The sequence below is a fragment of the Acinonyx jubatus genome, chromosome B1 (genome assembly GCF_027475565.1).
Source record: "Acinonyx jubatus isolate Ajub_Pintada_27869175 chromosome B1, VMU_Ajub_asm_v1.0, whole genome shotgun sequence".
Classification (NCBI taxonomy): domain Eukaryota; kingdom Metazoa; phylum Chordata; class Mammalia; order Carnivora; family Felidae; genus Acinonyx; species Acinonyx jubatus.
This window is the reverse complement of record NC_069382.1, coordinates 117,982,973-118,055,061: the sequence shown is the minus strand read 5'-3', so window position 1 is coordinate 118,055,061 and position 72,089 is coordinate 117,982,973. Positions and strand designations below refer to the sequence as shown.

At 36.9% G+C, this 72,089-nt stretch overlaps 1 pseudogene; it reads left to right on the top strand.

Moving 5' to 3' along the window:
* Positions 1 to 33,513: 33,513 nt before the first annotated feature.
* Positions 33,514 to 42,194, top strand: LOC128314278 (histone H3.3C-like; annotated as a pseudogene).
* Positions 42,195 to 72,089: the final 29,895 nt, after the last annotated feature.

Sequence of the window (72,089 nt, the reverse complement as noted above, 5' to 3'; positions counted from 1 at the left end):
AACTTGGTGGAAACATAGAGTTATTAAATATGAGTAGGATGAAAATAAATGCTGAATAATAGAAGAAAGTGAACAGTGAAAGCCTTGTGCCTCATGGTCCTCAGATACATTCCTTATCATCTCCTTGTTCTGTCATATATCACATGGGTCTAACTCTCATCAACCACTCTTTTCAGCTGTCTTCTTCCACAGGTTTAGCCAATGCTAGGCCCCAGTAGAAGATTTAAAGAATGAAGGTAAGTAGCTCCCGCCACAGCATAACTAGCCAAGGTTGCATCTCCAGGATGGGTCCAGCTCTGTCTGGACAGGCCTATCATAATTACCATGGGTGACCTAGGCCAGGATCACTGCCTCCCCCTCATATCCATTCAGCCTAGGGACAGTAGTGTCTCCTTGCTTTTGCTAATCTCAGGGTTACTTCACTGTCTTTTACTTGGTTTCTCAGCCAGCTCTTTACCTGTGCAGCCAACTTCTTGCATTAAATTCTTTGTGTCTTAAGGCAAAGTGGTTTCTACTTTTTTTTTTCTTTTTTACTTTGACTGACCAACTAGTTAAATATATAAAAATAAAATTGTTATAAATCTGTTCAAAAACTGAACAAAACCAACAAAAAACTTTTCTCAAAAAAAAAAACAGATATTATATAAAGAAAAGATGAACTAACAATTACCTGGAATTAAAACTCTAGATAAGTCTAACACGGATCAAGAGGGCGTTGGTGAATAAACTGTTTGGACACACGTAGTCAGACAGGAATTTCACACATTTGAAGGAGGAAGTCAATACACAAGTTATACCATTTTGCTCTTGGTTCCAAGTTTAATTACAATGCAAGTTTAATGCAGTTTTTCAAAGTCTTAAAAGTTAATAGGTAAAGAATGGAAATAAGATATACACCTTACAGAAACAGAACAAGGAGGCTAAGAAAATATATTTGTATACAAGGAAAATGGCAACAAAAATAATATCAAGGCAGCATTTAAAGTATGTATTAAAACATAACAGATGGAAGTAAAGCAAGAAGTAAAGTACTTATTTTTAAAAACATAAAGGAATTAAACCAGCATGTGACATAAAAAAGAAAATCTCAGTTTGGGTCAAAAGCAAATATATTTAAGCACACATAAATATTTATTAAATGAATAAAAATAAAAGCAAACCAGATGATACAGCAGTGTCCTGAAACCGAGATTTTATATAAAAAGCAGTCAGTAGATCTCAGCAATCACAAGGTAAACACATCTGTCTAGCATAGTTCCATTTTCAGCAATACCTGGCAATTCCTGGTCTAGAGACTTCCACTTTACCCTATTCAGAGGATAACCCTTCAGTGTTTACTGGAGGCCTGGCGGGAGATTAGAAGGTGGGAGGAAGGGAGAAGCCAGTGCATTTACTGGGTCTGGGAGCAGTTGCTTGATGCTTGAAGTGAAAGAAAAGGTTGTCAAGGCCAACTGTTGATTCCTACCCCAACTTTTAAACAACCCTCCACGTTAACTCCACCTTTAGCCTCACCCCCCCACCCCCTCCTGAGCTACCTCCAGCTGCTATTCTTAAGCCTTTTGGGGGGTTTGCAGCATAAGTAATGATGCTTTCCTATTTTCCCCACTGCTCAGTCAGGATTCAGTTTACTTAGGACTACTGTATCGGTTACCACTGTCCATGGCTTTCCAGCTTCCAAAGTGCAGTTGCTAGTCTCCTCTCCCAACCCTGTTGCCTTAGTGGGTTGCATCTTTTCCTCTCCTTTTTATCCCTTCACTCTTGTTTCCTTAATACTGTGAGGGGTGAGGTGGGGGGGGGCGGGTAGGATGGGAACTCAATGGTAATGCATGAGTGTAAGTGGTCATCTTTAGACACAAGAACACTGCCTGTCTATTGGGCTTCCATATTCTGTTTCTGTAAGGTGCATATCTTATTTCCATTCTTTACTTATTAACCTTTAAGACTTTGAAAAACTGCATTAAACCTGTACTGCAATTAAAATCAGAGCTTTCCACACCTAGAACACATTCAAGTCTCCCAGAGAAAACAACCCAAGTCCTATACATTGATTGTGTCCAAAGAATTGCCCCCTGTGACCCTGTGACTTATGACCTGACTAATGTGTTATCTGTGGCCTCCTAACATCTAACACGCAATGGAGAGTTTGAACTAGTTAGCTGAGAATAATTCTTATGTGGAAGAGGGAAAGCAGGAAGCACACAGCAGTCACTGCATCATAGCCATAAAAAAAATCTTGCTGGAAAGGACCTGCATTGACTCCCTGCTCTGATCATGGAGAAATTTCCCCCTTTCGACATTGATTATGCCCCCTGAGCAGAACTCTGTAACCCATTATTCTGCATGGCCTTTGGATGTGCCCTCTGAGGGCAAACATTACTCCATTATCTTTTGTAGCTGCATCAGAACTAGTACTGGAAGTTGAACAGCTGTCACCACCTGCTTCCTGCTGATTTGGTTTGGCTTTAGGGGATTATTTCAGAAGATAAAACTGTCACATGCTTTTGAGGGTCAGGCATATGATTTTTTTGTAATATAATTGCCCTTTCTGACTTCGTTCAGGTCCTGGTTTATGTGTTCAAAGATGTCCTTTAAGAGAATTGTTAAAACTTCCAACATTCCTGTTTTGTTATATTGCCTTTTGCCTGACCCTTCATTTTCTACTTGAATTTTATTTGGACTACCTTGACGCCATGTGCAAACTTAGGCTTCATTGGGCATACAACACTCTTCAACTGATTTTTCGTGCTGGGTTGCCTCCTACTGCCTCTCATTGTCTGATTAAACAAAAAAAAAAAAAAAAAAGAAAAGAAAAGAAAAAAGAAAAGAAAAGAAAAAAAAGAAAAAGAAAGAAAGAAAAGAAACGAATAAAACCCCTCTTAATTCAAGGCTCTGAAAGCTGAAACTTTTTCTCCAAACTTCTTATAATATAGCTTCTATAATCAACTACTTATTATAATTAGCTTGAGTAGAAATTAGCTGAAAATAGTAAAGAGCTTCCAGTACACTCACCAATAAATTCTGCTAAAATTAATAGAACTCTGTGGACATATAGTCCACCTTTCAACCTGCAGAAAATGACAGTAAATTTATCATGGCACGATAAATATCAACTTGCCGTCGTGCAGTATTGTTGCCTTCACTACCAACTAATAAATAGCTAACCTAATGCTTTTAGGCTTACATTTTGACATCACTATACATTCAGGTACTTTTATCGTGGTATTTAAGGTAGAGGCTAAGTAGCTATAACTAAGACAGCCTACAATCCAGTGGCTGATACATGTGATTTGAGGGTGGCAGGGCTGAAGGCAGCTAAGCCACTTACTTCTGGGCTATTGCAACTCTAAGTCTATAGTTTTCATCCACTCCCAGCCAGTACAATACACGAACATGGAAAGGCTGATCACTATGTGGCGCATATCTCTTCCCTTTTCATTCCATTTGTCAGTTAAATGTCGTCATCAACTTGCAGGGAAGACTTTGGAAATGTCATGTCTACTTGGACATCCATCTACCCAGTAAAAATAAGGAGGTATGTCTTTAAATTATTATTAAAGAAAGGGTGTGTGGATATTTTTGACAATTAGTCTCTGCCAATTGGAGGCTAAGCCATTAGCATATTACCAATGACCTTCTTTTACCCCTCTCATTCATCCTTCTTTTGGGGAGGAACATCAGTAATTGATGATTTAGAGATGAAGAACTGGCCATGCACAGTTCTGCCTCTTCCTTTCCCCTTTTCTGTAAACATAGTATGTGCTCAATTGCTCATGGAGGTGTGATCAGCTTAGTGGTAAAGAATCAGACCTTTCAGGGTAGGCCTGCAATGATGTCTAATGATACTGATGACTGATTTGGTATGAGTGTCTATTAATGGGCTTCATTAGCCTACATGTCCACAGAAAATGGCCATTTTCCCTAATATCAGCTTTGATAATTTAATCTTCATTTGTCTGATCTTTTTCTATTTCTGAATTGGTTCAGAACATGGATAGAGAAGAAAGGTGCTATGACTAGGCAATATTGCATCTTAACAAGTTGGTTCAAGGAGAACAGAACTAAAATTTTCTTCCCAGACAACAACAGAAACATATTGGTCCATAGAATTAATTATTATTATTATGTTCTTTAGTGGACTATACTTATCTTTCAATGTATAATTGCTCTCTTGTTTTTGGTTTTTATTTTTTTATTTTCATTTTATTTATTTATTTAAATTCAAGTTAGTTAACATAAAATGCAGTATTGGTTTCAAGAGTAGAATTTTGTGATTCATCACCTACATATATAACACCCAGTGCTCATCCCAACAAGTGCCCTTTTTAATGCCCATCACCCATTTAGCACATCCCCTCACCCACCTCCCCTCCGGCCACCCTGTTTATTCTCTGTATTTAAGAGTCTTTTTTGCTTGCTTTTAAAAATTAAATTATATTTTGTTTTATGGTCATAACTGCCACTCTTTCTTTCTTTATCTTAGCATTTTCATGCTACATTCAATTATTCTTTGTCATGTTATTTTAAATAAACCTTTTATAAATTATATGAAATGGATTTCCATCAACCTGACATGCGCTTATTGACTTACTGAAAATTGTTGTCATATTTGTATGTTTACTTGTACCTGATTTTTTACTCCTGTATTATTTTCTGTTGAATTCATAAACTATTTTTTCTTCCAACCTTGAGGTTTTGTAGTTTTGTACTTTATTTCTATTTTAAAGTTAACTTCAAACTTTTCAACATTTTTATGGTATAACACACATAGAGAAAAATGAACAAATCATATTTTACTGCACAATAAATTTTTATGAAGTGCATTACTACTTATAGCTGAATAATCAGCATATAGATGAAGAAACAGAATATTATCCCAGAAGACTTCTTCATACCCGTTTACAGTTGCTCTCCTCCCCCACTCCCAATATATGACTGTCCTGATTTCTATTTCCTCCATGTTGTTTTTTGACTTAATACCTCCTTTCTTTATGCTGCACAGTCCCTCACTTATAAAACATTCTGCTGATCTTTGTGGGTATATGTTTATATTCGTTGTGGTTTTAAGTAGTATTTCCTTATTACATGGATGACATTTACATGGGTTATATTAAAATGGGGTTTAGAATCTGTTTCACATGTTCATTGACCATGGTATTTTGTTTGTAAGAAAAGACTATTTATGTCTTTGCCCAATTTTCTGTCATATTTTGCCATTTCCTGATTGACTCATTTGATGCATTTGATGTTCTTTATGTATTTTAGGTACCAATTTCTTGTCAGTGACATGTATTAGACATATTTTTTCAGTTATTTTCTTTTCATCTGTTTATGCTGCCATTTGGAGAGCAAAAATTCTTGAATTTAATATGGTTGAATTGATTAATCTTTTCCTATATGACTTCCACTTTGCTATAGGTTAAACTGTGTCTTCCCAACACCCCAAGTTCATATGTTGAAGCCCTATTCCTTACTGTGATGGTAGTTTAAGATGAGGCCTTTGGTAGGTAACTAGGCTTAGATGACTTACAGGGATGGGTCCTCATGATGGGATTAGTGACCTTATGAGAAGAAACACCAGAGAGCCTTCTCTCTCTCTCTCTCTTCCTCTCTGTCTCTCTCTCTGCCATTTGAAGCCCCAGAAAGAAGGTGGATGTTTGCAAACCAGGAAAACAGTTTTCAGCAGAACCAACTGGCAATGTTGGTCCCCCGTCTTGTACTTCCAGCTCTAGAACTGGGAAAAAATTAATTTTTGTTGTTTAAGCTACCCAGTCTATGATATTTTGTTATGGAGGCCCAAGAAAACTAATAAAACTTCTTGAGTCTTGCTAAAGAGTCTTTCATATTCTAAGTTTGTACAGATAATCAGCTATATTTTCTTCTAAATATTATGCATTTTTTTTTCATTTAAATGAAGCTGAAGAATTCTAGGAGTTTCAGGCTGTCTGAGATTATAGCAGCAACCTACATTGGAATCACCTGAAACATCCTACTAAAATCCACACACAGTAAAAATAGATCAAGTTAACACTCTCTCAACTACCATACGGTAACTGGGAGACTGAGACAACTATAAACTCCTATTTGCATGTACTTAGGGAAAAACACACAAGACAAAGTTGTTGCCAGAACCCCTAATATTGCATAGAACCCAGAAAAAATTTCACAGAATACTGTGAAGTACAGAGGCATACCGGCAGTGGTAGAAGCCAGAAAACATCACTATAGGGGTTTACTTCTAGAAGGTAGGAGTCCCACCCTAAGGGAACTGCAAGAGCAAATGTGTGATAGGGTGGTTCAGAGGACTTACAATGGAAGAGTTGAATGGAACAGGCTTCTAAGTGCATTGGACTGGAATTGGCAATCCTAGGAATGAATCAATTCTTGGGTAGAAAGAGTAACAACCTGGAAATTGGAGGTGTCCTTTGAAAACAGCAAGCAGTGATTAAAAAGGTAAGTAGCCTTTCTAGAATATGATAGGAATGAAAAGAGAAAGGCCAGAGAAAGGCTGGCCACAAAAAATGACATGCAATATAACAACTTCCCTTAGTTGTAGCAACAGAAGAGGAAATCTTCAAGCTGAAAAATCAGAAAAGCCACTTCAATCACCTGCTATACTTCAATCCATAGAATCCCCTTTCCAACTAAAATACCAGGAATATCTAACATCTTTAAAAAAATAAAAACCAAAAAGCCCGAACTAACATGCAAATCCTGCAGAGATACTGTAAGAAAATAGTAGATAATGAAGTTAAAAATTATTTTGCAAATAAAAGTACATGAGAGAAATGCAGACACAAAACACAAGAAAATTGTAACAAAAACAAAACTGAAATAAAAATAAAGCATTAAAACATACAGAAAACCATTGGGAAGGAAAAATGCAAACAAATTAGAAGAATGGCTGAAACATCAAGAAGATGTAAAAGAATATCTTAGAGAACTAAAAATATTTTTAAAAGGACAAAATCATCTCCAAAACTAAGATAAATTATTGACACACAAAGATGAATGAATATAACTATACAATAAACAGACATGCATGACAGAAATGAGGAAGGTCAAGAAAACTATACAGATATAAGGAAAGAGACCAAAAAATCTGAGAAAAAATTGATAGATATGGAAGAAAAGCAAAGTAAACCTAATAAATATGTAAATGAAAACCCTAAAGAAGAAAAAAAATAGAGCAGAACTAATATTTCAAAATGTAATTCAAGAAAATTCTCCTGAGATTATGGAAGATTGAATCTATACATTGAATTGTCAACTTGGAGAATATCCTAGCATTAAATAGACAATAACAATAAACTTCTCTGGGTTTCTGACAAAAGGACCAAATTCTTTCAAAGGAAATCAAAGCAAGTTGGCATCTGACCTTTTAGCAACAATATTTTATCATAAAATAGTATATCAACATCTACAATATGTGAAAGGAAATAATAAACTAATGATATAATATCTAGTCAAGCTATCCTTCCAGGTTCAAGACTAGAGAAAAACTATTTTGAACATGCAGAATCTAAGGAAATATTATGTTGATGAGCTTTTCCTGAGAAACCTGCCAGAGTGATAACTGGGGGAAAAATTGGTATTGAACACTAAATATAAATGTCTAAAACAATTATTGTCATAAGTATGGGTGAAGAATAGTGTTAGTTTTACATGCTCAGATAAGGTAGAAATAATAACTTATGAAGAAAAAGATAGAGGAAAATTTGTATGAGGGCTACAGTGATGGTTAATTTTAGGTGTCAACTTGGCTGGGCCACAGTATATAGATATTTGATCAAACATTATTCTTGATGTTTCTGTGAAGGTGTTTTTTTGGATGAGATTACCATTTAATAGAGTATAAAAAAGGCAGATTACCCTACATAATGAGTGTGGACCTCATCCAATCAGATGAAAGTCTTAATAGTACAAAAAATGACCTCCCCTGAGCAAGAAGTTATTCTGCCAGCAGACTGCCTTTGGACTCAAATTGCAACTCTTCTGAGTCTCTAGTCTTTTGGCTTCCCCCATCATATTTTGGACACACCAAGTCTCCACAATTGCATGAGCCAATTCCTTAAAATCTCTCTCTCTCTTTTCCCTTCTTCTTCTTCTTCTTCTTCTTCTTCTTCTTCTTCTTCTTCTTCTTCTTCTTTTCTCTCTCTCTCTCTCTCTCTTTCTCTCTCTCTCTCTCTCTCATTCTTTCCCCACATCCTGTTGGTTCCATTTATTTGGGGAACAATAACTAATACAGGGACATAGGTGATATTTTACTATATTTTAGTTTTTAAGTATGTTCAAACATTTTAATAATAAGCTATGTTTAAAATTCAAAGTTTTTAGGCATCTGCTATCCTTGTTATTGAATAACCTGTCCCTTTACCATTGATTTACAATGCCAGGTTGGTCCATAAACCAAGTTATATGTATGTATGACTCTCTCTTTTCCTAGGCTCTTTATTCTACCCTTTGCTTTATTCATTTGCTCTGTTCCAATACTACACTGTCTTATGCAACAATATTTGAAAATAAGCCCTGATATCTTGAAAGAGAAGTCTTCTTCAGACTATCCTTCCTTTTTTTTGTGAGCTTTTTGGTTATTCTTGGATATGTGCTCTTCAACATTAATTTTGATATTTCATTTTCAGCTTTATGTAAACCCTGTTGAAATTTTAACTGTATTTTAAGGTCAGTTTGGAAAGAACTGACATTTTTAAGACCTCCATTTTCCATTCTAGTGTACGTTAAGCATTGCTTTTTTATGGTGCCTTATTTAATGTGCTTTATTAAAGTTTATAATTTTCTTTATGACAAGCATGAACCATATTTTTGATAGATTTATTTTTGATTACTTTTTATTTTTTATTATTTTTTAAATGTCATCTTTTAAAAATGATATTTTCTGAATGATTTTTTTAAGTTATATACAAATATAATTGTATTGTGTATATTGATTTACTATTTGGGCAATTTATTGCATATTCAAATGTTTTCTTAAGTTTCTTTTAGGATTCTACATCCTTGGTTGCATTATTGAAAATAATAGCACTTTTCTTTGTAATTTTTTTTACTTAAAATTTTTTTTAATGTTTTTATTTATTTTTGAGAGAAGGACAGAGTGAGAGAGGGGCAGAGAGAGAGAGGGAGACAGAATCTGAAGCAGCCTCCAGGCTCTGAGCTGTCAGCACTGAGCCTGACGCGGGGCGCAAACTTGGTAGCCATGAGATCATGACTTGTGCTGAAGTTGCCGCTCAATGAACTGAGCTACCCAGGTGCCCCTTCTTTGTAATTTTATTTTTTTTTAACCTTATTCTCTTTCTGTTTTTCTGGCCAGGACTTCCAGGACCATTATGAAAAGAGTGGTGATATACTTAATGTATTCCTAATATTAAACAAAATGCTTTGTCATTACAAATATTATTAATTATGATCTTTATAGTTTTATAAATAAACATTTTAAGAAGCTTTTCTTCCTAATTCCTAATTTACTCAAAGTTTCTACCATGAATATGTTTTTGAATTTCATCAAAACTCTTTTCCTGCATCTGTTGACCTTGCCAAGTTTATCTCCTCTAATTTGTTAATGTGTAAATTAAATTAATCAAATTTTTTAGTATCAAGCCAGTGTTAAGTTCTTGGATAAATCTAAATTGTTCATGACATATTTTCTTTTATATAGAGTCTTTGATTTGGTTTAGAATATTTTGGTTAGGATTCTTGTATCTATATTCACCAGAGTCAACTGCCTGTAATTTTCCTTTGTTATATTTGTCTTTTCAATTTTGGAGTATTGGTAAAAAAAGAGTTGAAGCATTTTCCTCTTTTTCTAGTTTCTGGAAGGTTTCTTAAGATTAGGATTATCTGTTCCTGAAATATTTGGCATAATTTTTTTTTTAACTTGTCTGGGCCTGGTGTTTTCTTTGTAAAAATATTTCAATTACTCATCACATTTTTTAGCATGGTTACAAACCAATTCTGATTTTCTATGTATTCTTTTAATCAGTGTAAACATTTACTTTCATTGGTAAAAGGAAGAAAATGTGGTGCCTGAGTACAAAAATAGGCAAAATTTTAGTCTTAAGATTCAGGATATTGATTTCTCATGAAGACAGGGATACTGGAAAGGAAGGAACATGGAGGGAATTCTTTACTGTAGATAATGTTCTTTTTTTTGTTGTTGGGGTGTTGGTTACAAAGCTGATGCAACCTGTGGAAATTCATTGAATTGTATACTTATGAGTTGTGCACTTTTACATTTATATGTTACACTTAATTATACATTTAAAAAGCATTTAATTTGACAGTGTAAAGAAAAATAAATAATTACAAAGTGAGATTGTTTTCAAGATATGTAAGAATTATTACGCGATAGGATCTGTATTATTATAACATCACTTTAATAGATGAAATTAAAATATAATGTTATTTTAATATATGCCAAAGGCATTAGCTAAAATTAAAGAGTGATTTCTGTTAAAGTCAGAGAAGTCAAATATTTCTTTAACATGTAAAGATAAAATCCATAGAACAGATTTATTTGACTACATAAAAATTAAAAATTATTTTTATGTAGATAAATTAAAGGACAAATGATAAATTATGAAAAATCCCTGCTGCTTTAATGTTAGATAATGAATCAATATCATTATGATAACAGACCTTTCACAAATCAAAAAAAAAGTATGCCTAAGCAACTCACAGGAGAAAAAAATTAATATTTTTTCATCGGTTTATTATCATTTGTATTTTTTACATTTATATTTCATACTGTTTGATTAAAGAATTCAAGTTTAAAATGGAACCTATAAATTTCATATATTAAAAAAATAATAAAATAAAATAAAATAAAATGGAACCTATAAAATGTGTGGGAATTAAATGTCTGGGAAATACCATTCTTATGCATTTTCTGTGGGGATGTAAATCAGCATAAACTTTTTAGAGAACAATTTGGCAATATATCAAATGTCTAAAAACTGACTTATTTCTGACATAGCAATTCTATCAATGAAACTTAAATAAATAATCATTAATGTTTAGAGACATCCATCAATTGTTTCGTTATATTATCTTTATAATAGCAAAAATTTGGGCTCCAGTTATATGTCAACAATATGGGATAGATAAACTTATTCAGTTAGAATCACACATTGGGATACCAGACAATAAGATTATGTTATTGATGAGTGCTAAATGAGATGAAGTAAATTTCTTTTCTGTTGTTAAGTGAAAGAACAGGTTAGCAATTATTTTTGTAGATGTGTACATATGCAAACACACATAGACACATATATATGGATATTTATCTATGCAATGTATATATGGATATATATCCATATGCATATATTCTCAACAAATTTTTAACAGTAGTGGCATCCTCTGTGTGAAAGAATTATAAGCTATGACTTCTTACCTGTAACTTCTACATTCTGTAAAATGAATATGTAAAATGAATATGTTTATAATGAAAAGAAATACGAGAGGTGTTATATACATGCTGTAAGAAATTATTTTTAAATTTATAGAAAGTAACATGGAGTGAAACCTACTTCTTACATTTTTGTGTTGGACCCATCAGTCACAAGGCCACCATGTTCAGTATCCTTCTCTACCCGAAAGTGCACCTCACTTCCATATCTCAGTGGAGCAACACTGTTTCTTTTGCACACAAATAGGCACTGATTGGACTGGAAATGTACCTGATCCAAATGTGTTCAACACATGCCTGTGGGAATCCATAACTCGTCAGGGTATAAAGGGTTTTTCTTAACGTAGGAGCTGGTACTTAGATATCCCAATTACTCCTGTTCTCTGTGGAATTTATATGGAATGTGTTAGATTAATGGCCTTTTTTTTCATGTTGAGAAGACAGATCATACACTCAACAAGAGGCAGAGAGGCCAAGAGAAAAAGATAACATGAGAAGGGAGGATGGGAAGAAGAAGAGCCGGAGGAAGAGAGGGAGAAGCTTGGGTTCATCTCCATCTCCAGCAATGGCTTGCCCTAATAGTTTGCCAATTCGAATTTATACATATCCTCAAGGTGGTCTATGTAAAGCTTTCATCCTTACTGCCCAAAACTGCCAAGTGGTCATCTTCGGTTATGGGAAGGAAAGTTGATAGATACAATCACTCCTTGGATACTACATTTAGTTTACACTTGTTTAGGCATGTGGTACTAAGAGCTACTGGAGTGCATGATAGCAGAGGGGATTGTCTTTGAGACTTCTTCCTCTACGTTCTCTAATCTGTACGTGCGTGTGTGTTTGGGTCACCTATTTCACTTAAGTAGAAGTTATATTTGGGAAAAAAATTTTTTTAAACTTGTAAACAAAGGAGATGCTGAATGTGCTTTCACGATAGTGCCAGCTGGATTTCTAGAGTTTGGGCTCTTTTACAGTTCTTTTTTTTTTTTAAGTTATTTATTTATTTATTTATTTAGACACAGAGACAGTGTGAGTGGGGGAGGGGCAGAGAGAGAGGGAGAGAGAAAATCTCAAGCAGGCTTGGCACTGTCAGCGCAGAGCCCAAAGCGGGGCTCGAACCCATGAAACCACGAGATCATGACCTGAGCTGAAACTGAGAGTCGGATGCTTAACCAACTGAGCCACCCAGGCGCCCCTCTTTTACAGTTCTGTAGGGCTGAGGTTAGCCTATAGATTTTTCTCTGGTAGAGATGCAGATAATTTCTTTCCCGTAGAAGAGACAACCCCAAAGGATATGGCTCACTGATTTCTAAGAAATAAATCAGTTTTGTTTCTAACCCAGCTAGTCTAACCTAACAGTTCTGTATTTAATTGCACATCTGAGTAGCTTCTCAAATGCTCCTTGACCTGGTCATAACATTTTACAAGTTCTCTCACTAATTAATGAATTGAATAAAATCCTTGACATGTGTTCATTTCATAGTTGTATGAAAATCCTGATTTTTACTTTTTTTTTTTTGAAATTATACTTTAACAGTGCTTTTCTCCATAAGTCCTCTTTTTCTTTCGGGGAAAATACTCAGTATGGTACAAGCTGACTATTGTATTTCCAGAATTCTTCCTTAATCCCAGATTTAACAATTTCTTCCTTACTATGACTCTTATATATTTAAATGGAAATATTTCATATAGGTTTTTGCTTTTGTTGTGTTTTATATGTAATTGTTGCTTGCCATCTCCAACAGATTTTGCTTGGCATAGAGCAACCCATTCATTCTTTTGAGTTTCTTTTCATGATGCTTTAAAAACAATAGGCGGTAAATAAATGTTGTTTTATATAAGCATTTAGTAGCCAATGTTCACTCCCTGAGAATGTCTTAAAAATTTGTTTAACTTGAAGATCACTCTTTGTCACCTACTTTTAGTCATCTGTAATGATGAGGAAGTCCACTGAGTTTTTCTCACTCCTTTACTTACAGTTCCCACTTGGTAAATGATGACATAACAAATGAGATCATTTTTTTATATCCTCCTTTATTTCTTTTTCTTGTTGACAAATATTCATTGAGACCCTCCTCTGTGTTGTGTACTGATCTGGAATTTGAATATGTACGTGAATTCAGGAAATCACATAATAATTAGGAAGGATTGTTTGCTAAACATAGGTTTAAAGCAAGGGAGTTACCTGCAAATTTTCCAATTTCTGTTCTAAGATTATTTTTTTTCAAGAATAAAGATGGAAGAAAGCAATGGAACAAAAACATCTTCCCCCTTGAACACTATCCTTGAAACACTAATAAATTCCTTCTAATTCTTCTATTTCATAGATTCAATGATGATTTATGCTTTATGATTTCCTACTCCCATTCTGATCTAATTCTAAAACACAATTCTTTTACTTAAGGTAAACAAACTTAGTTAATAATCATTGCCATTTTTCAAATGACCTGACCTGCCTTCACCAGTATTAATCTTTGCTTTCCCTAAGGAAAATCAACCAAAACAAAAACAAAAAATCAATTTGTGCTGGCATTTTTTTTTAAAGCAGCAAAAGGGGAGCCCAAGTGGTTCAGTCAGTTAAGCGTCCAACTCTTGATTTCAGCTCAGGTCATGATCTCATGATTTGTCATATCAAGCCCTACATCGGGCTCTGTGCTGACAGTGCAGAGACTGCTTGGGATTCTCTCTCGTCCTCCCTCACTGCGCCTTCCCTGCTCAGTCACTATCATTCTCTCTCTCTCAAAATAAATAAATAAATTTTTTTTAAAAGCAGCAAAAGCTTAAGGAAAAAAAAATTGGCAGTTAGAACTTGAAGAGAAATGTTTCATTTTACATTATTCTTTTGCTAGAAACAATAGAAGTGGTCATTCACCATAGATAAAACAGTGTAAAAAAAAGGAATTGAAAGCAAAATAAAATGACCCAATATTACAGTTGACCTATTGATCACTCTTTTCAATCCATACACTAACAAAGGAGTATTCATAGAAATTGACATGACATGGTGAATCATGGACCCAAAAGTGTCAATTAACATGTATGAGTTCATACGGCAGATTAAATTGTGCCTACATACAGCCACTGACTCAAAGATTTGGGGCAGAAATGTCTTTGGCAACCATCTAGGATAGGGTAAAATTATTTTCAAAGTTAAGCGAACATTGTGGGTGGATCCATCAACATGCCAAAAATATCGAAGTCAGTAGTCATAGTTCCATTGGCTTTGTGTGATTTCTGAGGCTGGCTTGGGGGGCAAGGACAGAGACTGTTGCTGGAGTAAAATGAGAGGGAACTTGGAAACAAAATCCAGAAAGAAAGAGCAGAATGTCACCAAGTATTGAGAGAGTACTTTCCCTGGTAGTAATTAATCCAGAAGTTGTTCTCTTCCTCCTAAAATCCTAAGTGGTCTAAAAAATAATGCTCACTGCTGCATGAGATGCAGAACAATTGCTTCAAGCGATTTTATTTAGTTTACTTGGTGGAGTATCAGCATTCCATGCAGATAGGGAGAGCTATAGGGTATGAAGTAGTTAGAGTTTTCAAAATAGAGTTTAATTAAGCTGTTCTTTTTGAAGTCTGAACTTTGAGCAAATGCGGTATCAGTTCTGGTCTGATAGAGTAACCATGGTTCCAGTCTGGTATGTAATGCTGACTAGATAGAAGCACACAGGATAAGAATGATGAAGAAAGAGATGATATAATAAGTGATTCCAGTACAGAGGGAGAGTCTACTACCTGAAGAACTTTAATCCTCGTAAGAAATCTTTGAAACAGGTATTATTATGCCCACTTTCCAGCTCAGGAAATTGAGGCTCAAAGAGATTAAAATATTTATTGAAAACCTAAGGATTATCACCATTTTTGTTTTCACAGAAAAATCCCACTTAGCTACTCCTGGCTCAGCATTTAATCACATCTTTAGTGAGCAGAACTCTACTTACCCAGAAAACGATTTTGTAATGACAGCCATACGTAATATAGGGGCACATCTATGCATCTATATGGATAACGGCTCTGCTGAGGAATTCTCTTTGCATGCAACAACCTGACTCCAACTACTTACGGAAACCATAGAATATATAGGCAGGACGTCAGGGTCTGTCTGGAATGGGTGGTCAAACTGGAGAAACTGACAGGAATTGGGCCTGCTCTGAGGACTTCAGTATCAGAGACTTATGTATTTCTCATTAGACTTTCAGTCACTTGTATTTCCCTTCAGATTTCCACATCCTTAGTAAGAAATTCTTCACGGCTTCCGCCATTTCATGTGGAGGTCAAGTGGGTTGTTATGAGATATGTGAGGGAGTGTTAGCAGCACTGATATGGTATGTGGGGATAATTGTTACTTCTATGTGTGATATGTACGTGCATACAGATAAGCATACAGTTGTATTTGACTTTGGTAAAGCATAAAGACTAAATTACAGTGGATGTATCTGATTATTCTTAAGACTTTGTTTAATCTAGGGTTTACTTTTTTAGACATTACTAAGAAGAGGTGCACAAACTAGATGGGCTAAAACTAATATTTCGCAGTAAGATTTTCCTGCCCCAAGTGAGCAAATCAAGTCCCCAAAACTTGAACTTGAATCTTAAACCTGAACAAGACCTAATATTTTTCAGAGGTTTTATACTTAACACTCAACTATATAAAGTGCTTGACAGAACATTAATTTCCTTCCTTTCTATTCACAGTTTTTCTTCATAAAATGTGCATAGGTGCTTAGCCCAAGAGAATACACAGGAGCAGTAGTAATGTTTCTAATTTAATGAAGCTAGGTTTTTCAGGATGAAAGGCTTTGGGCAGATTAACAACCACCAAAGACTTTGTTATACATTTCACTTTAAAATATTTTAGAGCGAAATCATACACATGAATTTAGTCACTCCCACAGTCTTCTCGCTGAAGTGCCTCTTCTCATCGCTAGGAACAGCTTATCATGTTTCCTGGAAAGGAAGAATGTACTATACAATGATGGACATTGAAAAGATCAATTTGTTGGGGCGCCTGGGTGGCGCAGTCGGTTAAGCGTCCGACTTCACCCAGTTCATGATCTCGCGGTCCGTGAGGTCGAGCCCTGCGTCAGGCTCTGGGCTGATGGCTCGGAGCCTGGAGCCTGTTTCCGATTCTGTGTCTCCCTCTCTCTCTGCCCCTCCCCCGTTCATGCTCTGTCTCTCTCTGTCCCAAAAATAAATAAACGTAAAAAAAAACAAATTTAAAAGAAAAGATCAATTTGTCTATCTACTGAGAGTGATGCATTTACCAATACTGTGCCAATATTATCTTCTATCATTCTGGTTTCTTCTTCTTGTTCTTTCTTGTAGAACTAATAGGTGCAAAATCCAAAAAAGTCTATTCATAATAAATACTGTGAGTTTTCTCCAAAAGCAAAATTATTCGAATATAACAAGAAAGTAATGCAAGTGAATTCATGTTCCTTAACTTTTGGGAGGCTTAGGGGAGAGAGAGAATCATATGGAGGGGATATTTTCTTTCCTCCTGTGCAAGGGCACATGGCTTTGCTCATCTGAGCTCTGAGAAGGGAAGTAATCAGTAGTTGACTTCTCTTTATTGACATATTTTCTGTTGATTATCAAAGTAATCTTCAAAAGGAAGTAAGCAAGAATTATGATGTATCAGATGCCTGGGTGGCTCAGTTGGTTAAGCAGCCAACTCTTGATTTCAGCTCAAGTCATGATCTCACAGTTTGTGAGATCGAGCCCTGCATGGGCTCTGCACTGACAGTGCGGAGACTGCTTGGGATTCTCTCTCCCTCTCTCTACCCCTCTCCTGCTCATGTGTGTTACATTTTCTCTCTCAAAATAAATAAATATATAAAACTTCTGAAAAACGATTTATGATGTATCAATTTCATATTAAGGAACATGAAAACACTGAATTCTGTACCCCAGAAACATTCATCCAGCATGCCAACCAAATTCTTAGACCTTGAAGCCTGTAGGTACTATCTTCCTGGATACAGATCCTGCTCCTTTTTCCTATTTGTGAATTCTGGAAAGCTTCAAGAAAGCAAGATGCCAATCATAGGGTAAACTGACTTTTGAGATACAACCTCCCTTGAGGCTTTACTTTATTTATTAGCAAGTGTTTCTGGTGAAAGTTGCTACATTTTCTGATGACTTCCGAGTTAGCTACTGGTAAAAGATAAATACAAGTCAAAGTAAACTTTGAAATAACTGACTTCTGAGGGTCACCTGGGTGGCAAGTCAGGCGTCAGACTTCCACTCAGGTCATGATTTTGCAGTCTGTTGAGTTTGAGCTTGTGTTGGGCTCTGTGCTGACAGCTCGGAGTCTGGAACCTGTTTTGGATTCTGTGTCTCCCTCTCTCTGCCCCTCCTCCACTCATGCCTCTGTCTCTCTCTCTCTCTCTTTCTCTCTCTCAAAAGTAAATAAACTTAAAAAATATATTTTTTTAAATAACTGATTTCTGAGAGCTCTGTGGGCTGTGCATGTCTGTGCATGGGGGACAAGGGATGAGGTTGGTCACTCCCTTAGCCAAGTTTTACAGTTGTCATATATGTGAGTTTCCAGAATCTTAAAAGACAGTGAAAGCACCCTATATGTAAACAGTGTTTTAAATTATTTTTATTAATGTTTATTTTTAAAAAGAGAGACGCAGAGTGTGAGTGGGGGAGGGGCAAAGTGAGAAGGAGACACGGAATCTGAAGCAGGCTCCAGGCTCTGAGCTGTCAGCAGAGAGCCTGATGTGGGGCTCAAACTCATGAACCATGAAATCATGACTTGCGCAGAAGTCAAGACACTTAACTGACTGAGCCACCCAGGTACCCAAAGAAAACTGTGTTTTAAATAAGTAAAGACTTACACAATCCATGAAGGGAAATGAAAGAAAATAACCATATTCTTTCTATTTCATTTGAAAATGCAAAATATCCAGAAGCCCAGGAACTTCCCAGTTGCCAAGAATGCAAACCCTGGATTATATCTTCCTTCCCCAGACAATATCCCAAGTAGGTGTATGTTCTTGCAAATGGCTCAACATGCTGTCTCCCCAAAGGGGTAGCAGACAGTGTCTCTGTTATGTGCAGTCCTTATGTCCTTCCAGATGTACATGATTTATGATCTAAGTCTCAGAACTAAAAATAGTATATTTATGATGAATTTTTATGTAATCTGGCTTTTCACCTGTCAAACGGTAGGGGTGGGTGCAAACATTTCTTTTTTTATATATATAAAATTTTTTAATGTTTATTTATATTTGAGAGAGACAGAGACAGTGCACAAATGAGGGAGGGGCAGAGAGAGAGGGAGACTCAGAATCTGAAGCAGGCTCCAGGCTCTGAGCTGTCACCACAGAGCCTGACACGGGGCTCAAACTCACGAGCCCTGTGAACCATGAGATCATGACTTTAGCCAAAGGCAAACGCTTAACTGACTAAGCCACCCAGGTACCCCTGGGTGCAAACATTTCTATTCCCAGAAGAAAAATCTCTTTGGAAATGGACTCTCTCCCTTGGTTCCCTATAGGATGGCCTGAAGATTGTAAGGGTATCTCTTAACCTCCTATAACATTGTCACTCTAGAACATGGAAGAAGTCATATAAATGAAAGCAAAGAAACATAGCTGCTATCTAGATGTAGTTGTTAAGAGTTCAAACTTGGACATCCAGCAAAGTCTAGGCTGCCACCTACTAGCTAGTTGTACAACACTAGGCAATTTAGCCTCCCCAAATCTTAGTTTCCCCATATGTACCAAGGATATTATGTATTGCATGGGAATTTGGGAAGATAAAATAAATAAAGCAAACAGCACTATGTCTAGCATATAATAATGTTAGCTAGATTATTATTGTTGTTGTTGTTACCAGCATAATTGTATTAAAATTAGGAGGTTGAATCTAATGGCTTACGACATTGGTCACCCTTCTTGTATCTACATATGTACCATTTTGTGTGCACTGCACAGCGATGACATTCTGCATTAAGTGATTTGTCTAGTCACAATCACCACTGATTCCACTCCTATATATGCTCTTATCTGGTTTTAACTGGGCATGTAATTAGAATGTTTTCTAAGTTATCTTGTGCTCCTATTGTTTCCTGTTTCTAATAGCATGGATCATTGTTCAGAGGACACAATATCTGTATGAAACTTTGAACTTCAGGGGCACCTGGGTGGCTCAGTCGGTTAAGCGTCCAACTTCAGCTCAGGTCACGATCTCGTGGTCCCTGAGTTCGAGCCCCACGTCGGGCTCTGGGCTGACGGCTCAGAGCCTGGAGCCTGCTTCCGATTCTGTGTCTCCTTCTCTCTCTGCCCCTCCCCCGTTCATGCTCTGTCTCTCTCTGTCTCAAAAATAAGTAAAAAAACGTTAAAAAAAATGAACTTCATAGTTCATGAGGAACTATGAAGGTAGCTACTTCATACTATTCTTTAAATTTAAAACTTTTCAGCTATCTATTACATATCATATTAGCCCTTGGTGAAAACCTCGCTCACTGAATTACAAATCTTGGTGAAATAAAGAGAACAGATTGCCATCTGTGTAGGAAAAGAAGCGTAGTGTGGGTCAGTGTACTTGACCACAAAATAAGAACTGGAAACAGAATTAGAAATGGTTCTTAATGACCCAGACTGGGTTCAGTTTTCCATTCAATAAAACAATGACCACCCAATTCTTTCTTCAAGGATCTCTTTCTGCATTCTAATTAGACTCAGTGGAGCAAACTTCACCAAACATTCAGCTTTTCTTGTACAGTTTTTCCACCAAGTCCCAGAAATTAGAGCTTTCTTCCTTTCTCAAAATTCTTCAGCCATTACTCTATTGAGGCATTGCTCCTCGAACTTTTCCTAACCTTTGGCCTGGAAAACTACTAAAACTACAGGATAGAGATGAGAAAGGAATGGCAAGAAAACACATGGTTTGACCAGGACACATTAGAAAAACGATATTCACAAGCCAGGATAATAAGAGAGAAAGGATGGATGTAGATGTCGTGTACTTAATTATAATAACATGATTCAAAAGGCCAAAAGAAAATCATAGTAAAAATTCTATATCCTATCTCTGCCTAGTCACCTAGATATTTTCTCCAGAAGCAAAGTGATTAGTTCCGAAGTGTAGATTACTCATACACTTCCACATCTGTATCTTTCCCTATATCAATATTCACAAATAGTAGCATACTATATATACTCTGCACTACATTTTCCTTCTTTCATCCAAAATGCATAACTTGGAGGCGTCTGGGTGGCTTAGTCAGTTAAACTTCAGACTTCGGCTCAGTTAAGCATCTGACTTTGACTCAGGTCATGATCTCACAATTCATGAATTTGAGCCCCGCGTTGAGTTCTGGGCTGACAGCTAAGAGCCTGGAGCCTGCTTCAGATTGTGTCTCCTTCTCTCTCTGCCCCTCCCCCATTCATGCTCTGTCTCTCTGTCTCTCTCAAAAATAAACAAACATTAAAAAAAATTTTAAATAGACAATTTGGAGATTATGCCACATTAATACCTAAGAATCCCCCTAATTATCTATTTAGTTGCTATGATACCTATTTATATAGTCTCTACATATTGATATTCAGCTTTTTGCCATTACTAACAACACTGCAATGAACAACTTTGAATACATCTCTTTGCACATATGTGGGCATGCATTACTCAATGTTCATCTCTGAAAACAGAAACCACTGCATTTTAGGGAGGCAGGGGTTTCATACAGCGAGCTCTGTACTTACAAACCATTAGAGGTTTTTTGGCACAGCTAGAGCTCTTAGGGTGATCCTCGAGGAGCATCTCAGACTTGACAGGCCATGGGAACTCTCCTGCAAGCTCTCCAGCTATTCCTGCAATATTGAGTTCCAAAACATATCTCATAGCTGTCATTCAGGGATCAGGAGGCTGAGATCAAGAAAAAGTTGCCACCACGGAAACTGCCTTTCCTTAGAATAGTCCAAAGAAGCAAAATACGGCTTCATGTGCATTTCTGCCTTCTAAATTTACTTGATCACATATAATTGATAGAACCCAATTTGCTTTTAGGACCCTGATCCATAGGAGTCTGAGAAATAGGATTTTGGTTTTCTAGAGTGTGCAGCAATATAAGAAGGCACTCTAGAAAAAAAAGGAGGAATCAAGGGTGTCTGAGTCAATCCAACAGAGAACACAACTGTCACTTTAATTGATGATGTTGTTCTAAAGAATTCAGAAAATCTCACACAGAAACACTGAAGATAAAAGTTTCATTAATATTACTAATTGAAATGAATGTTTTTTACTGACATTTTTGACTACCGTGGGTCAGAGCAACACCCACCTCCACTCCTCCCCAGCAACCTGCCCAACATACTCCCTTTAGCCAAAGAGGATGGTCCCAAAGAAACAGAGTTTCCTCTAGAGCAAACAGTCAGGGGAGCTTCCATATACACATATAGCTCAAACCATGGTGATTCACTCAGGAAAGCAGCAGTGGGATCCAAGACTGTGATATTAAAGCCTCATGCCCATGGTAGGGTAAAAACAGTGGGGAAAAGGGGAGAAAGCAATACCAGGATGCTAAGCACTTGATAAAATATTTGTTTCTTGGAAGTAATAATGTTAAAGAGATTTTCTTTTTTTAATTTTTTAATGTTTATTTAAATGGAGACAGAATCCGAAGCAGGCTCCAGGCTCTGAGCTGTAAGCACAGAGCCCGACACGGGGCTTGAACTCACAAACCATGAGATCATGACCTGAACTGAAGTCAGATGCTCAGCTGACTGAGCCACCCAGGTGCCCCAAAGAGATTTTCTAATAAAGGTTGTCAAGTCACTGTAAGGGGCAGAAAAGTTAAGATGCAGTGTAAAGCAACAGGACTGGATAAGCTATTGATTGGAATATGAGGTAATGGCCCATGATGTTAATAAGTGATCAAAATAGAGAAATAAAGCATAGTGATTGCTGTTATGTATTTATAGAAATGAAGAACCACGTGATCATGCTCATATTAAACTAGAATGTTTAAGATAGGAGCATATACTTACTCACTATTTGCATATAGAAAATGACAAAGTGTGGTATGAGCAGCAGCACCAAGAAGGAATGCCCAGAAAGAATCTATTAAACTCCTCTTAGAGGAGAATTTAACTAAAAGTATCAATGCTACGACTTTGATGGAGAATCACCCTACCTTAGACTGTGGAGAATTCTGTTCTGATTTTTCTGAGAATTTCTTGGAAAGGATGAATACTAACACCTGGGCTAGGTTTTCTCTAAGCTTGGCATATCCATTCTTTCATTTGCTTGTGCTAAAATCCTTGCTGTCATCTTTGTTTTTGTTTTTTTTTAACGTTTATTTATTTTTGAGACAGAGAGAGAGAGAAAGAGCATGAACGGGGGAGGGGCAGAGAGAGAGGGAGACGGAATCGGAAGCAGGCTCCAGGCTCTGAGCCATCAGTCCAGAGCCCAACGCGGGGCTCGAACTCACGGACCGCGAGATCGTGACCTGGCTGAAGTCGGACGCTTAACCGACTGAGCTACCCAGGCGCCTTACTGGGTGTCATCTTTGACTTAGAGTTTGCTTGCTTCCTTCCTTCCTTGATTGATTGATTGATTGATATTTTAGAGAGAAAGAAATAGCATGAGTGGGGGAGAGGGGCAGAGAGTATCTTAAGCAGGCTCCACGCTCAGCACAGCCTGATGCCGGGCTGGATCCCATGACCCAGGGATTGCGACTGGAGCTGAAATCAAGAGCCTGATGGCTAACTGACCGAGAGCCACCCAGGTGCCCCTAGTTTGCTTCCTAAAAAACAAAACAAAACTTAAAAAAATTTTAATTATGGTAAAATACACATATCATAAAACCTGTAATCTTAATCATTTCTACACGTAAAGGTCAGTAGTGGTAAGTACATTCACTTTCGTGCAAAGCGTCTCCAGAACTCTTTTCGTCCTGAAAAATTGAAACACTATATCCCTTAAGCAACAGTTCTCTATTTCCCTCACCCCAAGCCATGCCTTTTGTGGCAACAAGCCTTCCAGTTTCTGTCTCTGAATCTGACTACTGTAGGTACCTCATATAAATGGAATCAAACAGCATAATGTGTTTTTGTGACTAGCTTATTTTACTTAGTGTAAGGTTCATCCATGTTATCAAATATGCAAGAATGTCCTTCCTTTTTAAGGCTGCTTCTTTGCTTCCTTTGGACTCACTTATCTCTCTCCCAGTCTACATCCAATTGTTATGGAATCCTCATACCTTCAAAATTAATGCAGCCCTGACCACTTCTTACTACTGCCACTGGTACCATATGATCCCAGCCACCATCATTTCTCACCTGGATTTCTGCAACTGTCCTTCTACTTCTTCCCTTGTTCCCTGTGGTCTCTTTTCAACCCAGCAGCCACAGCAATCTTGGAAAAATCAGGTCACTTCTTTGCGCAAAATTCAGCAATATCTCCTCATTTTGTTTAGAAAAGAAACCAAAATCCAAGGTGCAAGGAGCCTTCTAGCTCACCACCACCATCTTTGCTCTCCTCCAGCTCTCCTTGTCCCATCCACCCCTCTACCACGTCATACTCGCTTCCTTGTTCGTGGAACAGGCAGGCATGATCTAATAGCAATGCCCTTGCACCGGCATCTCTTTTGCTTAAGCATTTAAAGGAAATCACCTTATTGAAAGTACAGTCCACCCCATAACCCCTTATTCCCTCCACCAGGCCTTGTTTCCTCTGACAATTATCAGCATTTAAATTGCTATGTAATCTCCTTATTTATTGTTTCAATGTTTATTGTCTGTATCCCCTTGCTGTATATGTACCTTTACCCATTCTGTTGATCAGTGTGTCCCAAACATTTAGAGCTATGCCTGACAGCATGGGCATTTAATGAACAAATGACTGTTCTTACTGAGAAGATCACCTCTTCACACTGACAGCAGGTTGGGCAGGTGCTCTCATAGTTCATACAAGGCTGTGATAGTATTTGAGTAAAGAGGGAAGCAATGAAATGCTCCCTATTTCTAGTACCCTTTCCACCCACATTTTCACACCATTAGTGCTTGCTTGCTTTTCAGGGTCCGCTGAAAAGGAGTGTGGTGCAAGCGAGGGGTTGGAGTCTAACACTCTCCAAATCCCAACTCCATTATCTAGTGACTGAATGGCTTGGTGGAAGTGAGACTTTTTATACTGAAGTTTCTTCATCTATGAAATGGGATACTGTAAATTGGGTATGCCTCATAGGTTATGAGAATTAAAGGATATAATACATGCAAAATGCTGAACATTCAATAAAATACTTGTAGGTAAGTATAATTATAAAACACTTAAAGACAATGTATTTAGCATGCTATCTATTCCTCTATAATCTCACTTATGATTTTAATTTGCTTAATAAAATTCTCTTTTTATAGGAAGTGTATAGATAAACTTCATCCAAGCTCAGATCTCTATTAGCAAGAACTCTGATATACTAATATGTGAATTACTTTAGCATTTGTGAATTCTCAAAAGTTAAGTCCATATTCAAGTGAAAGTAATATATATATATATATATATATATATATATATATATATATGTATATTCAAATATAAGAGAATTTTGATGGTCTATTTAGCTTTTCTATAGTGCTGATCATCAAGATATGACTCACTATACCTCCAGTTCAATGGTATTTTCTCAAAATAATATTACAAATAGATAATGAGCTCTTCATAGGTTCGTCTTTCAAACAATATTATTTGATGTTTCTGTTTTTAACAAAGCTTTTTTCTTAGGTAGGCCATCTGGATTATACCAGTTTAACTTTTTAGAGTTGGTATTTCCAATTAGCTTCAATTTGTCAGTTATACATCTGCATTAAGTACTTGTACTAGATATTAATCACCTTTGGGAACAAATACTTGCATAATTGATTAGTAGCTCTTGATATGGTAGCAATTTCTTCAAGAACATCCTTTAATTAAATGTGGAGGTTTAAACCAATTGTAATATATTTTTTTCTTATATAAATCTGGTTTTCAATTTTTGAACCCATTACCCTAATGTTCAGTGCTATTTCCCATTTTGAAAACTCATTTTATGTGTGGGTATTTGAAATGATCAGAGATATTACCAAGAAAATGACCAATAAGCCATAAAGCTACTCAACTCATTACTGGTACAATTTATTTATTGCTGGGAAAGTTCCACTTTAGATTAGTTTGGAAGAGAGTATAAGTGTATATGTAACAGTTCTCTGAGTGAAAGGACTTATTGTCCTATCCATAATTTATTCAGGATTTCTGCACTACCTATTAAATAAGTGTAAAATTAAGGCCATCGCGTTTAAAAATGTAGTACAGAAATATGAACTTTGAGTGGAATCAGATAAGAAACCTGAGAAATGTGCACAAATCAAAGTCTTTATTTCATTCTCCCTACTTGCATAAGAAAGCTATCACCTCCAAGTAAGACACTTCAATCTACAAATTCACCAGCATGCGGAACAGCATACAAAAAAAACGCCCCAGAAAAGCCTTCTGCAAACAGGCTTCCCCAAACAGGATACATAAATCTTTCTACCAAGACTGAATGAATTAAACCCAAACCAAGGACTTAAATTATATCTAACCAAGGTGATTTCAATCTGAATTCAAACTTTTCATCATTTTCTGATAACTGGAGAGGATTTTGAATCACTTGCAGGAGATCTTGGTCAAACTCTTCAACACAAAACATTTTTTGAGACAAAGCATGAGTGGGACATGGGTAGAGAAAGGGAGAGAGAGAATTCCAAGCAGGTTCCACACCATCAATGCAGAGCCCTATGAAGGGCTCGAACGCATGCACTGTGAGATCATGACTTGAGCCGAAGTTGGATGCTTACCTGACTGAGCCACCCAGGTACCCCATAAAACATTTCTTTTAAACTTGTTAAACAAAAGGAAAAGAGGCAGATGGCAGAGTGGTGTTCTGTGACCTTCCATTGGCTAGAAAGGAAGGCCCTATCTCTTAATCTTTAGAAAGCTTCACATAATCACTGAAAAAGATTTCAGGTACACTTCAGAGTATATTTACTTTTCACCTCTGCCAATAAGTGGCATGAAGGTACAGCCTATTTTTCTTTGGCTTTCAGTGGGATTAAAAGCTCTCCTTGAACATTTCAAAAACTTGTAAGCAGAAGGTGCTTTAGAGCAGCTGGCAAGTATATAAGACTATCGTAAAGCTTAGTTAGTTGTCTTTTATAAACACTTTAAAGATCTTTGGACCAAAGGAGCAATTCACAGAAAACATTTTTAGTTGTTAAATAGAGTATGTGTTCATGTATGGATTTTCTTTATTTTTATTTTAGTTCATAACTACTCTTTGTGGTAAATAGGGGAAAACAAAAGATAAATATGAGGTGTTCCCTTCCTAGAAAGCAAGTGATGAGGATGGGATCCGTTTCTAGAAACGAATAAGGTGAAGCGGGAATTGCAAGCCTTTGAGACATGTAAGCCGTAAGCTATGATAGTTATCATTGTTCACTGTGAATTCACAGAGTCCATGCAAGTAGGCTATTGCTCTAGATTATGGAAGAAAAGGTGTTAGAAGATGAGAAAAATTCAACTCATGATCCACCATAACAATGGCTATGAAGAAGCTCTGTCTCCAGGGAAGTGTTGCAGTGTTACAGGAAGTAGGGGTGCATCCAAATGTCTCCTGATATGAGAAAAGATTTTTAGCCTTTGTCTCAATCAGTAAGTTATTCTTCCTGACAACACTGGAGGTATGTAATCCTTTCCCTCACTGTAGTGCAGATAGAATGATACAGGAGAAAAGACATAAGAAATAGAATTATCAGTTCACGGTGGAGAGAAATACAACACCATGGTAGAAGCCAAGAGAAAAAGCATTTCCCAGCATAGGTTGTGGGTTTGCTTGGAAGAAGGGGCACAATATAAAAGTTAATGACATGATTTTGAGATCAGTCAGACTTGCATTCACATTCTAACTTATGGATTTAGGCAGGAACCCCAAGCCTCCATTTTCTTTGTTATAAACTGGAAATAAAAAGACAGCAAATGAACTAACATAGTTGCTGTGAGAGTTAAGTTGTATAATACATGTAGAATGCTTAATTAAATGCCTGATTAAAGGCTATGTGTACAAGGGCTCTAGAGTTTGGGGCTGCTCTTATTTGCCTCAAGAAATCACTGATAAGGGCTATAGCTAAAATTAATTTTTTGCAAGTACATGTGCACTATCTGAAAGCAAAAGCTTTCCACTGAAATATGGACCACTAAGAGGAAGGACAAGTGTGGCAAACAAAAGTGTTCTCAGATTTAGGAGAAACAGCATGGATTGAACTAGAGATAGGATTAAAGGCTTTTGCAGTGTCCCTAAAAATTAACATAAGATTTGTTCTTTGTTGTCTAGATTTACATCAAGATTAACTGCAGCGTGTCCTACAGATGGTTCTTATTCTAAAGTATGTGTTTATTTATTTTCAGTCCTTACTTTTCATCTGTCTTGAATTAATAAACTTCTCCAGGTTTAGAAGATCCACTCGGGTTAGTTTCCATATACTTGCTGCAGTCTAGATTTTGGTGCCCAGAAAGAGGAAGAGTTAAAAAGTAACATTCCTTTATAGGAAACTTGCCTTAACAAGCTCTATTCTATCTGTGTTAGTGTTATATATACACATTTGAATGTATTGATCTTAAAATGCTATGTTCTTAAATATGGTTAAAAATGTCATTTCGAACTTCCCATGAACTTCATGGGTGTCCAAGGAAACAAAAGAAAAAAATCTCTCTGTTCAGCTTTCCTCATCTTTCTGACCAAAGGAATTGGAGAAAGAAACATTGGATTCGTTTCTCTCTGATTGCTTACTTTTTGGCTATGGAGCCCTTTTTAAGGGATGCAATGTTCTTGGATCGACAGATTTGGTTGGGAAAGCAGAAGCCACTCAAGATATAGTTAGTGGAAAGGAAATTAATATCAAGAATTTGAGCTAGATAACTATTGGAAGAGCTGCAAAAGCAAGGATCTGAAAAGGCTCTTTCAGGAGATCTGTAAGTATAGGATTTCATGGAAGCCCCCAACAATGATTTTCGTTGCCAGTAGAGATGAAATAGGACCATAGTGAAATGCCCATAACATAAGTGAGCCACACTTCGTCTATTTTCCTCTCCAGATCTTTTTTTCATCTCCCCTTCCCTGCTTTCTGTCCCAGGACGCCGACTTGAATGGACTGCACTGGAGGTCCTCCTTGTCCTCCCGTTTCCAGTGGGATTTGGCCCATGAAGAGTACCAGTAGATTAGGGGTGGGGAGAAGAGTGACATTAAGAGAATTATTCTCCTGCCTCCCTTCTTTCAAGCTTACTTCAGAAAGTCTGTGTCCTATGGCTACCGGTCCTTTCTCCCAACATCCTCTTTTCAGGTTGTGGTAACTATTCCTTTTTCTCATCCTTTAAGGCTGAGGGATGATAAGAGCTCTTATTTGCCCCAGGATCCTGCACCATCCCTTATAATTCCACTATGTCTTGCAACATCTTTGTAAATACTCCTTTAGTAGATAAACACTCCTTGAGTTATTCTACCATGAGCATACCAACTGCTTCCTGGTGGGAACCTGGCTGATATGGTATTTCATACTATAAGTGGACCCAAGAAATGATCTTTAAAGATGGGTGTCAGGATTTGGGTGATTCACATTTGAAGGAGCTCAGGGATAACCTCCTGGCCAGGATAGAAGGGACATGAGTAATCTATGGCATGTGGTAGAATCTCCCTTCCTCACATTGTCATTTTCGTCTTTGGGCCTCAGTAAGCTTAAATGGGAATTAGGGGCCATAAACATATAAATAAGAACATGGGATTGGAAGGCCCCATGGCAATTTGGAATGCTTTCCTCCTCTTCTGAGGTTGCATGTCTGGAAGTATGCCTGCAGAGTTTCAGCCCCAAATTAAATGCTCAGTCCCCGCAGATCTCTCACCCTAAAACAGGGACACTGGTGGAAAGAAGTGGGACCATGAGATCTGGGTCGAAGACACTTGGGAAAATACGGGCTGAGACTGAAATCTTTAATCTCCATCTTCCCCTGAAATTCCCAGGCGTGCTGGAGGAAGGGCCTTCTCTTTCTTTCAGTCCTCCTCTGAATTAAAGTTACCATATCGCAGGCAGTTGCCTCAGGAGCTAATACTGATTTTCCCCCCAGGGCCCTCGCTGACTACTCACTGCCTTTGATCTGCCTTAATAATTAAATACCAACAAAGCCCTAAGAAGTAAAAATTATCAACAATGGCTAAGTAAAATATTTTGAAATATTTGATAAAATAAAATAAAGATAAATATGTCTTTTATGACTACACTATCTTTGGATTTTCAAAATGGTCATTGGGTAACACAATGCTTCCCCTTTCACTCTGTAAAAGAAAGGGCCATAAAAGTAATCAGGCTTGCCTAAAAATTCTACAAATATTAACTAATTCAAAGCTGTTTTGAAAGGTTTTGTCTACCATACTTAATATATATTTAAAAAACTGATAATTCAAAGAAGCTTGACTTTTTAGTAAATTTGTGGATGTAAATGATCTTTTAATGATTGAATATTTTTCAAATTAAAAAATAAAACATATTCCTATTTCAGCTCAAAGATAGGTATATAACAGTCACCAAAGCAATTTGTTTCCAGGATTCTCACTTTAAAAACTTTTTTTTCTCTCCTCTCTCCTCTCTCTCTCTCTCTGTCTCTCTCTGTCTCTCTTTGTTTTGCTGTTGTTGTTCATTTAAAGTCTGAATAAACATTAGGGGTATGATTCAATAACATGAAAATCATCAGACCTATTATTTCAGTCTTTCTTTAGATTCAATAACCAAAACATATCCCCTTGACTAAGAGTGATACAGGAATAGAAAAATTTAAGGAAACCAGAGCTGATTTAGTTTTAAAATTCCAAATAAGCTTAATGGTTTCCCATATTATACAAATTCTTCTATTGACAAAATGCCTGAGTACTTTTTGGCCAGGTGTCAAACTATGAAATAGTGTTGCTTTCTCCATTCACATGCAACTGCTCAGCATTGCAATGCTCTAAAGCTGGATAACTTCTTCTTTTACAGGAAGAAGAATCCCATGATTATTTAGCTTATCTCAGGGAACATTCCATACCTTGTACAGATTTCCTAGATTGAGACTCTCTTGGACAATTCTGATTTACTTATGTTTATGAATGTTTGATTCTTAAAATTTTTTTTCCAAGTAGGTTATTTTATCAGGCATGAATTTTCTTAAAATTTAAGTGTCTCACAGAATTAAGTCAATTTAGGTAGCTAAATTAGTTGCTATTGCTCAGACCTGCCTTCTGGAGGAAAAAAAAAGGTAGAAGGCTATTTATACTTAAGGGGATATAAGACTTTATGTTAGTCCATCGCTTTGAAATGCTTGAGTTATTGAAATTTCGTGACTGCTACAGAAACCCTTAGAAAATGAATGACAAACTAAACAAATTGGAGCTTGTTTGCTATCATTTAAGGAGATTGTCATGATAAAGGAATGTACCAGAAAAGCTTCATGGTATGACTTATAATAGCAAAATAAATATAAAATAAATTTAAAATTTTTAATTAAAAAACCTAGCAAAAATAAATTACCCTAGATTCTACTCCCTTAGAAGCTGAGATGACCAATTATGCAGGAGACTCAAATGATACCTCTAGCTTTATCGCCAATAGGTGAAACCGTATTTCCAAAATGCCTAGCTAAGCAGCCTTTGGATGATCTGAAATCTGGAGATCCGAGCTTCTGAAAAAGGCATCAGAAAAAAAAAAAAAAAACCTGCCCTTAAACCTCAACAGAAAAAAAACTTAAAGGTGCTGTTAACAATTGGTACTGCAGTAAAATTCCAAGGTGTTGATCCTTGGGGTCACGTTTCTCAAATTGAAATATAGACAGCAATTCCTTCCAACTACCGGACTTTGATTCCAGCGGGAGACCCTAAATTGATGATTTTTAGGAATTCTGAAGCTGCTGACTATATAAAGTGGACAACCTCTGCCCAAAATGACAAACTGCTGACTACAAAAGTTGACAGTTTCTGCTCAAAACAATGGAACAAGATTAATTTTCTGATTTTTCAGCATTTCTTCCCTTTACCACCAATCTTGCTTATTGTTGTTTTTTGTCATTCTCTATTTACCAACTAAAAGTTCTCAATAGGACCATCATCTCTACCCTTTTACTTTTGATCCTTCTTTTCTGCCAATTAAGAAAGATCAGAAGTCTCAGGTGGTGTCTTTTTCTTACACTGTATCTACTGCTCTGATTTAACTGATTACTGACAAAATTTAATAGCCATGCTTTTAAACGCTTCAGAAGTAGATTCACTTTCACAGGTACCTCTTGGCTCTTATGTTGACTTCATACATCACAAACTTCAGGCTAATAAAAATTAGACTTTGACTTCATGTCAACAAATGCTTCTGCTAATATTATTACCATCCCATCAGTAAAATCTTATTCATCAGGAATGAGATTTATTTTAGGGCCATCCTTGTTACAGTAGTCAGTTAGTTTTCTTGAGAGATGCCACAAACTGTTTTCAGGAACTCTTTGTACTCCAGGAATTTGCCCATCTTGAGGGACAGAAATTGATTTACTTCTTATGTAAGATGATATTATTAATCTCAATACAGTCAGTGTCCCACTAGGTTACTACTTCTTACGTGGACATCAAGTTTACTTCCACCTGTCACATCCCAACTTACCCTGCGTTTTCAGGATAACTGTTTGAGATTTTCAGATTTTTATAATTGGCAACCTGCAATGGATTATGTTTCCCTCAAAGAAATACTCAGAAACCTCTCCAAAGAGGCAAACACAGGCTAGGAAAACTAGAGTGAATAACTGATTATTTGTGCCTATTGCAGGATAATACAATTGGAAAAAGTATTCCAATGCTGGAAGACAAAATAAATGACACAAATTCTATCTGTAAGCCCAAAAAATCATTTTAAATCTAAATTTATTATCAGAGTTGTCATGGTTAATCACATAGGTCTTAATTTATACTTAGCTACCCAAAAGGGAAAAAATTATTTTATAGCAAACACTTTTTTTTGTTCCTATGATGTTATAATTCAAGTAGAGTAGTGCATTACTAGTCTAAAGAAAAAAACAAAAGCCACCTGCTTCTCTAAAACAAACTCAGATGGATTCTGGGAAATATTTTTATTACCTGGATTTTATAATTTTGCCCCTGATTTTGAGATTTTGTTTTTGGATTTTTTTGTTTGTTTTGTTTGTTTGTTTTGTTGTTGTTGTTGTTGTTTTGTTTGTTTTTACAAACAGAAATATTGTATTTAGCTATTTTTAGAGGGAAAAATGTTGCCCATATTGTAACTGAAGCTGGTGGGGTAAACCATACCAAATCCAATTGTTTTGAGAAACAAGAATACATCATAAGACATTTTAGCTTGATGTCATGAGGATAGAAGCTAGATTGTAATGGTTTGAAGAGTCATTGGGGAGTTAGAAAGTGGAAAGCAAAGTCTAGACTGCTTTTTCAAAAAATGTTATTTTGAAGGAATGTGCGAAAGAGAAATCTAGAGATGTGAGTTTTGGAGATGGGAATGCCATCCAGTGCCCAGTTGTGGGGTTAGCCATCAATAAGAGAGAACCGCATCTGGTAACACATGAGGAAAGAGGTCTGTCTAAAGGATGGGAATGGTATAGGCAGGTTGTGGGCAAGATAAATGGAACAAGAAGTAGGTACTTAGGACATCACTGTTTTGTCTGTGAATTAGGTATTGAGATTATCTGCTGAGACTGAAGGTAAAAGGAAAAGGATAGAAGGTTTAAAAAATAGATGGAAAACAGATGTTGAGGAACGGAAGAGGGAAGTGAGGCCACACAGAAGGTTTTCCTGAGGAGCCTCAAATGCCGTCTTCTATTGGAAACTGGATTTGTAAGGGAACCAATGTGCAGGATTGTATATATCTCTCTAGTAGGACTCAGAAGTAGCTATTGTTTAGGAAAGGAGAAAGTGGGTTGGTGGATTGGTGCAGCTGAGATTATGTTTTATACACATGTGGTAAAATGACAAGGGAGGGGTAGGTCATCAATTAGACAAGAATGCATTTAAAGAGACGGGCCATTGGATCTGAGGTATCAAAGGCATGGACAGCTTGATGATTCATTTAGGGAACTGTACTATGTTTATGAGGCCTCCAGCAGAAATTTCCAGTGAGCAAAAGAATGAAGATGTAACGTGAAGCAGAATAGAAATGTCCGGTAGACACTGAGACACCTGAAGAATTTGAATCTGCTATAAAAGTCAGCAGTGCAAACGTAGTGAAAGAAGGTGAAGGAAAGAAGGAAGAAAGTGAAGGAAAACAGAGTTGATGGGAGAGTGACATTTCAGTTAAGGGAAAGCAGTGTTCAGTCATATGGTAAATTTTGGTCTATGAAATGTAAACATTGCAACTAATTTTTTAAAAAGGGAGAGCTCTAGAAATATGTTGTTTTGCCGATATTTAAGTATCTTGCCCACACATTATGATTTTTAGAAAGTTAAATCATTTCCCTTAACTTCAGTTTCCTCGTTTGTAAAGTGGTGGCAATAATGCCTGCCTTGAAAGATTTAGGAAGAGGATTAAATAATATGGTAGGAAAGTGTATATCATAATGACAAGCATAAATGTAAATTTGCCCTATATTTTCCATAATTAATACTCACATCATGTCGTTTAAGTATTTTAAAAAAGCAGTTGGTCCTAAATTAGAAAATAGCCAATATCATCTTTTCAATTTATCCCTATCAACAGAAACATAAATTTAAGAATAGGATAGTCGCATTGGAAAATTATGTAACTTAAAATGTCAGTGCCAACAGCAGGAATAATTTAGTTAAACGGGGTACTTGGGCTCTGCCTGAAACACCAGGGAGTGAACCACCCCCGGAATCTCCACAACTTTCTCATATCTCCTTTACACCAGGCAAAGAAGTTGTGTGACTATGTGTGGGTGTTTAAATCAGAGTTCTGGAGGGCTTGGGTGTAACTGTCATGTTGCCAACTGATAACTTCCAAGGTACACATCTAGACTAGATCTCACTGTGGAACTGCTTGCCACACTTCTTCCCCTGGATATGGCTGTACATATATTCGACATTGTCCAGAAATAAACTCAAACCCCAAACATGCTCTCAGTCTATATTTCCTACTGTTTTGGGGGACAATACCACACATTTAGATACCCCAAGCTAAAAATATCTCAATTTCAGTTTTGAATATTTTTTCCTCCCTCACCAAATACCCAATAATCTAAGATTTCCCAATTTTTTTCTCAGTCTGATTACTCACTTGTCATCCCTACCATGGGTCTCAGAATCTCTCACATGGACCGTTGCATATCTTTGCTACTCTAAGAGTCTCAACTTTAACCCATATCTGTGGCTGTATCTTTCTCCCTCGTCACCCATAAAACTTAAATGCAGGATCCTTATAAAGTTCCTGGTCCATGGCAAGTACTCAATAAACATTTGTTGAACTAAACAGAATTGAGGGAAAGTGGATAGTCTTTATCCGAGGAGACTCTGAGAGTTGCCATTGGAGATGAAAACTCATCTCGATAGGGCGCCCCCAGACTGTATTTTCTTTCCACCTTTTTAATTGAAGTATAGTTCACACACAATGTTACATCAGTTTCAAGTGTACAACATAGTGATTGGACAACTCTATACATTATGCTATGCTCACCATAAGTGTAGCTGCCATCCGCCACCATATAACACTATTACAATAGCATTGACCATATTCCCTATGATTTACCTTTTATTCCCTTGACTTACTCCATAACTGTAAGTGTGAACCTCCCACTCTCCTTTACCCATGTTTTTCATCCCCCACCCCCACCTGGTAGCCATCAGTTTGTTTCTCTTAGTGGTATATGATAAAATACAGGAAGAGATATATAAGGTAGAAGGAACTAATCAGTTTGCAAGCAGAAATTAGAGAAAATAGACAAGACTCAAGACTTGCTGGGTTGAAAAGTAAATCACCTCTCATCCCCTCTCTTCCAGCTGGTAAAAAATTCTCAATCAAATGAGGCCTGTGGATAAATACAAAATTGTGTGAGTGACTAGGCAACCCTTTGCTAAAGGGTATTGCTATACTTGTGCAATCTGGAAGAGGGGGACATCTAAAAACTTTAAGAGTGTTCTCCCATTGCAGTCACCCACACAAACTAAATTCGAAATTTGGAAGTCATCAGCAGGTAGGTAGTACATTAAGCCAAAGAACCGAATGAGATGGGCAGACAAAAAATGGCAGGTCAATGAATAAGGGGAATCAACACAGTCAAAGAGTTATAGCAGTTTGGATTCTCTAATAAGCAAGAAAATAGAAGATGGCAATCAGTATTGGCTTGCCGTTGAGATTTCAGAGGTGCTACTCTAGTTATTAGTGATGACATGAGAGTATGTGGCAAAGGGGGAAGCAGAGGAAAAGATGAGCAGGTGTGAGGAGCCACAGTATGTGATGACTTCTTTGTGGTTGTTGACATCACCAGGAATGATAGTGGGCTTAGTGGTGGAGGGGAATCCCATGTTCTTCTTTTTTTATCCCTTGTTATATCAAGATCTGGGTGCTTTTGTTTTTGTCTCTGTCTCTTCTAAATGTCTTAGATTCTACAGAGAAATAGAAGAGATTTTAAAAAACAAGTTCTTAAACTATGGCAACTCATGAGGATTATTTTGGAAGACAATAAGCCCAAAAGATATAGGCATGAGAGAGACCAGAGCTAAGGAAGTCAGGTGGCAGATCTCTCATTTCAACTATGTCCCCCCTTCTAGAGTGAGCTCTTCTGGAGAAGGAGGAATCTGAAAGTGAATGCTTGGGACATATCAACAAATGATCTAATATATGAGACCATATTCTTTCTAATGGATACATTTATCCATTAGAAATATTAGCATATTCTCCAGAAAACAATGGTGAAAACTAAATGAGAGGTAAAATAAAGTATTGCATATTTAGCTCTTATTCTGTTGCTAGAAATAAGTTTTTCTGGAGTCACTGAAAATTCATATTCTCCACTGAAATCTTTTAAATTCAGCAGCAGAAACAGTTTGAGTAGGAATATATCTCTAACATCATTTCATACTTAATATTATATAGGTATATGTCCATACTTTTTTCCACAGTCACTGCACCAATTTACATTCCCACTAACAGTGCATGAGGGTTCCTTTTTGTCAACACCCTCATCACTTGTTATTTCTTGTCTTTTTTATTCTAGCTATTCTGACCAGTACAAGGTGAAATCTCATTGTGGTTGATTTGCATTTTTCTGATGATTAGTGATGTTGAGCATCTTTTCCCTTGTCCGTTGGCCATCTCTACGTCTTATTTGGAAAATGTCCTTTTAAGTCTTCTGCTCATTTTTAATTAGATTGGGGTTTTTTGGGGGGTTTCTTTTTGGTATTGAGTTGTATAAGTTCTTTATATATTTTTTTATATTATATTTTGGATATTAACCCCTTATCAGATATATCATTTGCAAATATCTTCTCCCATTTATTAGGTTGCCTTTCTGTTTTGTTGATGGTTTCCTTCACTGTTCAAAAGCTTTCTATTTTGGTGTAGTCCCAATAATTAATTTTTGCTTTTATTCCCCCTGCCTGAGGAGACATATCTAGAGAAATTTTGCTAAGGCTTATGTCAAAGAAATTATCGCCTGTTTTCTTCTATAAGTTTTATGGTATCAGATCTCACATTTAGGTCTTTGATCTATTTTACTTTTGTGTGTGATGTAAACCAGTGGTCTAGTTCATTCTTTTGTATGTAGCTGTCCAGTTTTCCCAGAACCATTTATTGAAGAGACTGTGTTTTCCCCACCGTATATTCTTGCCTCCTTTGTCATAGATTTAATCAACCACATAAGTATGGGTTGTTTCTGTCTGTCTGTTCTGTTCTATTGATCAATGTGTCTATTTTTATGCCAGTACCATACTATTTTTATTATTATAGGTTTTTTTGTAAACAGTATGGGAGTTCCTCAGAAAATTAAAAGTAGAAATACCATATGATCCAGTAATTCTACTACTCAGTATTTACCAAAAAAAAAAACAAAAACAAAAGCATTTCATTTGAAAAGACAAATTTTGTCTTGAAAAAACAAAAACAACAACAACAAAAACAAAAGCATTTCATTGGAAAAGACATATGCACCCTTATGTTTATTGTGGCATTATTTATAATAGCCAAGATATGGAAGCAACCTGTGCCATTGACAGATGAATGGGGAAAAAAAGATGTGGTGTGTATCTATTTATCTATCTATCATCTATCTATCTATCATCTATCTATATATCTATCTATCATCTCTCATCTATCTATCTATAGATAGATAAAAAAGAATGAGATCTTGTCATTGCACCATCATGGATGGAGCTAGAGGGTATTATGCTAAGAGAGATAAGTGAGATAGCAAAAGACAAATAGCATACGATTTCACCTACATGTGGAATCTAAAAAACAAAACAAATAGAAAAAACCAACAAACAGGAAGCAGAAACAAACCCATAAATAAAGAGAACTAACTGATGATTGACATAAGGGAAGGAGGTAAGGGGATGCGCAAAATGGGAGAAGGGGAGTGGGAAGTCCACACTTCTAATTATGGAATGAATAAGTCAAGGGGATGAAAGATACAGCATAGGAAATATAGTTAATGGTATTGTAGTAGTGTTGTATGGTGACAGACTGTAGCTATACATGTGGTGAATATAGCAAAACATAGACTCGTCAAATAACCATGTTGTATACCTGAAACTAATATAGTACTGTTTTTCAACTGTACTTCAATTAAAAGTATATACATTATACGGGTCTACATTTTCATGCTGACTAGACCTAAGGAAAATGGTCCAACTTTTATTACTCAAGAAGATCCATTTTAACATCTCCAAATTTCAAATATTTCCACAGAATCGCTCCATTTGTTGAAAAAACATAAAATGCTACTTAAAATGTTGTAATGCTTTCAAGTAAATTTGTACTTTAATAACCATGATAGTAACATACATATTTAATAGCAACATATATATGTATATGTATGTAGGTATGTACGTATATATGTATGTAGGCATATACAAATATATATATATACACATTTATACATATGTATATATACAAATATATATATAATATTAAAACCAATGTTTTTTGTGGTTAAGACATTTAAGTTAAGATCTATTCTCCTAGAAAATTTCAAGTATAAAATATTGTTTACTATGTTTACATTGCTGCAATTAGCTTTCCAGAACTTATTCATCTTGCATAACAGAAACTTTGTAGCAACATCTCCCCATTTCATTATGTGAGGTGATGGATATGTTAATTAGCTTGATTGTAGCTCTTATTTCACAATGTATATGTATTTCAAAATATCAAGTCATATATCTTACATCTATTCCACTTTTGTCACTTATACTAGATAAGGATGGGGGGTGGGATTTAAAAATATATATCAAATGTAGGCACTGCAGCATGAGGCAGTGGAAAGAGGTGCTAACTGGGTGTCCATGAACCCATGTTCTAATTCCAGCTCTCCTATTAGTCTATCCAAAGAAGATGTTAGAGGTATTAGATAAGATCAAGCAGCTGATCTACTCCCTCTTTTGACTTTACTCATCATAGTCTATTTGGGACTTTGGCAGGTGATCGCCTAGGATATTCTTCTTGTTATTTTAGCAGTCATCTCTGTCTCCCAGCGATGTCTTTCTTTATTTCAGTTTGGCTCCTTCTAGGATATTCAAACCTCATTCCTCAGCTAAGAATTATATGTAAAGGCATGACCTGTAACTTTAGATCAACAAAAGATCAGTTATGATTTTATTTTTCTATAACTGTAAGTTTTCAATATCATAATGAATATAAATCACCTTTTTCTTTGTTGACATCATGTGAATGAGAAGAATCCATGTAGCTATGGTAGCTATTTAAAAAAACAAACAAACAAAAACTCCTCTAAGGACGCCTGGGTGGCTCAGTCGGCTAAGCAATTGACTTTGGTTCAGTCATGTTTTCACAGACTGTGGGTTCGAGCCCTGCACCAGGCTCTGTGCTGACAGCTCAGAGCCAGGAGCTGGCTTCAGATTCTGTGTCTTCCTCTCTCTTTGCCCCTCCCCTGCTCACACTCTGTCTCTCTCTCTCTCTCTCTCTCTCTCTCTCTCTCTCAAAGATAAATAAACATTAAAAAAAGTTTTAAAAACTAAAAAAAAAATCTTCTAATCCTCCATGGAAAATGCACATGGACAGTGCACAAAACTACTGTCTCCTCAGTTCTTTCTTCTTGCCTTTCTTCTTGAGCTTCTATCTTTTAAAACGTACCCCCAGTATTGTCCAATTTGCTTCGTAGTTTTGACTTTCAACAGAAGAAACCAACACAAGTTTTTGTATGGCCACGAACAATGAAGAGAGGTCATAAAAGAGGCACTCATTACCTTTCAGCGTAAGCATGGGGTGGGTTGTCATATGTGAAGAGAGTACATTGAAAAGGCTTAATGCTTTAGTTTCATGTGACACACTTTTGAGAACATGGGCCCCATCTTGCTCCATTGGCCGTAGGCAACCAAGGTAACGATGAGTGCTCAGTGGTGATTAGACCATGTAGTCCATTAAGATAAAGATGAGCACTCAGTGGTTCTTTCCCACCAGGCCCTCCACCTCCTCCCCTTTCCCTCTCTCTTTTTTTGTGTGTACTTCTTTTTTTTTTTTCATTGTTCAAGGTTTACTTGGCATGACACTCTGATAGGTGGTTGCATTGCTTATACGTACATTTTTCTTTTTATGCTATATGGCAATGTTTGCTAGCTCCTCTGACACATATAGTTCATACAATAAAATCCTTTAGAGCAGTTTTGCACTATTGGATCACTCCCTTTTCCTCCTCCACAAATGTCTATCTTATACTAGCATTTTAGAGATTTTTAGAGGAGGAGTGCTGGGAAAAAACTTGCTGAATAACAACCTGCTTCAGCTTATGCTTGAAATTTCACTATTAGAAAGTCATTCTTCCATGTTAGGCAATTTTTATCCGGGTTATTTCTTTAAAGTATTAAACTAACTTGGGGCCCCTGGGTGGCTCAGTCGGCTGAGCGACAGACTTCGGCTCAGGTCATGACCTCCTGGTTTGTGGGTTCAAGCCCTGCATCGGTCTCTGTGCTGACAGCTCAGAGCCTAGAGCCTGTTTCTGATTCTGTGTCTCCCTCTCTCTCTGCCCCTCCCCCACTCATGCTTTGTCTCTCTCTCTGTCTCAGAAATAAGTAAAAACATTAAAAAAAATTTTAAGTATTAAACTAACTTGACAGAACATTATGCATTGTCATAAGAAAACAATTTAAATTAGCTAAGCTACTGCCATGCTGCAAGTGACAACAAATGTTTTCTCTGGCAATAAGAGAATTAAAATTGTAATTAACTCTGCACTAATGGATTACAGTTCCTTTCTTGAGATAGCCCCAGGAGATAACATTTTTTTTCCTATGTGATTGTGAATATTTCTCAAAATATTAAATTTCTGTTGCTTTCAGAGGTGCCGGGGTGGCTCAGTCGGTTAAGTGTCTGACTTTGGCTCAGGTCATGATCTCACGGTTTGTGAGTTCGAACCCCATGTCCGTCTCTGTGCTGAAAGCTCAGAGCCTGGAGTCTGCTTCAGATTCTTTATTTCCCTCTCTCTCTCTGCCCTTCCCCTGCTTCTCCCCCTACTCTCTATCTCTCTCAAAAATAAACATTAAGGGGCGCCTGGGTGGCTCAGTCTGTTAAGCGTCCGACTTCGGCTCAGGTCACAATCTCGCGGTCGGTGAGTTTGAGCCCAGCGTCGGGCTCTGTGCTGACCCCTCGGAGCCTGGAGCCTGTTTCAGATTCTGTGTCTCCCTCTCTCTCTGACCCTCCCCCGTTCATGCTCTGTCTCTCTCTGTCTCAAAAATAAATAAACGTTAAAAAAATTTAAAAAAAAACATTAATTTTTTTTTATTTTTTTGCTTTCAAATAAACCAATATTTAGATTTTGGGGGGCCTATTTACCTGGTTTTCTGACTAACTTCAAGAAGACATGAAATACATTATACTACTGACCCTTGAAGAACAGGGTTTGAAATACATTTATACATGGATTTATTTTTAAAAGAATTAAGTACAGTATTCTAAATGTATTTTCTCTTCCTTATGATTTCCTTTTCTCTAGCTTACTTTATTATAAGAATGCTGTATACAATAGATATAACATACAAAGTATTTGTTAATCAACTTGATTGGCAAGGCTTCCAGCCAGCATTTGGCTAGTAGTAGTTAAATTTGGGGGTAGTCGAAAGTTACATATGGAGATTTGCAGCTAAGCAGCCTAAGGAGGAGAAGGGGGTTAAGTAGGAGGTCTCTGTACCGCGGCCTGTACAAAGCAAACTGCCCCAAATCCACCAGTGATAAAGCACCCAGGAAGCAACTGGCTACAAAAGCCACTCACAAGATTGCTCCCTCTACCGGAGGGGTAAAGAAACCTCATCGTTACAGACCTAGTACTGTGGCACTCTGAAATTAGACATCATCAGATTCACAAACTTCCTTTCCAGCGTCGGATGCAAGAAATTTCTCAGGACTTCAAAACAGATCTGTGCTCTTAGACTGAAGCTATTGGTGTTTTGCAGAAGGCAAGCGAAGCCTATCTGGTGGGCCTTTTTGAAGACACCAACCTGTGTGCTACCCATGCCAAACACAGAACAATTGTGCCAAAAGACATTCAACTAGCACACCACATACATGGAGAATATGATTAAGAATCCAGTATGGTGAAAAACCTTTCATTCCTTAAAAAAATTTATTGGGGTGCCTGGGTGGCTCAGTCAGTTAAACGTCTGACTTTGACTCAGGTCATGATCTCGTGGTTGGAAGGTCCGAGCCCACACCTGGCTCTATGGTGACAGCTCAGAGTCTGGAGCCTAATTCAGATTCTGTGTCTCCCTCTCTCTGCCCCTCCCCATTTTGCACTCTCTCTCCCTAAAAAATAAATAATACGCATTAATTTTTTTTTTTATTTTGTCTTCTTTCTGTTATTGATAGTTCTGAATGTTAGGTATTTTTTTTTCCATAGTGTCAAAAGATAACTAAGTATATGACTGCAAGTAGAAAAATAGGGGACAGAAATCAGGTATTGGCAGTTTTTATATTTTCATGTGTGTGCGAATGTTTAATATAAATGTGGGGCCATAAAGCATTAATGTATGCCAAAATGTATCAGTAAGCAAATTTTAGTAGTTTGACTTTATCACAATTATAAACAAACCTGTTACATTTTTCTGGACAATGCAAGCATTTGGATTTTTTAGAACAAGTAAATTTCTTCTTGATAGCAACTAAATGGTGTTTGTAGCATTTTTATTCAATAGATTCCATCCATTCACTATACTTTCCTGAGTTCTCTTACATGCAATTATGTGTTTTTAATGTTGTCTGTCTTCTGTACTGTTCCTGTAAGTTTGCTATTAAAATATATTAAACTATAAAAAATAGATTATACGTGGATTTTCAACTATGTAGCGGGGGTTGGCACCCCTAACCCCAATGTTGTTCAAAGGTCAACTATATTTGTTTTACAATCAGAACTCCATGTTCTACCGTATAATCAGAATGGATCAAACATAACTATGGCACCCATCACCAATACAGCATTTGTAAAAATTAGAAAAAGAAAGGTTCCTTTTTACACTATCTTTTTATGATCATTTATATGTGTAAATACATATATGGCTTCATTGTACTTATTATTTATTTATTTCCTTATAATTTTCCAGACTACAAGCCACTCAAGAACAGGAGCCATGTTTGTTTTGTTCATTGTTTTGTTTTGTTCGGTGTATGTCCAGTGCTGTAATTAAAGGAGACAATGATATAAATCCAACAATTCTATGTGTGTGTATATATATATATATATATATATATATATATATACACATACATACATATATACATACACACATATTATATATGTGCAATACATATGTACACAATATTATATACATACTATATGGATATATAACCAAAAACAAGAACAAATATTGGTTTGCTTGTTTCAACTACACAATTTTTAGGAGTGTGGGTGGAGAGAGGGTAAAAGGTGTGGCCGTAGGTAGGAAGTAGTTCATAGCTAGGAATAAACATCGTTTAATGAAATTCATGGTTATTTCCCAAATCTCACTGTAAGCAATAGTTTTAGCATACTTTATCCCTAAATCTCTATTTAGAATATTTTTTAAATGCCATATTTTCTAAATATTTCCATATTTTTTCTTAGAGCTAGGGATGATTAGTTTACATGTACTAATCAGGAGAAGGAAACAAGAACAAATAACCCTCTGTGTACAACATATAGTAGATTATCATCCCCTTAGTAAACATTAGCCAGGCAGAGAGGAAAGTGCATAGGCTTTAGAGTCAGGCAGATTCAGATTCAGATGCAGGCTAGAACACACTTTCTACAAGAAAGCCTTGGTCAAATCATTCTGACCTTCAGTTTCCTCTTTGGAACAAAAAGGGATGATAAAACCTATCTCAATGGATGGTGTGGGGATTAAATGGGATGAACTAGGGAAAGCACCCAGCATAATTCATAACATATGGTAGAAGGTCATAATTTTCCCTTTTGTTTTTCTCACCCTTGTCAAGGAGGAAGCGCTTTTCTAAATAGATTTGATTATATCGTTCATTACTTTCCTGTTAAATCTTTGAACACAGAAGGTCAGTATATTTAGCAACTTACAAAATATTCTACTAAGGTATCACTCTATGTTGTAATTGTTCACTTGAGGACTGGTTATGAGTCTACAGTCTGAACATCTCCAGAACAATTCTATGTCCATTCATCTCTACATCCCACTAGCTTTGTGCCTGGCATGTGGTGGGCACTTGATAAATGCTCCTTAAGCAAATATAGAGAACATAGAGTATATGAAAGGACGGAACGGCCATCATTTTAAAATTCATGAAGGTTCACTAGACAATGGTTCCCAAATATGGCTGCCCATTGAAATGATGCCAAGAACTAGTGAAAAATTGAGGTAATAGCCACTTTGCTCTTTGTACCCAACAAATCAACAGAATTTAAACATGGAGGTTATGGAGCAAAATAATTTGTGGAGTTTTTTTGTTTGTTTTTTTGTTTTTCTTTAACATCCTGGGTAATTTTGATGACCATGCAGGCTTGGAAGCCACTGTCTAGTGATTGGTAGTTACCAAATCATGCTTCTTAGTCTAGCTGCACCCAAATCATCTGGAGTGGGGCAATTTTATGAAATGCAGACTGTGCAAAACAAGGGAACCAAAATCTCTGGGAATGTGTCCTAATGATCTGCATTTTTTATGTACCCCCCAAAATTTGGATATATACCAGGAAATTTGTGAACTTGTGTGCTAAGCAGTTGAAAGACTTTTTTTTAATTTCATAAAATTGAGAACGGGAAGTGAAATAAGTGATTATTTCTTCAATGAAGAGCAGAATCATTAGAATCTCCAGGAGAGGTTTTCTTCAAAATAAGCAATGCTTTCCAAATTCTAATGTGCCTTGGTTGGGGGGAGGGAAGAGTCTTTATGTTGAATTTTAAAGAGCCTTGAGATTAGGATCACCTGCCCCAGGCCACTTTAGGAGACACTTTGTTTCAGAATTTTAACACATCTAGGAAAATCCCATGTGAGTAGTGATTTAGAAACTTTTGTTTTTTTGATAAGAACACTTCACTAAAGAAATGCTACTTTATATTTCAGTTTGGGATAAATCAGTCGGAAAATTTGTTCTGCCAAGACTAATGTTTCATATCTTTAAAAAATGCTATTTTTTCTAATAACAATGCAAAAAAAATTCTATTGATTGGTTCAGAAAAGATCTACATTTTCTATACCTACCTAGCTTAATTTTAAGACTTCTAATTCTTCTCAGTACTTTTACCTATTGGCTTAGAAATAAACCTGCTGTCAGTCTTTGCAATGAAAACTCAGTCCAGAGCTGGTGGAAAACAAGGCAGCAACCTAACATTGTGCATTAACTTATGAAGCTCCTTATGATGCAGAAGGAGTGATTGCCTTGTTTACAAACACCACTTTAATGAAAATCTAGGGGCACCTGGGTGACTCAGGTGGTTAAGCCTAGCTTCAGCTCAGGTCAAGATCTCAAGATCTCACGGTTTGTGAGTTCGAGCCCCACATTGGACTCTACTGGTGGCACAGAGCCTGCTTGGGATTCCCTCTCTCTCCCTCCCTTCCCCTGCCCCGTCCCCCCCCCCAAATAAATAAGATATCTTTCATATATCTTCAGATATCTTTTCTCCCCGTCTGTAGCACGAGTTTCCTTTCTGTCGTTCACAGAGGCAAAGTTTTGGTTTTGATAAAGTCTAATTTATTGACTTTTTCTTGTATGGATTGTGCTTTAGATGTCACATTTAAGAAATCTTCACCAATCCCTACTTCCTAAAGATTTTTTCCGATATTTTCTCCTTAAAGTTTTATGGTTTTACATTTTACATTTAAACCTGATTTGTTTTGAGTTAATTTTTGATTAAGTTGTTTCAGTTTAAGGTCCAATATATGTATTTGCCTATAGATGTCCAATTCCTGTAGCACCATTTATTGAAAAGACTATCTTACATGCATTGAATTGTGATGGCATCTTTTCAAAAATGAGTTGGCCATTGTATTCTACTGCTGCTGTAAGAAATCACCACAAACTTGGTGGCTTAAACAATAGCAAATTATTATCTTATACTTGTGGAGGTCTGAAGTACAACAGTGGGTTTCCCTAGGTTAATTCAAGGTATTGTGGAGGTTGTATTCTTTCTAGAGGCTCTCAGGGAGAGTTTTCTTTTTCCCTTTTCTACTTTCTAGAGGCTACCTGCATTCCTGGGTTCATGACCCCTTCCTCCATCATCAAAGCCAGTGACATAACATCTTCAAATCTCTTTTTGACTTTAACTCTTCTGCCTCTCTTTTCCACTTATAAAGACCCCTGAGATTACATTGTGCTCATTTAGGTAATCCAAGATAATCTTCCCCTCTCAGGATCCTTCATTTAATCACACCTGCAAAGTCCCTTTTGACTAGTAACCTACTATAGCACAGTTTCAAGGATTAGATATCTTTGCAGGAGACCATTACTATGGTGACTATAGTTTTGCTTGTGTGGGTCTATTTCTGGCTTCTCTGTTCTGTTCCATTGATCTGTGGATCTATCCCTCTGCCAATACCAGTCTTGATTACAGTAGCTAAGTAGTAAGTCCTAAAATCAGGTAGACTGATTCTTCTCACAATATTCTTTTGTCTCAAAACTATTTGAGCCATCCTGATTCCTTTGAATTTCTGTATAAATTTTAGAATAATCTTATCTATATAAAAAATCTTGCAGATATTTAGAAGAGGAATTGTGTTAAATCTCTATATAAATTTGGGGAAGATTTGACACCCTTAATATGATGAGTCTTCTAATCCATGAACAGGTATGTCTCTGTTCATTTAGATTGTCTTTGATTTCTTTTTCTCAGCATTATAGTTTAGCTTTCAAGGCCTTTATGTATTTTGTTAGATTTACAAGTAAATATTTCATTCTTTGTGAGCATTTGTAAATACTATTTAATTTTGGTTTTCATGTGCATGGTCCTTACATATAGAAATACAACTAATTTTTATATGTTAATTTTATATCCTTCAACTCTACCGAACTTGCTTATTAGTTTTAAGACTTTGTTTCTGTTGTTGATTCCTTGGGATTTTCATGTCATCTGCAATTAGAGATAGATCTTTCCTGATTTGTATGCCTCTTCCTTTTCTTGCTTTTTTGCACAGGCCAGGACTTCCAGTACTATGTTGTATAAAAGTGGAAAGATAGGAAATCCTTGCCTTTTTCCTGATCTTAGGTGAATTTCCCCTCTATTCCCAGTTTTTTGAGAGTTTTTACCTAAAATTTATGTTGAATTTCATAAAAAGCTTTCTCTGTACTGATTGATATAGTCATGTGATTTTTCTTCTTTAGTTCTTAATATGATAGAATATGTTAATTGATTTTTGAGTGTTGCATCAGTTTTGCTTTTCGAGAAATTTTTCCACTTCGTCTATATTGTCAAATTGATGCATGCAGAGATGTTGGTAGTATTCCGGTACATGCTCATTTTGTAGTTATCTATGACATTTTATTTACTTATTTAGAATACATTGTTTTATTTATTTTTTAAAAATGTTTTCAGTGTTGAAAGAGAGAGAGAGAGAGAGAGAGCAGGGGAGGGGCACAGAGAGAGGGGGACAGCGGATCTGAAGCGGGCTCTGTGCTGACAGCAGAGAGCCTGATGAGTAAGCCGAAGTCAGATGCTTAACTGACTGAGCCACCCAGGTGCCCCAAATATATTGTTTTATTATAAATGTGTCTTTGGAGTACTTGAGATATGCATAACTTAGGTGATCATTCTCGAAAAGGTGTCATGGGGTACCCAGTGTTGAATAGAAAAATGAAAAACTATTTTATTCTATCTTTGGTATAGAGAGTACAAGTAGATATGGCATAAAGTTTGTTACGAGTCCTGACAGCCCAAAGTATTTTGCAAAAGCTTTTTATATTATATTTTAATCCTTCATACAAACAACAGTCAGATTCTTTTTGTAATATATAATACATATATATTTACTTCACCTTGTATTCCAAATATCCCAAGTATGCCAACTTAATACCTACCTCCAAAAAAGCTACAATCTATCCTATTAAAGATGAAAATATATGTAGTTTTAGCAATGATTAGGTGTAACTCTATTTTTGGTTCTCTAGGAATTTTATTTTGCAACAAAATCACAGTGACGTCGTTTCACGTTCTGCAGAGTTTTTTGTTTCTTATTATCATTTGTACTTATTTTCAGTGCAGCCTAAGGCAAAACTGTTGCCTTGGTACAACAAAAAAATATATACCCTTTTATTTCAGCAAAGCTGAAATTCTTGTAGTTTACGCCATGCCCATTTTGATGAGTATCTCAGGACAGGGATGTCATGTACATCATATTCCTGCTTCCACTCACCATTTCTGCACCAATGGAAACATACCTCATTAGCCTGCCAGGGCACTCTATTCCAGAAAGTAAGGCAAAAGATTGTTATTCCTTTTAACATAACCTTTCAGGCAACTATTTCCTACCCAGAAACATTACCCACAAAATGAAGTCCAGCAGCCTTCCCTATTCTATATGTTTTATGAGGAAATTATTTGAAAATAAAACAAAATAAAAAGCATGACACTGAGTTTAGACCCAAAACTTACAGGTGGTCATTTATAGGTAACATTTAAACAAAAAATTATTTGGAAATGAAAGCCTCTTTAAAGTATGCAATAGACTGACAACAGAAAAATATTATCCTAACACCATTATTCTTACAGCCATATTGTGCAAAATATGCTGAAAATTGTATGCTGCCAGATTTCACATTAATCTGTGGTTCTGTATGGTTCAACAGGGATGTTTTTAAATAGTGAACACACTGGATCATCATTATCATTATCATTATCATTATTATATTATAACTTCAAAAAGTTTATCTTAAATAAGATACCGTAAGAAAGATTTTTATTCACTCACTCATTCCACAAATATTTCTTGAATGCTTAATAAATGTCATCCACTATTTTCAGCTCCGAACATAATTGGGAAACAAGGAAACCAAAGTTCTGCTCCCATGAGGGATGATAAAGACAGCGAGAAATGCACAAACATTCATACATAACTGTATGCAGAGTACTGAGGTAGGATGGTTAGCTGGAGAATACTTGGTAACTAATTTAGTTTGATGGGGGAGGGGTGTCTTCTCAAAGAAGCTGATAATGTGATCAGAAATGTGAATTACATAACAGAGTCAGCTTTGTGAAGTTGGGGACAGAGGAAGAACATTCCATGCAGGCAGCTGACCACATAATTTATAGACCCCCTCGCAAAGGAAAATGTGAGACCCCTTGTTCTAAAAGCAGAGAAAGTTACCATTAAATGTATTAAAATATAAAGCTTTCTCATTTCTTCTACGGTCTTTCTTTTGGACTTGCCATAGTGGTTTTTTTTGTTTGTTCGTTTGTTTTTGTTTTTGTTTTTAGTTTGTTATATTAACATTACTGATATATTAATGTTATTCCAAGTGAAGAAAATTAAAATTTCTAATTATTAGATAAATGTTACCGTTCATCTTTAGATTGTGTAGTGCCTGTTTTAAAAGCAAAAGTAACAGAATTTAACTCACAGTTGGCATCACGAATGCTACACAATTTTTGAATTCATAGTTTGGATATACATATACATTTAACTGATACCAGAAACATTGTACAAAATTGACTCAACTATTTTTTCAGCTATTTTTTTCACTCCTTGATAGGCACATGTTCTACAAACATTCTCTAGCTTGAACTTAGTTATAAGTAAGGAAGGATTAAATGAAAACGAACCAAGGATTGCCCTATGTTTCTCTTCCTTTCTATACCATCATTTTCAGAATAGGTGGTTAGCTAATACTGGGAAGATACATGAGCAAAAAAGGTGATGGATAGGGCTCTTTGATTATTCGTGCTTCTTAGGACACCACTGCTTCCTTTCTATATTTGAAGCAAGTTCTGGTTCTGAACAGAAGGTGTGCCCTCTCGGAGCTCTCGGTGTCCCTACTTACTCTGTTCTAGACATTTGCTTACCTTGTACTCATTTTGAGCCATAGTGAACTCCTACTGCACGTCGTAGGTCTGCCAGAATTCTGTGCTCTTGAGGCGCTGTAAATGCTACATGCAAATGAGCTGGCAATGAACGATGGAAATATTGTATGTATTTCCTCTGCTCACCCACGTGCTCCAGTGTGCCACTGAATTTCAGTTATGAGACACAAGTTAAAAGATAAAATTATTAAAAGATTGGAGATGGCATCAGTAGAGTACCACACCAAGTACAGTGCCCTTTTGACACCAGGGCCTGTGTGATTGCACAGGTCACACACCCATGAATCTGGTCTTCCAGGCAGATCAAGAGCTAATATAAAAGCCTGAAAGCAGAAATGAACTTGTCACTTTTTAGAATGAGAAAGCAGCCATCGAAGCTTGGTGGGTGGAGAATGGAGGAGGTGAGGTCGTTGAGGAAGGAGGTAACAGATGACCTTTGCCAGGCTTTGCTTGCCAGGGTAAGAGGTCTGATGTTTACTCTGATTTGTTTTTTTTTTTAATGTTTTTATTTATTTTTGAAGGAGAGAGAGACAGAGCATGAGTGGGGGAGGGGAAGAGAGAGAGGGAGACACAGAATCTGAAGCAGGCTCCAGGCTCTAAGCTGTCAGCACAGAGCCCGACGCGGGGCTCAAACTCACGAACTGTGAGATCATGATCTGATTTTGATGGGAGACTATTGAAATATTATACACTAGGAACAGCATGGTCTGGTCTACATTTCTAAAAGACCATTCTTCTGTGGAGCATGAAGTAGTCTCAGAGAGGTGGTGGTTTGAATTATGGTGGAAATAGTATATAGACAGAGAGATGCGCAAGATTCAGGATATGCTTGAGAAGTTACATGAACATGGCTTACACCCAGTATGGTATGAGGGGAAAGAGCAAGAAGAGATTATTAGGGTTTTTTTTTCCTTACAGTGAAGTGAGGAAGTCTAGTGGTAGGGCAGGTTTGGTGGAGACAGCATATTTCTTTTGGCCAAAATGACTCTGTTGTCTGCTAAAACTCCAGGTGATTTTGCCAAATTGGCTATTTAGAATGATAGACCTAACAGTTGGGGAATAAATAAATATAAACTAAGGCAATATATAGAGTAAACTTACAAAGAATTGTAGATTATTTGCTAATTTCTCTCTGTAGGAGAGGTGACTAGCTCTTCTTCAGATGGTGCTGAGCTAACAAGTTCACAAATAAAATCTTCCTTTTATTTCCTCCTCTTAATAATGGGTCACTCACGGTACATACCCAGGAAGGTCTGTAGGCTCATCCATTAGAGAAGAAACAAAATCTTAGGAGCAGCGAATCATGTAGATTTTGGAATTTGTGAAGGTGGTATAAAATTTTGTTTTAATAATTACTGACAGATTACACATCCAACAGAAATAGCCTCAGATGAGATTCCAGAGGTCCTTTACTTTTGTTAGTCTTCTCTGCACTTTTCTATTTTATTTCTCTCCTTTTTTGGATCTCTTAAATTTAAGTGGTCAAAATCAATGGGTCAAAACTGATCCTGGAAAGTTACAACCAGAAGACTAGTATCTTGACTCTACCTTTAGCCACTTGTGTTGTGGTGACTCATGCTTGGTGAGAGCTTGCTTGGGCTGTTTGCGATTTGCAAGAGTGACATTAGAACAGTAATGCACCACTCTCTTACTGATACCTATCACTTCTCATCCCACAGCATCTAGAAACGATTATGTGAAAAAGAGTCACTTTCCTACCACAGGTGAAGATGTGAAAGGGGAAAGGGTGACAGGAAAAAGCACCCTGTTACGCCTCAAATAGCTGCAATGATAGAGTATCTATCATATGCTAGCATTTTCTATCTTCTGTTTTTAAAACTTGAGACACCAATGCAGGATAAATGACTTAATTCCTCATTTTACAGATGATAGAGCTGGTAAATTTCATCTTTGGGAATCAAATTCATATTGTCAAGTGACAAAATCTGTTTTCCACTATACAACACTGCCTCTATAAACACACACACACACACACACACACACACACACACACACACAACTTTGCCATTGAAAGTTTCCTTTTTACATACCAAATATCCATATGCTTTTGTGTTCTAACTGGGCTCCCTAGAACGTTACTTTTAGAGGCTGATTCAATATCTAATGTTACAAATAAGAAAACCAAAGCACAAAGAGGTTAGCTGACCTATCCAATGCCACATAATAATATATTTAATGATAGTAGCTTACTAATGTTATATATGAATTATTTAATGACATTTGCAAATTGTCCTGTTAATCAGCAAGAAGGTGTCTAAGAACTGTAAGATGGGCTTGAATTTCACTTTCCTCCAAACTTCTGTGTAAAATGCAAGTTTTTATTTTGCACAGTTTAAATGAATTTGAATAGAGAAATGCAATTAGAAATAGGATTAGATTGTCTTCTATTTAGCCTAATTCTACATTTTAGGACAAATACAACTTGTCCTTATTATTTATGAAAATTGGTTCAACTGTAATCTCATTATGTTTATTCTCAAATAGAAGCAAATATCAGAAACTATACATCCAACATGCAAATGACCATTTTTTTTTTTTTTCTGAACACATAACAAGAAAAGGATACCATAGAACTTTCCTGTAACACGAGTTAAATTGGCATGATTTACTTGGGACCATAGCAGGATCCACAAGGATTTGGATATTTCTTAGTATCTGCAATTAGATAAAATGTTAGTCACTGCATGAATGAGGCTAAAAAGGAGGGTTTTTTCGGATATTATACAGCCTGAAATAAAATTAGAATGCGCTTCATTAAGGAAAGAGGTTAAAAAATTACCTCTTGGGTTTTTTGTTTTTTTTTTTTTTTTCAGTGTCTCCAAAGATTTCTGAGACCTAGATAAGCTGTTAACACTGTTTCAAAGTTTGTGATATTTAGGTGTTAACTCTGTAGGATGGAAACTACTTGGTTAGAAAAATAGGAAGAATAGGTAATATTTTGCAGCACTGTGAAATTCATCCAGGACCAAGTGGCCGAATGCAGTTAAGCATAACACAGTTTTAGTGGCTTATGCAAAATATTGCTAATTTGTCCAGATCTTAATTGGAACAACTTTTCTCTGGGAGAAATGTTACTGTTCAATACAGAATGCAAGAGGTAGATGGAACATCAGGTAATGATGCCTATGCTACATGCCAAGGGAACTGTGTAAAGACTGAAGAGCAAGTAAAAAAATTGCAAGAGAGAAATGTGCTCATAATGTACTCTTTGGTGAATAAAAGTTATGCTTCTATAAGGAGAGACATCTATGAAGTACTTGACGCCTCCACTAAAAGTCGCGAAATTAGCAATTAGCCAACAAATAGATCTCAAGAATCTGTGTGCTTACAATTGTGATTGGCCCAGTGAGAAACACAGTGGCCTGTGCATGCCTGCCTTCAAGGAGTGCCCAGGGACGTCCCTAGGAAAAGAGGCTGTGACAGCAAGCTGTAAAAGGTACAGCCAACATACACAATGATATTTTCCCACTAAGCCTAAATGTGACTCACAGAGCCATTTTGTATTCAGTTTTATAATCTCTATCATGGTAACTGTTTCGGGAAATACTATGATGAATGTCTAGAGCAGATTATGTGGATGTCTCTGTGCAATTAGGGCAATTCTCTCTGTGCTGGGCACGTGTAAAATGAGGGTAAATAAGAGTACTTCCAAGTACGGTCATGATATTGAAAAAAAAAGTACCAAAACTGCTTAGCCTGATCCCAAGTCCTTCCAGTCATTGTCATCAGCATCATTATCGCCATCATCATCACACAGCAAAATCTGCATGGACATTTTGTTAATGAATAGAATTAAATGAGAATAAGAATAGAATTTTCCTCCTTATTGCAGTAGTTTCTCTACTGGGGAAAATTGTGAGTGTGTACCTATCTTAATAGGGAACCTCAGTCCTGACATTGCAATTGCATTCACTCTTAAAAAAAAAAAGGACTGATTATAATTCATTTCAATAAACAATTACTCAATGTGTGAATATGGTAGGCATGGTAGTAGGCATGAGCATACGAAGATACATAAAATTAATCCCACTTTCAAGAACTTTCAGCTATAGAGAGAGATTCCAACAAGTAAAGACGTTTAGTAGCTTGTGATCAGCGCTCTGATAGAGCCATTACAAGGTGCTATGGGAGCAGATTGGAAGTAGGCCTATCCCAGTCTGGAGGAGAAAGGAAGCATCTGTGAAGATTTCTTGGAAGAATTATGCAATGGGTGAGTTATATTTAGATGAAGGGGATTATAAGAACAAAACAAGGAGGCTTGCATAGACATTGTGTTTTGAGGGAACTATAAGTAGTTTTTGAATGCCTGGACTAAAGTGTAGTGTAGCAGACTTGAAAAGAAGGTATAAATGTCAGCAGGGTCTAGATCACTAAAGACCTTTGATCAGACTAGAATGGCTGGTCTAGATGTGATGGCTGATAAGAATTACCATTCAACTCATGTTCATATTTTCTTTTACTTCAATTTACTACCAATATCTGCAAATAACTCATGAAAGGATTCATGGATGAGGAAATAAGTCAGTATCTGGCCTCAGATCCCACACCTATCTAAAGTAGATAGGCAGTGTGAGCTATTGTGTGAAAAGTCAGATAGCAGAGAAGCTATCCAGGCTTCTAACCTTTATCACATTGGCCTTGGGGAGAGACTAAGTCACCACTCCCATGCAAAGCAATCCTAGCTGAAGCCTGATTACATTCCTTAGATATCCATTTCTTATTCATTCATAAGAATTAAAATTGGCCATAGCCTAACACAGCCTTCTATGCAAGTTCAGGGAATTTGGACTTGACCAAATAAGAAGTATTTCAAACTAATTAAGTTTCAAGTATAAAAACAGTATGATTCCTTCCATTTTGGAAATCACCCCCACATCAGCATGTTTCCAGATATCATTCAAATATATTGAAGATTACAGTAGGAAATGCCTGAAGGCCGCAAGGGGGTGAGAAGACTTGACTGAGTCTAAGCAAGAAAAAATGAGAAACTCAACTAGGTCAGCTGCAGTGGGCATGGGCTGTGGGTAAGTCTAGGAAAGACAGTCATGAGACAAACCATCAGGACTCACGACTGATATACAGAGAACCAAACAGCGATGACAAGTTCTATGTGCTTTGGCTTATTTCTGAGATGTCCACTATTCTAGAAATCTGTAACCCAATTGGCTTAGTCATTTAGGATCAGGCCCATCTCTTCAATGTGGAAATAGATTCTACAACCCTCTTTGGACCATCTTTGTCTTAAGAATGCTGTAACAGCAGATCATAGGGATCTTACCAGTTTTACCTCTCACGGTCATGGACTATGAGAAACCAGTAATACAATATTTGATTGTATTCTCTATTTTGTATCAATCTCCTTGACCATAAGGCAGGACAGATCTAATGCATACACACACATACAGAGGTATAGACAGTTATGGCATAAACTCATGATGAAGACTTGAGAGTATTTGAAAATCATCAAAGGAGTAAAAGTAAATACGGAACAATTCTACCCTAATATCTAAATGCTGAAAGGACCTCAACCAAATACATAATATTTGGTCAATTAGGACCTTCACACAGTGATATCTATATGTTTCCATATAATTCATGTTCAGTATGAAATTCTAATTTTCAAAAGCAGAAAAGTTTCTCTGTTTTTATTTTGATATCAGTTCCTGTTCCAGTGATATGTGGGGAGCAGTAAGAGTTCAGGTCTGGATTAAGAGGGGTGTCTGGAGGGGGCTCTGTCAGTTAAGCATCCGACTCTTGATTTCAGCTCGGGTCATGATCTCAAGGTTTGTGGGATCAAGCCCTGCATCACACTCTATGCTGCCAGCATGGAGCCTGCTTCATATTCTCTCTCTCCCTCTCTCCCTCTCTGCCCCTCCCTCCCCTCAAAATAAAGAAAAACTCTTTTTTAAAAAAAGTAGAATAGCCTTACCTGTAACTAATCTTATTTAATACGTCTGAGTGGGCCTTGAAAAAACTTATCTTTGAAAAATAAAGGTTCTCAGAGCGATTTTATGCGCATTCAGGGTTGGAGGACAGGTTTCCTAAATAAAGTTCAAATTCCTTATTACGCCATATATGGTCCTCTATTCTCTGACCCTTGCCTGCTGCCCTAGCCCCACTTCCCCACTGCAGTCTGCTTTCTACCCGTACCAAATAGCCTGCAACTCTTCAGACATGTTAGACTGAGTTGTGCCTACCTGCCATGTCTGTCTGTATAATGCAAGAACCCAGGTTAAAATTGATTACTGACTCCATCGGCTCCTCCTGCATTCTATAAGGACTCCTATCACAGACTATGAACACCTTGTATCAGGATCAGAAATAAGGCATTTAAAGTTGCCTGCAGGCTGCAGCTATTATACCAAGACTGTTGGCAAAACCAAAACATTCAGAAAAGCCCTTCCTTTGAGGAAAAACACTGTAGTAAACCTTTTTTTATGCAAAGAAAAGATCCTGATCCTACTCTGAAAGGAAAAATGGGGAGCCATAGGGGACCTAAAAGCCTCAGGATAATAGGGCTGTAGAGAATCTTGGTTTTCTGGGGAAAGAGATGTTCTGACAAGGCAAGACCAGCTTCTGACTGACAGAGAAGACAGAGAGTCCTGGATTTCAGCGTCCTTGGAGGGTCTCAAAGCAGCAGGCTGCATTCTGATCCTAAAGCAGAGGCTCTTACCCCTACTGTTTGACTTGATGCTGACTAATGGGTCTAAGCCAGAGGAGGTTAATGGACACAGAAGGAAATTTGAGAGTTACAGGTGCCCCCCTTCTTTCTGTCAAAGACAGCAGTACCAGAAAGTGTTCAAATAACTATTCACTCTCTTAAAACAAAAAAAAAACCAAAACTGTAAAAGGTGATTGTTATTAGCTTATCTACAACTCTAAAATTCCCTGGTGTGGAGGATGAAATAGGATCTATAAGCACACAATGAACTGGACGCAAAGACAATGTCATAGGATGGGTCTGTTTGCATTAATAATTGATACCCTTTGAGTGCTAACTACACTAGGCACTGGATGTTTCTTGGTTCATGTAATCCTCACTGTTAGTTCCACCCTGGAGTGAGATAAGGTTGTGGAAGTAGAGACGTAGAGAATTCAGGGTCAAAACATCGGGCAAGTGCCAGACTGTGGTTTGCCCCTTCTCTCAGTCTAGCTAGAGCCCCTTCTTTTGACCATGTAACTTAAGAACATGCAGCCCACAATGGCAAAGGCAAGGAAAACCTACCGAAAATCTTTATTACGAATACCAAAGGAGATTCGAATAGAAATTTTACCAGGCAATCACTTAAGTACAGCACTGACCACTGAAAAAAACATATATGTGCTACAAAACAAAAAATAAATCAATAAAAGTTTTATTTAGGACCTATTTCACAGTAAAAGCAATCTCTTGTTCTGTTTGTGGCTAAGTTGCTTTTTCAGTAATAAATCTCGTTTGACGGAGTCAAATTTCTTAGTATTTTGCCTGTACCGCCATAAATTTTTATTTTATTGAAATGTATCTTCTTCCTTGTTCCATTTTATTCCATTTAATGATACTCCCCAGCTTTAATTGTACTAAAAAACCTCCTCCACCTTGTTAAGTCGATTTGGGAGTTTGTAGAAGAATCCCTCTTTGCTCCTAAGTAATTCATTTTTCTATTTGTAGGGAAAGAAATATTTTACCAACACTTTTAAAAAGAACCTGCACTGGATAGAATCTCTTCTAATTTTAAGAAAGGTAAGTACCTTTCCCACTGAAAATACAAATTCCCATAAATATGAGATAATACTGAGGAAGCCATGCAAGATAAAGCCACGTACATAAAGTACAGACACCAAGCTCACTTAGTATTTCTTTAAGAGATAGTCTTATTGTGATACCATAAAATGACCTATCTGAAAGGCTTTTGCTTTTTCAGTTATCTGATATAAATTGAATTTGGATAATATCGCATTGTGTTTCGCACGAGTTTCAGTGGCTGCCACTAAGCACATATTCATTTTGTCAGAGCAGTAAACCATAGAGTCTACTTGGTGGTTTTGGTGATGAAAAACTATCAGAAGGTAAAGAGCTCTCAATGGATTTGAACTAATCAAATCAGTAAAAGTTATTTGTGGCCAACTCAAAACTGCTAGAAAATGGCACATCAAGTCCTAAAGAGTAGGATAAGGAAAAATAAGGTTTTTTTTTTCTATTCTCTTATAGACCAAGATGTTATGAAGCATTCTTTGCCAATATAATACTCCAAGGGTTAGGTTTTGGTAATTAAAACTATTCACCCTTATTATTAAAATTTATCTGTATTTAAAATCTGAAGTCAACCAGCATGAAGAGCTAAATCATAATTAGTTTAATAAAACTAACCAGGGAAGTTATATGATTTGGCCGAAAACACAGAAAGTCAATGAGATGGGTCTTCATTTGAGCTTTATAATTGAGACCTATCTGTTACTGTAAGCCCTAACTTACACTCTTTATTTTTTAAATAAGTTTATTTCTTTCTCTTTGAAAGAGAGGCAGAGAGAGAGCAAGGGAGGGGCAGAGAGAGAGAGAGAGAGAGAGAGAGAGAGAGAGACAATCCCGAGCAGTCTCCACACTGTGTCAGTGCAGAGCTTGATGTGGGGTTCGAACTCACAATCACAAACCATGAGATCACGACTTGAGCCAAAAACAAGAGTTGGACGCTTAGCTGACTGAGCCACCCAGGCAGGCCCAACCTACCCTCTTTAATATGAAGATAATAAACTTCATCACAGGGTGGGCATTATACCAGTCATTCAGCACTGCTGTTTTCACTACTGATGTCTGGCCAACAGTCAGTGTACTGTTGACAGGGTGTTTGTTTTTTTTTTCTGTTTTTCTAATGCTGGTCTTCCAGTTTTCCCATGGATGAACTGCCTTCTCCCAACTCCCCTGCTACTTCCCATTTTCCATGTGGGTCCAACTCAAATGGCCTGGCATGAATCGTTTTAGTGTTAGGAAAAAAAGTTTGAATCACCTTTAAAGATTTTTAAATTGTGAGTTATGGTCTAAATACTTGTCCTTGCATCCCAGGACTTGTCGTGTATTAATGCTTTGGGGGGAGGCTGAACATTCTCAGGCACTGATGGTTAGTTTTCTATTTCATTTTTACTGGTATCTAAGTTTCCTAATACTAATAGTAATACTTCCAGGTTAGTATTAAAATAGATTTGTGATAGCTTCCATTCCCAGATACCCAACTGCTGGACAGAGACAGAAGACAGCTGAGATCACACAGAGTAAAGAGTGGCAAATTTAAGGTGAACATAAATAGAGTAGATGATTAAGAAAAGACTTCAATCCTCAGATCAGTAAATAATGGATCAGTCCTTTTAAACCTGTCTTTTTATCCCTTTCAGTTTGTTTTTTAACAAACTTGGGTATTAAGTACCTGTAAGCCTAATTAGTGGAAACACCATTGATTTTGGAGTCAGACCGATTTCAGTTCGAATTTCAGTTTTGCTTTTCAATAGCTATGGGAGACCTGGATAATCTGTTCTTGCTGATTCTCAGACCTGCCATTGATGAAATAAGGAGAATAGAAGACTGTGAAGTTTAATGCTGACATGTAAAGTACCCAGCACATGGCGAACGTTACCCTAGTTTGTAACGTTACATTGGTGCTCCCTCTGCACTGCTACCCCTCACCCCACACAACACACAAAGGTGTCGGAAATAGAAGTGAATATGACAACAGCCACCAGACTGTAAGTTCTTCTAGGACAGATACTCTTTCCTATATACTTTTGCTTCTCCAGTCCCTGGCTCAGTGGCTAGCGTATTGTAACTCAACATGTTTGTTGGGAGAACAGGCTGTGTCGGTATATAGGAACTCACAATCTATACAGGCTAAAGATGGGCCCTCAGAAAAAAGTAGGAAAATTACACTGAAAACCACCTAGGATGTAACTCATGTAAATAGCTGGTAGGGAGAGGGAGCTTAGTAGTAGCTCAGCTCCTCTGAGAAGGACTAGAGCCCAGATGAAGAGACTCTAGGAAAGGTTAGGAGGTGCTATGAATGACATAGAGAAAGAATAGGTCACCATTTTACACTCTCTGTCAGATCTTCGTGAGACTTTGGGAGAAGAAAGATCTTTCGGCTGCCATGGAGGAAAGATTTTTATCATGAATTTTGGGTCATTGCTGAGAAATATCTTTAAATTAAATAACACCAGACACAGAATCTAGGGAATCAGCGGCCTGGCTCTGTCTTAAAGTAGCCAGAATGCATTTTGGAAATGTTCATAGTCTCAGGCCTCATTTTCCCATATGTGAGTAAAGACCAATCATTAAGATTATCCACTTAACATTGATTCCTCACAGTGATTTTCTCCAAGAGACCAAAGCACTGTTCCTTTCCCTGTTCAGAGCTCTGAGAGAAGGGTGGGGTCTTTCCTCCAGTTGTGAAAGGACTCTTAAAAGCACTACTGAGAAGACAGACTTTTCACTACCCTAAATTTACCTCCTTTCATTTTTATCACGACAGGACTTATTCTATATATGTTAAATAATGGTTGCAAATGGATTCTGTTACTGTGAAATAAAAGTTAAGATTCTATTCCAGTATGGTCTTAGAATATATGTTAGCAGAGCTTAATTATTACTGAATTGCGAGAGAATAACGACATGGCATCTTTACACCCGGGAGCTATTCCACTCCCTCGGTGCCTTCTATTATCCACTTAAAAAGAGTTCTCCAGCGGTTTGGCTTCATATTTTCATTATTTGACAGGCATTGACTATAGCACATGCATAGCAGTTGACCACTTCTCACCACCTTCACTGCCACTACTGTTGTCTAAGGCGCCATCTTGCTTCACCTAGATTTCCGCAAAACTGTCTTTAATCGCTATCCTTTTCTCCGCCCTCATCCCTCATTAACCCCTACTACTGCCTTCTCCATATCGCACATAGATGATAACACATTGTGAGTCATGCCATGCCTCTGCTCAAAATCCACACTGACTCCCCTTTTGGTGCTTCATAAAAAGCCAAAGGCCTTATGGGGATCCACATACTATGAGTGTGTATAATCTGTCCCCAACTTGTCTCTGCTTTGCCCTCTTCTCTTACTCTCTCCCCGTTCTCTTCATTCCAGCCATACAGGTTTTCTTGCTGTTTCACAAAACTGTCATGAATGTTCTCACTTAAGGAATTAGTGCTAGCTGTTCTCTCTGCCTATGCTGAAAAAGCCCATATGGCTTTTACCTTCACTTCCTTCATGTCTCTGTTCAAATGTCATTTTCTGTTTGAGGCTAGCCCTGACTCTATTTACACCTGTAAACCATGTAACTCTATTTACACTTCTAAACCTTTGTCTTTGGCCCTCTCCATTCCTCCTATTCTGTTTTTGGTTTTTTTTTCTTTTCATAGCATTTATCACTTTATAAGAAACAAAAATTATTTTATTTATTATGATTATTATTTATGTCCTTCTAAACTGACCTAAGCTCAATGAGGGTAGGATTTTGATGGTTACTGAATCTTCACTGCCTGTAATAGCGCTTGGCATATAGTAGGTGATCAATAAATATTTTAAATAAATAATGCATATTTTATTTTTTTACTAAGTTTATTTATTCTGAGACAGAGAGCAAGTGGGTTAGGGGCAGAGAGAGAGGAGGGAGACAGAGAATCCCAAGCAGTCTCAACACTGTCAGCACAGAGCCCCTTCCAGTGCTAGAACCCACGAACCATGCGATCATGACCTGAGCCGAAATCAAGAGTCAGACGCTTAACCGACTGAGCCATCCAGGAACCCCTATGATGCATATTTTAATATTATATGTAGACATAATAAAGTCCCAAATTTTTTAAAGTGCCAATAATTAAAGAAAAAAGAACTATATATTATTTATCACTTGTGTGAAGTAAGTGCAAAAGAAAGAAACAAAGAAACAAAGAGTAAGATCCCTCGTAGTATGTATACTTTACAAAGACTGCATTTTTTCTGTTGTTTGTTTTGGTTTACTACTAAGAGATTGAACATACAAATGGACAATGGCCAGACCATATATACAAATAGAACTTTGACCTAAAATCTTCAGCACCTACCAAGGAAACCAATCCCCTTATCTATAATAAACAACCCAGAAAGCCAGCTTGCTGAAGTCAGACTTGCAGGAAGCCAGATTGCTGTCTCTAGTGACAGTCTAGGAAGCTAAACAATAACTTCTGCAACAGTCAATCCCAAATGGCTTGGACGTCATGGATAACTGACAGCTTCTCTAGTTTTCGCCCCTGTTTCCAACTTAAGACCAACCAGAAGAAGTCAAATATGTGTCCCGAAGCAGTCACATAGGACATTCCACTTCTAGTTAGCCCACCTATAACTTCCTCTTGGAAAGATCCTTCAAGCAGACCTACTTTCCACTGTAAAACTTTCCAATTTCCTTGAATCTCTACCAAAATGCAAGCGACAGTAGCTGACTCCCTTACTATAGCAAGCTCAGAATAAATAGCATTTGCTTTTTTCATTTGGTTGGTCTTTGTTTAGTATGTCTTAGTATGTCCTGAACTCCTAGAATAACACACAGTACAAACTAGGTGCTTGGTGAATACTCATTAAATGAATAAATGAATGGAGGACTAACATCATCAAGGAAAATGGCACTTAATGTCATGACATTTTTTTAACTTGCCTTAAAAGAAAAAACTGGCAATTGTTTCCCATGTACACTTCCATCTTGAGGCTATTTAAAGCTATCTTAACTCTGTCCTGAAGAAAAAGAGAAAACTGAGTCATATTAGTAGAAGATAGGTCTTTCTGTGTGACCCAAGAAAGGATAATAAATATAGCATCTGAGGACAAGCTTTCCTTTGCATCCTGCTCATTGATTTGTCTTTGGTATCCTGAACTTCAAGGATTCCATGTAGTTTATGTGGTGGAAAAGTATCTCCTCTCTATTTCTTACCCTATCTCTCAGAGGAGTTGTCATAGTCCACACATGGTCCAGGCCAGCTTCCCAGGAAACTAGGTTAGAGTCGAAACCCCAGTTAGTAGTAGAATGTGACTGTTTGCCTATAGTTTCTATAGACAAGCCAGACAAGTATATAAAAAGGGTGTCTGTGACCATAGTAGGCAGCTGGTAGGAAATTAAGAGGCTTCAGAACATGGCTACCTTTTTGTTATTTTCTACTAAAAATACTTTACCTGCTTTTCCTAATAGAACTTCTGGAAAGGTACAGGGCTGGAAATGGAGAAGGTGACTAGGTGTGAACATTGGGAACCATTGAACAATGTGGTCTATAGATCACAATCATATTTTGCAAAAGGAGTTTGAATATAAGGTAAGCAGGGAAACAAGTTCCTTGAAAAGAAAAGAATACAATATAGTGGTGTTTTAGGAAGACTGGGCTGCCAGCCTGTGGTATTTGCCAGTAAAATTAAATTGTCAGATTTCTGTAAAATTAAATAGAATAGGTGACATTACCTCAATTTAATTTATTTATTTTAAATAACTTTCTGATAATTATTTTGGATCAAATTCAGGGAAAGAAATTTCAAAGAAAACAAAAGTAAGCCCACTTCTTCCTTTTAACATCAATCTTTTCTCATAAAATGTTATTAATTCATTTTGTATCAAAATATAGATTAATTTTTTGTAATGAATTAAGGCAGACAATTAACATTATATGGGTAGGAAAAATTCAAGGTGTATTTAGACTATTAAAGGGTTCATGTGGTGCACAAAGTGAGATTTTCAAATATTAATCATGTGTGTGTACCTGTGTGTGTGTATGCGTGTGCATGCATGTGTGTGCGTGTGAAAGAGGAAGAGGAGAGGAGAGGAGAGGAGAGGAGAGGAGAGGAGAGGAGAGGAGAGGAGAGGGGAAGAGAGGAGAGGAAAGGAGAGAAGGGAAGGGAAGGGAAGGGAAGGGAAGGGAAGGGAGGTGAAAAATGTATCACAATTTTTCTGAAAATTCAGTCAGAGATTGTTAATGACAAGTTAATGGCTTAAAAGGAAAGAGTTTCAGATTTGAGAAAAACAATATAACTCACTCACCATATCCTTTTGTATATATTTAGTAAATATATATAACTGAATTTTAGGATCTCTGTTTATATTTTGAAGATGCATTTCAATGGCAAAATAGAGACAGCTTGCTAAAAGCCTTAGCACATCTAATCGCATTAAAATTTGGAGTTAGATTCAAAAGGTAATTGCAGCTCATGATTAACAACAATATTAATAAGTGAATCAGAAACTCAACCCAGGTAACTTCCTTTATAAACGTTTTCTGGTGATACTATTATAAAAAGGAACATTAATTATTTAATCTACTATAGTTGATTTTCAGATATTAAATTGCTGTGCTGAGCTTTTGGACTCGTGATAATCAAAATGCTAAGAACTGCAAACAAGCATTCTATGAGCCCAGAACAACTCAGCAGCTCATCTATGATTGGGAAGAGCATTTAAGGCTCATTTGTCAATATTCATGGTCAGGTTGAGTTAGGTGAAAACACTTTCATGATATTAGAGATTATATTGTAATAAGAATTCCTTGGGAAGCCTAAAGAGATGTGTGGTATACAGCTGTTATGCTACACATTTCTGGGAAATTTTGACCAAAAGAACTAGGTTTAAACTAAACCATCTGACCTTCTAGATGTGTGACCCTGGTTATATTCCTTCTTTTTTGAGTTTGTTTGTTCTTAAGGGTAAGATCTATGACCTAGGGCAGTGGTAAACGTGAAAGAAAGCATTTGTTTAAGTACTAAGAGAGTATCTGTTACATAACAGTGTCTTAGTAAATTATTTGAACAAAATAAATATTATGAAAATCTGAATAAAAGAACGAGAGAGCAAAATAAGTCTTTTGTAGTGAAGACTGGATGATGTCAGGCTCCCTTACTTCATGAGTGTGTTTGCTGATACCACTTGAGAGCCTCGCAGTAAAGTTTAAAAGGGCATAATCTTAGGACTCTGCTGCCTGACCAATTTAAGTTCAATCATTTACTAACTTTGTATACTGGACACATTCCTTCATTTCATTATACTTCATTTCCTCGTCTGTAAAACAGAGATAAATTATCTATACACAGAGTCTTGTAGGATTAACTAATATGAGGCAAAGAAATCACATAATACCATGTCTGCAACTTGGAGTGTGGTCTTCAAATTGAATGTATGCACCTCGTGAGGTACATGAAGTCTTTCCAAAGGTTGCATGGGCATCGAGAGTTCGAATGAAGTGACTAGACATATCCCGGTTTGTTTATCACAGTCCCCACTTATGTCTATTCTTACTGACCTATTATAAATGTCACCCCTCTTTACCTACACAGTGTGCGGGTTTGGTTAATAAATGTACAGTCACACTGGTTTTAAAAGAATCAACTTCCAGTGTCTCAACTTCCCTATGAATCTTTATTAAAATAATTTATCTAAAAATGCTCCTATTTCTAAAAATAATTTATCTAAGAATGGTCAAAAGTCATGCCAATTGTTCCTTCTCATATTCCTTTATGTAAACCACCCTTCTCTAACTTCATAAAGGATATCTTTTTCTTGTCTGAGACCTCGGAAACAGAAATTCAAGGGGGCAAAGCAAAGAGGGAATTGGTAACTGTTACACCCAGACATCCAGTCCATGTCCAGCTTCCAGATCTTTTCTTAAAGTTGGGACTCACAGGTCAAATGATTGGCAAAGGGATGTATATTAAAACATTTACTTTAACTGAAAAATTCAGCCATACGTTACCTGACTGAAAATAAATTTCATTGGCTTGATGAGGAGGACAGGTTTTGCCTATTTAATTTACAGCAAACATTTTATAATTTTAATGAGCTAAGTTTGCAGTTCTAACCCTTTTGAAAGAAACATATTTAAATTGAAGTTAAATAATTTCTTTAAAAAGTAATGTGCTGGAAAGTGTGTATTAAATTTGACAACATGTTGATATTTTCAACCTTTTCTAAACATACCATGGCAATTCTAGCAAAAGAGCTATAAGCATAATTAGTAGTCATTTGCTAAGTCTTGGTAAAGTTTTTTTGGTATATTTCCCAGAAACTGAAAAAGTGAATGATTCACACTGACTGGGTAAGAAATCCTTTGGTGAGTCAGATGGCTTCTACTTTACTTTAAAAAAAAAAAAAGAAAGAATTGAGTTGCCCACTGGTATATAATTAAAAATATCTTTTGGTGAATGTTCACTATGTGATTTGTGATATGTAACTCTGAAGGAATTCAACAAATTGAGTGATAGTGCCATAATAAACCTCTTGCATTTTCATCAACTTATTTATATAAGCAACTTTTCTCATTGCTTATAAGAAAAGTTGTTCTAGTAAGAAGTAACATTTATTCACAAATTAATAAACAAATTAAAAAGCCCCATTCATTTTCTTGTGGGTTGAATTTCCAATAAAAATTACTTTGCATATTTAATATTTTTCAACAATTAGAAAATAGTTTTACCTGAACGAATTTATATTAGTAATGATTGCAATAGTTCAGTCAGATGATTGAATATGTTATTGCAATAAGCAAAAGGTAAAACACTTTTAATTATTTAAACTATGAAGAAAAATTTTAGATGTGTATGGGAGAAGCTTGAAGATCAGTAATCTAGGAAATCTATCCCTGTCTCACCCCAGTTTTCTAATATATCTCCTTAAAAATTCACAGGTATTATTTTTAAAGAATATAAAGTATATTTATTTCATGCACGAGATTTTCATTTGTAAATGTCATTAATTTTGTAATTATGATTTCCTTAGTCCTATCCCTATCTTAATCTTTCTCAACTTTCCCTTCATTGTTTTCCACTACAAATGCCCAGAGGCCTTTTAAATACGCTCCAGCTTGACCCACCGCCTTTGTCTTTATACTGATCAATTTTAAAATGTTGTTTGCTACTTGCTCTGTTAAAAGCCTCTGTTCATTACCACATAGCCCCAAATCTCACCTTCTCAACAAGGCCTGTTCTCACCAATTTCTCTTCTGGGCCATTCATTTTATCCTCAAATACCCTGCATTCATACTTCTCTATTTCACTTGTGCACATCTTGAAATACAGTTAAATTCTCACATACCCAATCTTCCTCCTATGCTACCACCTTCCACAAGCACGTCATGCTCCAGCTATGTGGAGATGCAAGCCACTTCTCTAATAAAACATTTCCTCCGTCTAAAGAACCTTTTCCCCAATACCATATGATTTTACTCACGTGCGAAATCTAAAAAACAAAACAAATTAATCCGTAACCAGAAACAGAATCAGATCTATAAAGACAGAGAACAAACTGTTGATTGCTAGAGAGCAGGGGTGGGGGATGGGGGAAGGAGAGTGGGAGGTACAGCCTTCCAGTTATGGAATGGATAAGTCAAAGGAGTAAAAGGCACAGCACGGGGAATATAGTCAGTGCTATTGTAGTAGCATTGCATGATGAAGATGGTAGCTACACTTGTGGTGGTTGAATCACTGTGTTGTGCACCTGAAACTAATGTAACATTGTGTGTCAACTATACTGAAATTGAAATGAAAAAAAAAAAAAAATTAAAGTGGCACCTGGGTGGCTCAGTCAGTTAAGTGTCCGACTTCAGCTCAGGTCATGATCTCACAGTCTTTGAGTTCAAGTCTTGCGTCGGACTCTGTGCTGACAGTTCGGAGCCTGAAGCCTGCTTCATTCAGATTCTGTGTGTGTCTCTTTCTCTGCCCCTCCCCCACTCACACTTTTTCTCTCTCTCTCTCTCTCTCAAAAATAAATACACATTAAAAAAAATTTAAATTAAATATGGTATAAAGAAGCAAAGAACAAAACTACGTAAGATGTTAATATTATTTTATTAATCAATAAATAATTTTCTTAGCTCTTAAAAAATAAAATAAAATGCCATTTCCCTCTGGTTTCCAATTTCTCCAGCTCTCAAAATTTCCATTCATTCTTTAAGGTCTAGTTCAAATGTTACCTGTTTTAGGAAGACTTCCTGGAGCCTCCGAAGTTTTGAGTCCCACCTTTGTGATCTCATTGAATAAACTTATTTATATAACTTGTGAAATATTGTATCTATTTATTTATGTTATTTTGCTCCCCAATCAGAATAACCAGGAAAAAGTGTTAATAAATATTTATGAAGGAAAATATCTTATGACCCTGCTCATTGGGCAGGGTTTGAATCATATAGTAGGAATTAACTGAATACCTATCGAATTACTATTTCTCAGGCAAATAGTAATTAACTGAATGAATAAAAATTTTCTTTGTGTATTTATCTTCAGTATATTAACTCAGAAAATATAAGCAACAGAAATATTGAGCTCTGTCTAATGGGTATAGATAGAAATTTAAATTGGCAGAATATATGGAACTTCTGGAAAATTGTCTCATTAATTTCAAATTTTTGGGAGCATTCATACCACATTATATGACCACAGTGAAATTAATTTAAAAATAACAACAAAATATAAACAAAAATTGTCTTTAAAATTAAGAAAAGTGGGGCACCAGAGGGCCCAGTTGGTTGAGCGTCTGATTCCTGATTTCTGCTCAGTTCATGATCCTAGGGTTATGGGACCGAGCTCTGCATCAGGCTCTGCATTGAGCACAGAGCCTGCTTAAGATGCTCTCCACCCTCCTCTCCCCTACTCACTTCTCTCTCTCTCTCTCTCAAATAAATAATTAAAAATAAAATTAAATTAAAACCTTTAACTTGTGAGTAAAAATCATAATATAGAATAAAAATATTTATAAGCAAACAAAAATGAAAAATCTATATAAAAAAGAATCTATGGGATACAATCAAAGCAATACTTAGAGGGAAATACAGAGCCTCAATACTTACATCACAGGGGGCAGTCCAAGATGGCAGCATAGGAAGACCTTGAACTCACCTCCTCCCATGGGCGTACCAAATCTATAGCTTTACATGGAAAAATGCCCTCGGGAAAAAAGCTAGTGAACTGTTGCTCTATAGCAAAGATAAAAGGACCACACTGAGACAGGTAGGAGAAGCAGAGACATGTCCTGAGAAAAAGCCCAACCCCACCATGGCAACCCACAATAAGGAGGGATCTCACAAGTCCAGAGTTTCTCCCAGAGAAGAGAAGGGCTTGTGTCCTACATCTAGTGCCCTATGCCTTAGGACCTTCCCCAGAGGTATAAGCCTCTAAAACATTTATCTTAGAAAACTAACAGAGCTTACCTTCAAGAGACTTGTAGGGAATGGAGATATGCCTATTAAAGGATTCAGGTGCATTTTCAATCACTCTGAGACCCAGAGAAAAAGCAGCAGTTTGAAAAGCACCTAGGCTATAACTGAGGCAGATTCATTTGCTGATCTTGAAGCATCTGCCAGTTGTGAATCTCTCCAGAGACGGAGGTCTAGAGAGTACCAGATGGGGCACCTACCACTGCCTTGCTAAGGCCAGTGGGGGTGAGCAGGTGCAGCATTCTCCTGCTGCCATGCTGGAACTGGAGTCACATGTAGACACAATACTTTCCCGCCACCTTGCTGAAATCAGCAGATGTGTACAACCAAGGCATTCTCCCACTTCCTTGCCTGCCCCACCCCCTGCACATTCCAGCCGAGTTGCTAAAACTCCTGGATGTATTCAATCCACACAGGGGATGCCCCTTTATTGCATGTCCCTGGTGGCCAGGAGGGCTTGTGTTCTTGGGCTTAGTGGGATTATAACAATTGGAAAGGAGTTCTTGGTCGGCTACTACACCCAGGGCACTGCACAGAGTGTAAAATGAAGCACACCCCCCCAGTCTTCTTGTGAAAAAAGACCTATTTACTTACCCTGGAGCTTCAGCCTAAGGAATAGCCTTCAGGTTTGCCACACATCTAGAAACTACGGTGGAGCTCTCAGGGAAAACAGGTAAGGAAACATCATCCTTGCATTCTCCCCTGGTCTCACTACAGTTCATCTGTACCTCCCAGAAAGGAGCTTATTTATCCATTTGGAGCCCCAATTTTTGCAGCTTTCAGCCAGGGGACACCTTCAGATCTCCTGGTCTGGTGGCCAACAGGGTTTACAATTATGGTCCCACAGGTCTGTATATATTTGCATATTTTATTTTAATTATTTTTTAAATGTTTATTTATTTATTTTGAGAGAGACAGAAACAGTGTGAGTGGGAAAGGGGCAGAGTGAGAGAATCCTAAGTAGGCTCCATGCTGTTAGCACAGAAACCAATGCAGGGCTCAAACTCACGAAATCATGAGATCAAGACCTGAGCTGAAACCAAGATTCAGAAGCTAAACCGACTGAACCACTCAGGTGACCTTATTTGCATATTTTAAAAGCTGCTGCCTGAGGGTCTGGCTTCTAATCAGCATGAAATTAGGTGCCCACTGAGTTCAAACCACAAGATCATTCCTCTTGGAAAATGACAGGTCTTGGCACACTCTCAACAACAAGGACCTATCCAGAATAAATCAGGCTGCTTAGACAACCACAAAGGTTCGAGAGACAAAGAAGAGCTGGGGCAAGGTTGAACAGTAAGGTTCATCAACTACATAAGACTACTCCCTCAAGACCAGGAAAAGTGGCTGTTTTGCTTAATACATAGAAACACACATAAATAGTAAATCATACTGAGAAAAACCAATGAATATGTTCCAAACAAAAGAACAAAATACAATGTCAGAAAAAGACATCAATGAAACTGAGATAAGTAATCTATCCGATAAAGAATTCAACGTAATGGTCATAAAGATGTTCACCAAACTTTGGAGAAGAATGGATGAACACAGTGAGAACTTCAACAAAGAGAGAAATATAAGAAAGAACAGAAGTCACAGACCTGAAGAATACAATAACTGAACTGAAAATACACTAGAGGGGTTCACTAGCTGATTAGAATCTACAGAAGAATGGATCAGCAATCTAGAGGATGGGACAGCATAACTCACACAAATAGAGTAGCAAAAAAAGAAAAAGAATTTTAAAAACTGAAGATAGCTAAGGGCCTATAGAACACCTTGAAGCAGAATAACATCTGTGCTATAGGGGCCCCAGAAAAATTAAGAGAAAGGATCAGAAACTTATTTGAAGAAATAATGGCTGAACATGTCCCTAACCTGAGGAAAGAAACAGACATACATCCAGGAAGCCCTCAGAGTTCCAAACAAGATAAACCCAAACAGATCCACACTAAGACACAATACAGTTACAATGTCAAAAGTCTTTTTTTTATTTAACGTTTACTTATTTTTGAGAGAGCAAGAGAGAGTGAGCAGGGGAGGGGCAGAGAGAGAGGTAGACACATTCTGAGGCAGGCTCCAGGCTCTGAGCTATCAGCACAGAGCCCAATGCAAGGTACAAACTCACAAACCACAAGATCATGACTTGAGCACAAGTCTGCCGCCTAACTGACTGAACCACTCGAAATTAATGAAGAAGAAAATATGTAAAGGATCAGCAAAACCCCTGAATGATGAAATTGACAATCTTTGTGGGAAGATAAAGAAAATAAATTTTTAACGTTTGTTTATTTGAGAGAGAGACACAGAGCACGCAGAGAAAGAGGGAGACACAGAATCTGAAGCAGGCTCCAGGCTCTGAGTGGTCAGCACAGAGCCCGATGTGGGGGCTCAAACTCACAAGCCGTTAAGTCATGACCTGAACTGAAGTAGGACGCTTAACCGACTGAGCCACCCAGGTGCACCGCATGTCACTGCATTTAAAGCTTTAGAACATTTCAGTCCTATTGCCACTTAGTGCTCCTTCTCTATCCTATCCTGTTGCCTCTTTCAGTTAAATAGAACCCTGAATTTTGTATGTTTATAATAGATTTTCTTAATTGAAGTATTTAATAAAATGCACAGACCCTAATACATTTCAACAAATAACCACACATATGTAAGATACTTCATTGCACCAAAAATTCTCCCTCCTCCTGCCAAGGCAACCATTCTTCTTTACTTTTCTGATTTCTACCACCACAAATTGGTTCATCTGATTCTGACCTTTACATTAAGTTGACTCATACTGCATATATCCGTGTGTA